Source organism: Pseudoliparis swirei, chromosome 4, assembly GCF_029220125.1.
Source record: "Pseudoliparis swirei isolate HS2019 ecotype Mariana Trench chromosome 4, NWPU_hadal_v1, whole genome shotgun sequence".
NCBI lineage: Eukaryota > Metazoa > Chordata > Actinopteri > Perciformes > Liparidae > Pseudoliparis > Pseudoliparis swirei.
Window position 1 is genome coordinate 31,347,983 of NC_079391.1, and position 71,870 is coordinate 31,419,852.

The 71,870-nt window shown below is 42.6% G+C and overlaps 1 protein-coding gene across 2 annotated transcripts; it reads right to left on the minus strand.

Moving 5' to 3' along the window:
* Positions 1–276: 276 nt before the first annotated feature.
* On the minus strand, positions 277–39,888 carry kcnq1.1 (potassium voltage-gated channel, KQT-like subfamily, member 1.1). Of its 2 annotated transcripts, XM_056412290.1 has the most exons (17): positions 39,339–39,888; positions 33,309–33,399; positions 26,904–27,030; positions 26,442–26,520; positions 25,422–25,518; positions 22,542–22,682; positions 20,211–20,321; positions 19,570–19,665; positions 19,348–19,464; positions 17,170–17,308; positions 14,235–14,291; positions 10,346–10,475; positions 5,759–5,834; positions 5,501–5,595; positions 3,713–3,759; positions 3,553–3,614; positions 277–2,721 (listed from the first exon to the last, which is right to left on the minus strand). In XM_056412290.1, exons 1-17 carry the CDS (start codon positions 39,677–39,679, stop codon positions 2,449–2,451), a joined length of 2,079 nt encoding a protein of 692 aa, XP_056268265.1. In that variant the 5' UTR covers positions 39,680–39,888; the 3' UTR covers positions 277–2,448. The 2 variants fall into 2 exon arrangements, 1 of the variants encoding a protein (XP_056268265.1); XR_008831376.1 differs by lacking the exon at positions 277–2,721 and having other exon boundaries at positions 3,578–3,614; positions 5,486–5,595; positions 39,339–39,886.
* Positions 39,889–71,870: the final 31,982 nt, after the last annotated feature.

The window sequence follows — 71,870 nt, forward strand, 5'->3', positions numbered from 1 at the left end:
TGAAGCCTCCATTTTTTTGATAAGGGACAACAGTGCACATTAATAAAAACAAATTACTGTAAATGTGCCATTCAGCCAAGAGGCCATTTTTTCATCTGTAGTCCCGAGAGGCAGAAAGTCACAGAATAAACCTAAAAATATTTACGTATACAATGATTGTATCATATGTACGCTTTCCAATGGGTGGACAAACAATTAATAGTGAGAATAGTGAATATACTCTTTGACATTGTCAAGTACTCACAAGACATGCAATGAGAAGACTCACAAATAAAATAAGAGTGCACTTTTTATTGAAATGGACAGAATAAAAACATCATGTCAGAGACACAGAACATACAAGAGTAAATTAATTAAATGAATTTTGATTGATGACTGAGGAGAAAAGCAACTTCAAATGTTAAAAACTGAATTATTTTAGCTTTTTTCAACACCACCTCTGGCAAAAGAAAAAGGAAACTCGCGATAAACTGAAATATTTAGCTCGTTTGTTTTCGTCACAGATTCCCCTCGAGGCAGCAGACACAACACGTAAGACGCCGGGTGATAATTACCACAATATTTTATTGCAACGGATGAATATGTCGAGACAAACAAACAAGCGACAACAATGAAAACGGCATTTGATTAAACTGAAGGCTTTCCAGTGAAGTATTGAAAAGTAAGGCCTCTTCCCTTAAATATTCATTAATACAATGTGCATCTTTTTCACGAAAAATACAGCATTTTTTATCACAGTTCAGGATGCCGAGGCCGTGGCAACGTTTTTGTTTTTAAATTGAATAGATTTCAAGTAATATTTATAAAATTCTCACAGACTTCAAACCTCAAGGTTATGAAAGGCCAATGCAATATACTAAACAATGTTAATAATGTTAAAAATAATTCACATATGGATCCGAGAAGATGTTTCATGTAAATACAATAACATTCAGCGAGCGAACATGCAGAGTTGTAACAGGCAATGAGGTTTAAAATAAAAAATATGAAAAAAAAAAGCTATAATGCCTTAATATTATGCATATTTAAGCTGAGAATAGCAGAGTCAGCATGTGTGTCCAGTGGAAAAGTGAATGAGTTGGCAGCAGTTAGCTTAGTGTTAGTTTCTGGTTGTTCTTTTCTTTCAGTTCAGGGTTAGAAACACGATGTTCTGCTCTGTACGCACTCATCCACAGCTCTAAAGGTGTATACGTCTATTTCAGGTGAGCATAGGCTAAATAAAAGCCGACTTTTCAATATTATATTCCATCCCTGCCAATAAAGCCCCTTAGTGGTCCTTTAAAATGTGTTTCAGAAATCGAGTGCATCTATTTCGCCAGGCACAAGCGTCTTTAAAGCATCTTGAGAGTACTTAGAAAAGCTCTATAAAAAAGGAAAGTATGATTAGTATTAGTATTATTCCAAGAACTCCACGAGAGTCGAAAGATGGGACTACGCTACGCTAGTCCCGTTAGCTTGCTGGGAAGTTGAATGCGTCCGCGTCATTTAGTTATTAAATTAAAACAAAGTAATGTGCCGAGCTGAAATATATATCTATATATATATATATACACATATATATTTATAGCTATATATATACATATATATATACATATATACATATATATACGTATATATTTATAAATATATATATTTATATACATATTTCATTTACAGAAAACAATTCGGGAATGAATCAAATAAAGTACAATTGTCCAGCTGTTTCCGTCTTACTAGCTAGCAACTGTTCATTTTTTGGGGGTTTTCTGCTTTAGCTTTTTAGTTGTGTGTATCTCCCCCCAAATCCTAAAACATTAACAGGCTAATAATCGTTGGCCTTTGGATATTGTTCACTTATTAGAATAATAAGAATAGCCCGGTATCCATCAGCAGCCCATTGAATATACTGAAGACATAAATAGAAGCCAATAAGCTAGTTGTAGATGCTAGTTCAGCATGAATGCCGTTAGCTCTAGTTACGTAGTATAACAAATGGATATGCCAAGATATCAGAAAAATGTATATTTTCAATACACAGAAAACACAAAAGAGGAAATCTAATTAAGTTGACAAGCTGTGTCCATCTCCCAGATAGTTAGCTTTCACTTGTGCGTCGGTTGCTTTAGCTTTAAAGTTGCGATAGTCATTTAGTGCAATAAGTGCATTTAGAGCTCGAGGACGGTTTACGTTCCTGCAGTTAAACTTGTTTTTTGGTGCTAATTTATAACTACTGCAAATGTAAAAAGTTACACTTGGTATTTTTGCTGACAGAATTTCGTTACACGGTAATATATTTCGTAAAAATATATTAAAAGGTCTCATGAGATATTAATTAGAATTTTTTTTTTATACCAGCCAGACAGACAGATGGAGTAACAACTGGGTAAGATCCGAATACATTTCATGAATTATATGAAAAAGAGAAATGCACTTAAAAAAAATGTTTAGTTCCAGTTTCTTTGTTTTTTTTTAGCCGCTATCGTCCTGACTGGCGGGATGCGTGGTGAAGGCGGTGGCGGCGGCGGCGGTGCTGGCGGTGTTGGATGTGAAGGACGAAGGTGACGAGGACAGCTGGTCGTAGCTTGGCAGGCTGTCCTGGCTGGGGAGGACATTACAGGTGAAGGTGGAGGCGGGCCGCGGCCTCGGCCCGCCTCCACCTTCACCCTCAGCGGCGTCCCTCTGGCCCATCAGGACGGTGAGGGACTCGACGATGCGGTTCAGACTGTGGTCCATGTGCGTTATCTAAGACAATTTAATCAAATATTAATAAATATAAGCAACATGTACACCAGCTCGGATTTTGACTCACTACTTATGATCTTTTTTACTCATAGCAGTCAGGGTTCATACACATGCTGACCAATGGGTGTACAGGACTCTTCCATAACTTTAAACCAGAATTTCCATGAACAAACATTTTGTAAAGTCTCGATGTTTACATGAAAAAGTGAGAACATTTCGTATTTAAACTAACAATGAAAATTCCAAAGCATGCAGTATATAACCTTAAATAACACAAATGAATGAGAGATAATAGTTTAGATTAAAAGAAAAAACATTTATGTCTTTTCAGTTGAGGCGCGTTCAAAATACAATAATAATATGACGGTTAATATTTTGAGCGTCATTCTTTTAAAAGCATATTATAAAAATTATTTAAAACCCAGCGTAAATGCACAAATGACTATAACAAATTTCCAGGACTTTTCCAGGCCTGAAAATAATCATTTTACAATTCCAGGACTTTTCCAGGTTTTCCATAACCGTACAAACCCTGAGCAGTCCTTTTCATGACACAATACATTCAACTGCGAAAATTACAAGCCCTGACCACCTTATTATTTACAAATTATATAATTTCTCGACCCAAATATTTGTTTGGTAATTTCCCCGCTCGGTCGAAAAAGGCGGGAAAAGTGAGGCGCACTTGTTGAGGCATTTTTTGTGATTAAAATACTTTTGTTTGGCCACTTTTTGGTGGAAAAGGCTTCTTTTTAAAGTTAACAACTGACTATTCCATTTCACAAACAAAAACAAATGATCTGAAACGGCGACTATTGCACAAATTCCCACCTTGCCCTCCATCCGGTTGAGTCTGGATCCGATGGAGTTGGTGCCTTTGTCTTTGGCTCGGTCTGCAGAGGGAAGTTCATAAAGCAGACGGGAGGATTAGCACTGGGGTTTGTATAATTACTGTAATATGATTCGAGAGAGCAGCGGGGTGAACAATTACCAGAGCCCGACTGGAACAGAGTGATCTTCCCTATGGACTGGTCCAGTCTGAGGAAGACAACGGGAGTTTCAAATCAGAGGAATATTTATCAAAGCGTCAAGAAAGAAAGAAAGAAAACCGGCTTATCAAACACAACAATCCTCTCGCCGCGTGCGGTTATCAGGACGGCATCGGTCTGTTAGGCTTTGTTTATAGTCGGGCTTTGATGGGACACAAGTACACACAAGGGCGTCTTTATGCTCGTCACGCATTGCATTATTCTCAGAGGTCATACAATGAAAATGTCTTGTGTGAAGATGAGAGTAAACGGAGGAATTGTAATTAACTGTGAACTCATATCTCATATTTATGTGCCACTCTTTTTCTTTCATAAAGTTCCCCTAATACAATGTATTAAGAGGGGACAGAGCCTTCTCTACATCTTTTTATTTTTGAACATTGTGTACATATTTTCCTCGTGACAAAAACTCACCAAATTTGGCAAGCTTGTCAGGCTTGGTGAAAATAGACGGATGACATGGACCTCGAAATTCGGCTTTAAAAATTTGCTGTCTAGCGCCACCTCAAAGTTTTACCGGTGACACCCCTCACCCAGAATGTCCGATTTACTTGAAATATGTCACACATGTCCACTTGGACCTGCTCTACAAAATAGCCTCTCAGAGCCCTAAGCTCCGCCTACTTAGATTTTCCGCCATTTTGAATTTTGTGAAAAACACATAATTGGCGAGTTCTCCTACACGCTGCGTCCGATTCATACCAAACCTTCTGGAGGTCATGATTTAAAACCGCGGCAGTACGGTTTGACACTGTTTCCGTTTTTAAAACAATCATTTCTCCGCGAAAATAAGGAGCAGAAATCAGTTTAACTCGTGGATGAATCAGTCGGGTTTCCTCCTGCTCCTCCTTCCTCCCCTCTGATACACAGAGGAACGGCGGGCGACGTGGTCGGGACGCGCGGCGGAAGAAAGAACACACGAAACCTTCAACGTGATTGGTCAATCCGTTTGTCTGTCAACATTTCGGGGAAAGAAACCAATGAACACTAGAATACGGGCGAGGACAATGAGGCTCATTTCAGAGCTGAGATTGTTCTGGAATGGAATTTAATTTATTTTGTAAAATGTATAAAATGCCCCCAGCCTCCAGAGGGTTAACGTGACATATGTGAATGTCAGTCAGTCACCAAGGCCACTGGTTCTGCTGTTCAGTGTTAAAGATGACAGGACCAATGGGGTCTCAATATACTTCTTTTTTTTAAACTAATCTGATGTTTCACTGAAGAAACAATTTATCATCCACGATATTAAATACAAACACAGCTCTGTGTGAAGTTTTGTCTTTAAAAGAATGAACATTAATCGCGATATTATGTTAATTAATCGCAATTTCAAAATGTGCGATTAATTAGTTAATTTTTTTTAATCGATTGACAGCCCTAATTTTTTTACATTTATTGTGTAGATTTTAGGATGTTTTAATTACCTGTAATGTAAAGTGTCTTTGAGTACTTTGAAAAGTGCTATAGAAATGTAATGTATTATTAATATTAAAAGCATTATAGAGAAACAAGTCTAATATGCTGGAATCAATTTGATTTGGCAGCAAAGTATTGAATCAAATTTAGATTTTTTCTCTCAACAATACTTTTATCGTTGAAGCTCCGATTGCGCTCCAACTTCACATTTATCTATACTCTATACATAAATCACAGCACGTCGGACGCGGCCAATCAGAATAGAGCGTTCGACAAAGCCGCGTAATCGTTCTCACCGACGTCGGTTTTACCTCCTCTGCAGCTCCTTGATGCGCACCATGAGGTGGAGGTGACCCTGGGAGTACTGCTCGATCACGTCGCGCACGTCGTACGGTTTACGAGCTTGCTGCAGCGGGGACAAAGCATTTCATTTAAACTGTTCCATCAAAAACACCTGTGTGTCTCCGCTCTACGTTTCTCCAGGGCAAAGTTTGCTATCATCGCTCCACAACCTGTGATGCTGAGCTTTTCCAAAAATAATAACCACACTCAGTGGCCGTCTTACATACCTGGAAATTCCTCTTGGCCACAAAGTACCGCATTCTCTGGATCACCCGGATGGCCTTTCGGTGTGACTCTGTCAATCTGTGCACAAGAGTTTCATTTGAGTCGGTCGGAAAGATGCAACGAAGCCCGGGAGTGTTGCGAAAGTGACTGCTTTTTACAGAAGTATCAGAGAAAGCGTGAACATCTTTGACATCGAGGAGAGTCTGCTGTGAAAAGATGTCCTTCACACCCAAATATTTAGAGCTACACAGCCTCCTTGTGACTGGTCGTTCTGCCTTACGACTTTTTTTGTGAACACGGTGAGCTACAGTGATTGTATGGGGTCTGTCCCCCCCCCCCCACACCTGAAAAGCGTTAATAAAAAGCAGAGAATAATTGCAGTGCATTAAGACCCTCTGTTATTATGTTGGAGGAAGTATTCAGGAGCTATTACTCATCGGATTTCACGAGGAAAAGCAGCAAATGAGTATGGGAGGTGGGGAGTAGCTCTTTGTCAGGTCCAGGAGATGAACAAGGCCCGCGTGCGTCTCATAATGGATTTTTTAAATTTTATTACCGGCTTTACGCAACGCTCTGACATTCAAATGTGGTCGAATGCATCATAACATTTTGTCACATTAGAAGTAATTCGAGAAATGTAAAGTGCTCCGTGAGCTCTTATCTGCTCTATTCTGCGAAGCCAGAAACAGACGGCGAGATTTTAATAGAATTCAAAATACCGAGACCCGAATATGACTTTGTTATTCTCGTCAGACCGGGTAGATTTTATTTTCTGATTATGGCCGAGGGAGTCAGCAAAGAGAAAAGCAGCTAAACGTGAGACAACCTTAGTCAGTAAACTGATTGGTCTAAACTTCCTGAGATTCTCTCCAATACTGAAGAGTCCCCTTCCTCCTCCACATGCATGCCATAAGTCTAGTTTATTTCGGATAAACAAAGCAAGGCACGGATTTACATCCAATATAAAAATGGACGTTGAATTATTCGATGCCATCATGAATTCAAGGATGCATTATGTCGAAAAAGGATTTAGAACAAGTCCCAGTACGGTGTTAGAAAAAATACGTAAACAAAAAAAGGTGTCGTATAGTCGTACAGTCGGAAAAAAAGTTATAGTTTATTGAACAAGTCCCAGTAAAGTACGGCAGAAAACTTCTATTTTAAATAAATCATATCGTCAAATTTTTCACACCAGGTTTTTACGAGGAACTCAACTATAGTCTGTGTTTTACCCCCCAGGAGATGAAGCTTAGCTCCCCCCCCCAGTTTGTTATAACAGACAGAAAGATAAGCGTGGAAGCAGAGCAAGAGAGTGCCGAAGTCCCGCCTCCTCCGCTGGATCTCATTCATACATTCTTAACGGTGAGAGAAAACTATTTTTTCTTTTATGCCACGAATGACTCATAAGATGTCGCAAGATAAATTTCGAGAAAGTTGCATTTTGTCGTAAAAAACGTTAAAAGCACAAGAACACACCCGTCATTTGCGTAAGTGACGCCTCTCTCCGAAGCTGCAATGGCTGTGTGTTTTCCTTAGCAGGAAGTACTCGCACACACAACGGGGTCTTACGCTTCTCGACTGATAAAAAAAACAGTCGCTGGATGAAACACATCGGTGAGAAAACGTCGCATTTCTGCGAAACATAGCTAGCTAACGCAAGTTCGCAGCCATTTTGTTCACTGAGCGGTTCGATACAAAAACTTCCCGTTGCTACGGCAAGCGGCGACTCTCTTGAAGGGCACAAATACCGTTTTAAATTGACAAACATCAAATGTGTAATTCATGGCCAAAATCCAAATACGATAACACATATTTGCCTTGTCGTTGACTACCAAAAGTATATTTTCTTCTCCCAAAAATGGTCCGTGAGGAGCGGGACGACAATTCTTTATGGACTTTCTGTGGATGGAAGCAGCAACTAACCCTGTCTGAGAAGCCCAAAAAAAGAAAGTCTCACCGAGAGAATATCCAGATCAGTTTAAGGGGAATGTAGAAAACGTATTTACTGTGACCCGACAGTGGAACATATGCAAAGCCACCAGACTGAATACAACCGTCCAGTGGGTAGATAAGTACCTCGTACAACCCCACTTCAAAACACCGTGACTTTCCCTTCAAGGTCACAATCCTGAAAGAAGTACTTTTGACGCTTATTCAATAAGAAAAACTGAAACTGAGAGATGATTAGCTTAGCGTAGCACAAAGAGCGTAGCGTTAAAAGTGCCTCTGCTCACTGTGGTTCAGTACCGACAGCATATCCGAGAAGATCTCTTCCTGTGAGCCAACTTTTCTATTTTTAATCACCACCAGAGTCGTAATTGTTTTTGCCCCCGAGCGCGCCGAACCTGCGACGGTCTCCAGCTGCTACATAATAAACCTTTCTGGGAAGCTGAAAACCTTTTTCCCGCCCCCACCTAACAGCTACAACCCCAGTTCTTTGTTGTTGTCGTCGTTTCGCTCGTGAAAAGACGTGTATTTCTGTTTTTGTTTGCCATAAATGTGTGATGGTTACGTTATAACCCCCCATACTTCTCTGTCTTCAATATACCAACACTGTGTGTGTGTGTGTGTGTGTAGAGCTACTGCAGAAATATGACCCCTGTAAACTTCCATACTTGCATCCTTCATTCAGCTTTTCTCCCCCAACACTCTGGAATTCAATCTGCAATTCAGCTCGAGATCAAAAATCAGATCCCCGGAAGCACAACGTTTTCTCCCTTTAAAAAAACCCCAAAGTGTTCTCTGACCACGGATGAAAAACCACGCGGCGGCGTCTGGTAACGGTTGACTTGAGCACACGGGGTTCGATGTGGCACCGCTCGGCGCCAACAGCTGCTTTACGTCTTTCGGAGTCAGCGGAGCGCCGGAGGGATGCTCGCCGGCGCCCGCCGCACACAATTCCACGCTCTGCGTCGTCACCCCACCGTCGAGAAAAAAAAGAAGAAAAAAAAAGGAAATCCCTCCGAGGGTAAAAAAAAAAAAACTACGCTGTGGCAGCTGTCCCCAATCTGGCCTCGGCTGCTGGCTGATTGCCAATCAGTCAGCTGCTCTGATCAGTCAGCAGCCGATGCTGCTGATATAAAAGGGCAGCAGAGCTGGAGGGAGGGAGAGTGATCAGAGGCGCAGGTTTGCTGTCTGCTGAGTGTTGTGTGCCGACAATTAAACATGTCATCAAACGAAACCTCTGTGTGCCGGGCTGATCCTTGGAGCTTTTGGGGGAAACCCACGGGTAGCGGCGTGAGACCTGCTACAGACGCGCCATTTGTTTCACTTACCGGGCAACTCGCGGCGCACCTACAGATACTTAACACTCGCTTCCTTCGCGTCGCAGAGTGCTTTTTTCTTCTTCTTGCTAATAGAGACTCTCTTCGCGAGCATACACCGGAGCACTCTGGGGGTTTGGCATATATACACGACGGGGTTAATTACGAGGAGTGACAAAACCATCACCGGCATTCTCATTAACCCTCCTGTTACCTTTGGGGTCAATTTGACCCCATTCGATGTTTATCGTCTCTAAAAAGACAGCTTATAGTTAGGGCTGAATCAGGTTCACCTGGTCCAGCCCCTTGATATGCTGCTATAGGCTTATAGCTGCCGGGGGACGTTTAGGATGCACTGAGTACCTATCTCCTCTTTTCTCTCCTTAGGGATTAATTTTCATCTCTCAATCACACGTTACTAACTCTGCTTTCTCCCCGGAGTCCTTTTGACTTCACGTCTCATGGGGTCATCGGACCCTATGAGACGGCATAGATCCTATCTGCCTGATGGATCATCGAGGTCTGGGTCCTGCTACCTGCTACCTGCTACCGACGACGCCACTGTCCTGTTGAGACTCCGCCCACTCCTCCTCTCTACCGCCATCTGCCTGATGGATCGTGGAGTTCTCCATCGTGGAATATGCCTACTATGAACTATTCATACACTCTGTCACATTCATTGAATGTATTTTAACTCTAAATCTGTCCTTCTGTACACATGACATCTATTGTTCTGTCCATCCTGGACAGGGATCCTCCTCTGTTGCTCTCCTGAAGGTTTCTTCCTTTTTTTCCCCCTGAAGGGTTATTTGGGAGTTTTTCCTGATCCGATGTGAGGTTTTGGGGCAGGGATGTCTATGTGTACAGATTGTAAAGCACTCCGAGACTAATTTGTAATTTGTGAAATTGGGCTATACAAATAAACTGAATTGAATTGAATTTAAAAAATGATTGACATAATTTTTTTTGCTTCGTATTTCATGACTTCTCCTAATTTATTGGGGATGACTGAGAAAACACAAAATTCACACTGTTATGTTTTCAATGTCCTGAACACAACTTGTATCCATCGGTGTTTTTTGGAGTCAATTTGACCCCAGGCTGTTTTTCACTGTGTAAAACATATAAGAACTTCAACTTCAACTTTTCTATTTATTTAAAGGGCTATTTAGCAAAGTACCTGACACTTAAAATTGGGAAACAATATTAATTCTAATAATTTTTCTGTAGGTTTTAATTGCTGGGGTCAAATTGAGCGCAAGAGTAAAAGATGTTAGTAAATTTGAAGGTAACGGGAGGGTTTAAAAAAAGTCGCGTCGCACTCACTGGGACACGGAGGAGACGGGAGCCAGGTCGCTGTGGCGCTCCGGCTCCGGCTCCGGCTCGTCCCCGAAGCTGCAGTTCTTCTGGAGGGGGCCGGGGGAGTGCACGTCCAGGAGGCCCGGGCTTCTCTTCACTGTGCGTAGAGACACACACACACACACACACACAGGGTCATCAATGCACTCTGCAGCATTGGCGATGCTGCTGATGAGGTTTGGCCAGGGGCGTAAATATAGACGGAAGAGGGGGGGCTCGGGGGGGCTAGGGGCCCGCACCGAAAGCCGGTTTTCAACAACGGTAGATTTTAATTGAGCACCTTTTGAAAAACAACCTGCGTTCTAGGAATATTATCTGCCGCCATCGGCTTAATGTGCCCTGGAATAGTCATCGAAAGTTCTGTCAGGTTTTTTTATAGAAGCAATCTACAAAAACACATTTATAATTAGTTTTGTCTTGCATTAGTCATGTATGAAATGATTATAGCTGGCTTATATGTATGTTGATAGCTCTACTTTACCGATAGAGTAACGAGTCCGAAAACCTGGAAATGAGTCGGCATTTTTCGTAAAAAAAAGAAAAAAGATCTCCGGTTAACGTAAGCTTGGTATATTTTAACTTTCCGTTCTACGTCAGCACATACCCCACTCGTGGAATTTCAAGCTTCAAAGTGCTTTTTTGAAAAGGCGGTTGCTCACAAGTTTGTTTAGTTTTACGCCAATCCAGACATTATCGTCGCTATTTGGTTCCCCAAATCCATGGTGATTTTTTTATTTTTCATTGGATTTTGAATGAAAAGTCGACATGGAAGAGCTTTAAAGTTCACACGGGGGGCATCTACTTCATTTAATAGGAAAAGAGACATTAAAATCTGTGGAGCTTCATTTGTATGTGTGTGTGTGTGTGTGTGGGGGGGGGGGTCGAGGCCTGAAATAAGATCTGCAGTTAACTTAGCTTGGTATATCTTAACGTCATGCAGTTAGCCCATTCGGGAAATTCCGAGCTTCAACGTGATTTCTCACAAGTTTGTTTCAAGCCTCATCGTTTTTAGTTTTACGCCAATCCAGAAGTTAGCGTCGCTATTTGGTTCCCAAAATCCATGGGGGATGTTTTTTATTTATTTTTATCGGATTTTGAATGAAAAGTCGACATGGAAGAGCTTTAAAGTTCACAAGGGGGGCATCTACTTAATTTAACATGAAAAGAAACATTAACGTCTCTTGACTTTATTTTCAGGCATGGAACCAAAACCCACCGACTCCAGAAGATGAAAACGCTGACTCATTTCCTGCTTTCAGCCCTCGTTACTGCAGCGCTCTATGCAATAGCCTCAGTAACTACATTTGACTGTAAATTCAATACATTGTTGGTAAATTACACATATATATACGTGTAGATTGAGATGATTCACAATGTCATCTGTTGAATTAGTCTCTCTCTTGCGGCACCGATGCTGTGTCTCTTACAACCACCAGGATAAGGGACAATAAATTATCCTTGATGTTTTATGAGGTGGCTTTGTTTTATTTCCTCAAAAGCTAAGAGGAAAGGTTTATTGTCTATTTGCCGCCACGCTGCCCCTTCATCCCATCTATAACGTGGCAATTTCAAACGCATTTTGTTCTTTCCCGTGTGCAGGAGGAGTTCATTTGCAGAAAACAGATGAAAGATATTGTCGAGATGAAGATAAAAAAAACACTTGGCTTGATTGATGTTCCCTCGAGTGCACAATAAAAATAAACACGCATTCATGAAAATGAACTGAAATTGAAACATCTAATCAAAACCAGCTGACACCGGTTTTGATTGTTATTCCCCCAAAGGGCAAAGGATGAATGAGTGCAGCAGAAATAAAAATAAATCAAATATATGTGTTTGAAAAATAACTCATATTCTCTTCCTCTTTGAGGAGGCTTAGGATGCTCCTTAGGAAAGGTTTTTCGACGCTTCCTTTTTAAAATCTCCTCAATTAAACATTGGGTACACTTCTACGAAAGGAAACGACATAACGACGGCCCACAATTCCTTGCGTCTGCAACATTTGGAGCATCGCCGACGATAACATTCACCGACCTTGTTTAATTGTACATTTTAACATCCTTCCTACAGGAGAGGTGTGATTGCTTTTATTTTTTAGGGGACAGGAATCTTTACTCCTTTCGTGCTTTTTTTTAATGAGTTGTAAATAAGAGTTGTGGAAACTTTATTGCATTATTTTAGAAAAAAAGTGACACAGTTAGGTCCGAAAAGAGAAAAAGTCCCCACATCCCTTCCTCGACCCCTTTTTCTTTTCCTCTTCTTAGGCTTCGCCTCAGCGCCTCAGCTCCGACAGCGACTGGCGACACGGACACCCCGCGGGACCCCCGGCCCTCACCCCGCCACCGCCGACCTTCTGCCCCTCACCTTCCCTCTACCTCCCTCTTCACCCTCCTCGACCCCATAAACTTTTCCAATACGTTACGACCCGGCAAAGCAACTCTCGATCTCCAGCACTTCACTTCGGGTATCCCTCCCGCCAAGTAGCGCTGCTGGCGACGCACGGCCGATCAGCGGAGAGACCAGATATGTCTCCGTTCGACAGGCCTCTCACACAGCCTGACTGCGCGCCCCGCGCCGCTTGCTCCGCCGCTCCCCCGAACCAGGCTGCAGCTGCGCGCTGCCTGCCGCCACCGCCAGAGGAGAGGTGATTAGTCGTGCGCTGATAAAGGCAACCATCCATATGGTCGGTCGGGGAGGCTTCGATTTTCCGCCCCCCCCCTGCATTTCCCCCTCACTCTCTGGAGACGGGGGCGAGGTCCGGACAGCCAACGGTGGAGACGAAGAGGAGCTCCCAAAGAGGAGTCGTCGGGAGAGGTCGGAGACATGCTTTGGCACGCTGCCTGCGCTCATACAGACCGGGCCCTCCCTTCACCCCGACCCTAATCCCTACATCCCCCCCCCCGACCTCTTTCTGTCCTGCGTTTCCTCTTTTTTTTTTTCTTGTTGGCCACACTGCAGCTCAGGCTGCGCGCTTTGCCTACAGCCAGTATTAGATTCGATCCTCCTCTGGCTTGGGCCTCCGCATACCGCCCGACCACGCCCGACATCTCCGCCACCACTACCCGCCCTATCTAAACACTCGTGATGGCCAATCATTCGAGCCGACGGTACTTAAACACCACACCTATTCTACGCCCTCTTCTTCTCCCTCGGCATCCTCCCTCCTCTCCCCCCCCACCCTGTCCTTTCTCTCATTTCTACGAGACTACAACGTGGTAATTGGTGCAGACACCGATGTGTTGCTCGACAACGAGAGTGCAGAGAAGAGCTTCAACCACTTTGTGGTGGTGCTCCACCTCAGCGTGTGGATCCATGAAGGATTTGTTTTGAACTCACGTCACTCCTCATTTTTTCCGGTTCACGGAACTGTGAAAGTGTTTCCCGGAGTAAAACTTTCATCGTCTCTGTAGATGAACTCAACATATCCGGACCTCCTCGTCCCAGCATGTACGATATGGACACATGATTCTACACGTGAACACAGGGTTCATACACATGTTGACCAATTAATTTCCAGGACTTTTCCAGGACTTTAAACCAAATTTCCATGACCAAACATTTTGTGAAATCTCCGTGTATACACGAGTAATTAATATACCTTGAATTCCACGAATTAATTATACAATAGTTTGATTAATCGAATAAATATTTATATCAATGTTTTTCTTATAATAAAACTGCGTAAATGAACATGACTTTTCCAAAACATTTGGGATTACATTTTTTTCAAGGGCTTTTCCAAGGCCTGGAAATAACCAATTTAAAATTGCATGACTTTTCCAGGTTTTCCATGACCGTAAGAACCCTGTAAGCCGCCAACCCAAAAGACTCTCGTATCAACACGCGTCGTTGTTACCTGGAGGCGGTGAGCTGAACTGAAGGGAAGACAAAGACGTCCAGGACTGCTGGCAATCTGAAGAAGAATAAAACACAATGGTACCACGGTGCCGACCCAACGTGTGACTCTCCATCAATCACTCACAGGGGAGATCATCGTGCTTTTAAAGTAACTGAGACGATGAAAAAGGAAACAATTAAAAAAAGGAAGGCTGTTATAATGGACAAGTAAGTGCACACACCGCTCACCACATCCGCCCAAAGCGTGGCATCCCGAATGCACAATCGAGAGGCGAGAGAAAGACACAAGCGAGGAAATAGGCAGTGGTATTAAATTAAATGAGACACACAGAATCACAGTTTCACACAAACTGCATCCCCCCCCAAAAAGAGCATTGAGTTGAACTAACTCCTCTCTTTTTCCATTTCATTTCCAACAAGACTGAACGATATAATCTCGATGGAGTTGCAGTGCTGCTGTAGCGAGGTGTACCTAATAAATTGGCATCTGAATGTAAGGAGTAATAAATCCACAACCGGCATTTGTGAATGGTTACATCCTCTCTGATAATCCTGTGAATAGACTACACCAAAGAAAAAAATTAACATAATTTAAAAATACATCTTTTCTGTCAATATACGCACACGCCAGATGGCAACGTGGCAATTAAGTTAATTGATTCATGCGTTAAAAAGCGGCAGAAGACAGGAGCAAGGACGACCTGTGAAATCTTCTCGGCTTCAAAATCAAAGACGCCGATTTTCATTGGAAGCGAAGCGCGAACGGACCGAGCGAGCGTCTTCGTGACTGATCTAATTAAATTGGGCCGTGTACGTGCATCTAAGCGGCTTTTCGGGGGTTTCCGCGTATGTGTAGGATTACATTTTTAAAATATATGTCAGTGACAACAGAATAAAGATCCAGTTAGATGTTTGCCAATGACAGTTTGGCTCTAGTATCTAATTGTGTCCATTAAAGCTCTTTATGCAGTATTGTTTCAACAAGTACCCTTAAAGTGATACCGACACCAATATAATACTTCATTTGATATCTTTTTCTTTTCCCCGCCTCGGCAGGCTGAACTGCAAAAACTCTTCACACGGTATTTGACGGGAGAATTTTTATTACTACTTGGTACCGTGTTATTGCACTCAATGTCTTCAAGCTACCGTGTACCAATGCCCAGGTCGATGCAGCGCTGAATATAATAATAATTATAACAACCAGCGGCTACCACATTTAATGGGTTCTCCCTTGGCCACAGAGTTTCACGAAAACATAACCTCCATTGCTTAGGTAATTCAATAAATTAGATTAAATCTTTTCCAGAAAGATTAGGGTTTACATATATATGTAAAACACAAAAGAACGACAAAACCTTGAGGGTCTGGATGAAGGTTTAAATGAATCAAGATAGAAAAGGTCAATTCAAAGCTGTGGCTACTGATGTAGCTCACCCCCACCGGTATGACTGTGTGTGTGTATGACTACTGGACTCTGGCCTGTAAAGCGACTTCGAGTGTCTAGAGAAGCGCTATATAAAATAAATGATTTATTATTATTATTTAATTATTTATTGTTGCTCTGGGAAAGGTTTAGAGGTTTGATGAAAACATCTGTTACTTTCATCCCGCAGCTTGGAGAAGGACCGTCAGAAGGACCGTCAGATGGACAGTCAGAAGGTCGCCGAGGGTAATAGTTTTACATGCGACCACAGCCAACACCAACATAAGGCTGCATCTTCTGACCAAATTGCATTCCAAATATCGTCACTTTCATTCATTAGCAAAAAGAAACTAAAAGAATATGGTCGTATCGCAAGATGCATCACTGTCCACAAATATATATATATATATATAATCCACACAGTCACGGTGGTCCAGCCCTTATGTTCCCCGGTTCCGCTTGTTGCCAGAACTCGGCTTTGAACTCCCGAACCGAGCAGGCGATTGATCGCTTTGAACTCCTCTTTTGCGAGTCCACATCTCTGAGTGGATGTTCCGTTACCGCGGAGGGTCGGCTCCTCAAAATGAACGTTAACTTGTTGTATTTTACATCAACCGACACAACCAATACTAATTTTAAATCTATTGACAAACGCACGGGGCGTATGATTTGATCTGCTTCTTTTTGCATTCGCTCTCAGCTCTCCACGACGGATCCAGCAGGACAGGATTTTTCCGTGAGTGTTTTTTTCTTCGTGGAAGTTTGGCAGTGCAGCTCCGGAGTTCACGCTCATCAATGAAACCTCACGTCTTATTGCTGCAGTGCGCTCATTCATCTTTAATCTCTGGACTTTGTCCTCTCCCCCTTCTGAGACCGCCGCCACCCGGCAAGACATGAGCTCAAATCAAACATCTTCCTTTCTGCTGCATCATCTGTTTGTGCTGCAGTCCGTTATCATCACGCCTCTGCAGCATCTCGTGGGAGCTCAAGACCTAAATGAAAACCCGTCTAAACCGGTTTTAACATCTAATGTTAAAAAGAACACTTAAAAAAAAAAAACTGAATGAAAATAAATGCTTAGCTGTAGGTCTAGGCTAAGTTGGTAGCTAACGTTACTGGCCGGGTTGAAGTGCTTACCCGTAGGCCTCAGCTAAATTGGTCGCTAACGTTACTGGCTGGATTGAAATGCTTAGCGGTAGTTCCTGGCTTAGTTGGCAGTTAATGTTACTGGCCGGGTTCAAATGCTTAACTGTAGGCCTTGGCTAAGTCAGTAGCTAACGTTAGTTTGTTTTAATGGCTCTTTCAATCAGTGTTGGTGTCACTGTGATGCAACACTATAATATGACAATTTAATATTGGTCCCATTTAATATTCATATTTAACGTCGACAAGACGGAATTTTCTGCATTGTAAAATTACGTTCTAATTTCAAACAAAAGATGTTGACGTGGTTATTTTGATGTGCACTGAAGCGCACCATGCCGCTTGTGTGCCGTCTTTTGGGTACCTGTGCCCACGGTGCTGTACACGTCTGAGCTCAGCTCCCTCGCGCTGTCGAACGTGGAGCTGTAGGTGATGCTGGGAATCGTGGGCGAAGTCGGGCCGTCGTCCTTGTCGCTGCTCTTCAACTTCCTCCTGACCTTCACCTGCCCAAATGAAACGCAAACGATTTGTAGCAAAACCATGTGCAGCCTGTTAATCGGCAAGGCCAAAAACAATGAAGAATTGCAGCAATATCAGGAATCTGTGGTCGCTGACTTTATACTTTAATGGAGCCGATAAAGGGGCAGTAAATGGTGCAGTTTTTATTACTATTGTTATTATTATTACTGTTTATTTTGCAGAGACAATGCACACAGTAAAAAAATGTCAGCTGCTGTCGCCTGTACCTGCAGCGTAAGCATACATTTTCTATTTTTGTTGTCGATGTGTGAGCTTATAATGAATGCATGACCATTGAGGAATCACTCTCGTATTATATTCTTATTTAACACGTTTTTTATTGCCGTTATTCACAACTTTGAGGCCCCTGTGAAGTCTAGTGGGAACAACTTTGACACGCAAGCAACATCTTTCACACGAAGAGATTAGCGTGGAATTGCATCATGAATATTAATATTCTGCTGGCAGCCTCGGTTGATGATGGTCCTTTCTCTTTTTCTCTGCCTTACTTTCTTGTATTTTGTATTTTTTTCTCCCACCAACGTAGACACAGTGATGATACCGCACATTTGTAATACTTCAAAAATCCACACAACTATAAATTGTGACACAGATATCACAACATCAAATAACGCAAAGTCTCAGCCGGAAGAGGACAGTTAGAGATTTGTATCTATTTCCAACTGACACTACGGCCTTCGAAATGACAATTAAGTTAAACTAATGTGCAAAATGCAGGAAGTCTGGGGTTGCAGGGGGAGTTGATTGGCGCTTGAGACCCCTTAAAAGCCTCAATAGCTACATTTAAGGGGGTCTCTGGTAAAAACCTTTTTAAAAAAAGTATTTTTTTCACTATTAATGTTTCAAGTTGCAAAATATGGATTCACAAAAGTAATACATCAATTAATATATGTGTGTGTATTCTGTCACAGGGCATGGTTGTTGAGTGGTTGTGGAGTCATATTATATATGAAATCTAATTCAGCCTTCGGGATGCGTGTGTCTGTTGTCGTAAGGAACAAGTAGCTACACCGACTTCGTGGGGGTGACCGCGACTCAGTGGTAGAGCGCGTGGTCCTAAAAAAACGTTCTCTAACCCGGTGGACAGCGGTTTTTCGTCTCTTTAAGTTACGTCATTTCTGCAGTTGCGTCACTCCCGCAGTTACATCACTTTTGCAGTTACGTCACTCCCGCCGTTACGTCACTCCCGCAGTTACGTCACTCCCGCAGTTACGTCCCTTCCGCAGTTACGTCAGTCCCACAGTTACATCACTCCCTCAGTTACGTCACTCCCTCAGTTACATCACTCCAACAGTAACGTCACTCCAACAGTAACGTCACTCCCACAGTTACGTCCCTTCCGCAGTTACGTCAGTCCCACAGTTACGTCACTCCCTCAGTTACATCACTCCCGCAGTTACGTCACTCCAACAGTAACGTCACTCCCACAGTTACGTCACTCCCGCAGTTATTTGAACCCAACTGCAATCTGTTCCTAAACCTAACCATGTACGGCGTAAAAACTGTGATTCCTGTTAATTAATATCTACTAAATAAATACTAGTCACCTTTGCGTCATCAAAAGGTCTGTGTACAGTTTTCAGCTGAATTCAAGAAAAGTTGTTTATTTATTAAATAACATTTGACTCGATTTTGTTTAAATAATATCAGCAGAGTAGACTTTAATCATATTTCATCAGGAAAAGTCAAAGATGCGGGACATTTTACACATTTTTTTTTTATAAATCAACTTAGTGAGGACTAACTTGTAAGATTATATACGAAACCAAAGCACAAGGAGACGTAAGCCATTTTCCCCATGAAATCGTGCCGGCTCCATTGCATATGCAGTCTGGGTGAGACTTGAGGGGGAAGCATGTTGGACACAAAGTTGAGACTGACCATCATGACCTTTTTGAGTATTGCAGGGCCGTTGCTTCACATCGTATTAGTTGCGCCCACTAGACAGTAAGCCGAGGATGAGACTTACAGTGAAATCTATATTTAAAAAATGGTTACTAACCGATTTATTGGCCTTCGGGCTGGACTGAGAGGAGGCGTGGATGTGGGATCTCTTCTTCAAAAACATCTTGAATGTGGCCGAATCAAAATTTTCCACTGCGAAACATCTCCACGACGTCTTGGAAGGACAAAAAGACACACAAGGACATGAATGGACGGTCCCGACAATATGGCCGCCGGCTGAGTCGTGGTTCTGTTTTCGCCATTCTTTTTGGTCAACTACCTGAATGAGACGGGCGGCGGCGGGGATCTGTCTGTTGAAATGCTTCTGTCTCTGCTTCTGCTGCACCTTCAGGGCGAAGCCGGAGCCCAAGATTCCCTGTGAACAGGCGCACAGCAGACGGCGCTCATTAAATCAGTTTTTACCGACGCTACTCGCGGGCGGCGGCGGAGGCTCAGAAGACGGAAATAAACACAAAGGTAAACAAGAAGGAACTATGGGGCTTGTTTTAAGGCAAAAAACATTAAAGTATCACTTTGTTCATTATTACATCCAAATAGTCTCTTATTATTATTCTTTACTGACGACCATCACTCAGCAGTACAATGAATATATTTTAAAATCAAATTAAAAACTAAGGGAAATGAAAACGAATGAAACAAAGCCGCGTGAGCTGAAGCAGGACTCATAGCTCGATTTTCAAAGGCAATTTTTTAAGGTCCTTACCGCACTTAAGTCACAATATTATGACGGTATGACAGTTCTCAACAGCCTTTAACTGTCACCGCTGGTTCACACATTAATCATAACTAGACTTCACCAAAACCTAGGCACTTGGGGTTTTTGTAATATAAACAAAGAACACATTTAATAAAAAATGTACAATAGAAATTCATTTAATTATGCAATTAATATGTCCTTACTGCTGGCAGAGCAAAGAAGGAAATGGCAAAGACGGAGAAACAGGATGCGATGGTCTTTCCGATCCAGGTCTGTGGTACTTTGTCTCCGTATCCTATGGTCGTCACGGTCACCTGAGAGACAAAGAATGGGGATTAACACCAAACGTTTCAAAGTGTAAAAGCTAACACCGCCGTAAGAATTGTTGCATCACTTAGCGAAAATTATCCACAACAAAAAAAGGCTGGTTTTACTCATTATCGGAGCAGCCGCTGATCTTTCATGTGAATTGAGGTACATTAAAGTCACAAAAACAAAAAGGTGAGACTTTTTTACGAGAAGTGTCACAAGAAGGTGATGCCGAGTACGATGAGACTTTTTACAATTCACTTTCCTGAACTAGAAACACACCGTAAAAGGGGTTAAAGCTCCACGTACAGTTCAGACCGTGGTAGCGACCTGTCAATCACAAAGTAGCCCCGCCCTAAATAATGCTCTGCTTCTTGGTCTATTTCCCTCCAAGTGGAACATCATGGACACTCATGCTGTATTAAAGGAGACTTAACAACTCGAGATCGAGGCCATGAACTCATAATTATCTCAAAGACTTCATTTTTTTCACAACCAGTCGCCCCCCGGTGGCCATCAGAAGAAACGCAGTTTTAAGAACCGTAGGTGGCCACATGGACAAATTCTAGTAAAGTTATTACAATTCAACCTAAACAACAAACAACGAATTTAAACCACGAAGCTTCTGGACAAATTGGGCTTCACTTTTTGGGAATGCCATGAATATAAGCACAACGTTTCCATTTTATCAGTCGGGACCCGAGTGGACCGGCGTTGCGATCCCTGGAGCCGCGTTGCTGGCCTGGCCAATGAGAAGCATCGAAAGGACTTTTATAAGGAAGTAAAAACAGTTCTAGGGTAGAGAGATAATTATTGTTACTTTGCAACATGGGCTTGCAAAAATGAAATTGCAGTCGCAGTCCATTTGCTACACAAGAAAAAGATAAGATAAGACAATATAATCCTGTACTAGTCCCGCAGTAGAGACATTTACAGGATGACAACAGCAAAAGGGTAAAGTGCTCACAAGACATCATAAGATCAAATATAACAATAGACAGTAAACAGTTAACAAGTAACTGAATAATATATAGAATATCATACACACACAGGCAGAATAAATATGTCTATTTCCACAGTGTATTGATATTAATATTGCACAGGCTGGACTGAATCAAGTGATTGAAAAAAACCTGACAAAACAAAAACAGTACGGCATTCCTGGAGTGCTTTAGAAAAAGAAAAAAGAAATTCACACGCATTCAATATCCCCCCCCCCCCCCACACACACACACACCCCGACCCTGTGACACTCCCTTTCATCTTCATGCACCCAGAGTATTCAGTACCGACTGTGGACCCAAAACCTCATCAAAACCTGAGCTGTGTAAAGGGTAAACATTGCAAATCAACCTTCATTTATATGAGAGAAGTTGTTAGGACTCTGCCGTGTGTGTGTGTGTTTTTTAATATCAGAGTCCCTGAAGTTCCTCAGGAACGCAGAGTGGGTGTTGATTTATTGTCTGCATGCTTGTATCAGCGGCCCACTCGATGTGCCCGAGGGTCTTCACACCAACGGCCTGGAACAACAGTAGTAGATCAAACAACTGTGTGTGTGTGTGTGTGTGTTCCACTGTTCACTCGCCAGATACTGCTTACTACACCTCAGTGTGTTTCACTTAATAATTTTGGATAGACGGGGAAAAGCGGCTGAAACGATTTTTTCAGAAGTCAATTGGACGCTCTCTGAATCACACGCTGAGATTTATGTCAACGTTTATGCCTGATCAGAATGAGGGAAATGTATTTAAATCAACAACGTTGACTTAATTAACTTCAGGAATTGTTTGATATTTTGGGAAGTGCATGCTTTATCACCATCTTACCTGGTTGAAGTACTTACTTACAACCAAAGTACTTATCTAAACCTAACCCTGACCCAAAGTTTTAAGGAAAAAACATTCTGGTTGGGCTTGAAATAAGTAGTTATGATGTAAACATAAGAACGTAAAACGCATAACTTAAAAAAAAACACACTTTGGGACTCACACCATGGTCTCCTGGGTGAAAGTCCTGCTTTATTCACCCATTGACCTCCTTTTCACCCTGTATGTGTGTGTGTGTTTTTCCCAGTCTTTATGCTACATATACATAAATAAAAAAAACTTTTAATAATAATAATAATAATTTAGACTTTTATAGCGCTTTTCTAGGACACAAAGACTTTAAACTTTGAATCAAGCCCCTCACAACCATCACACACACACACACACTCACACTCTTACCACTCCCCACCACAGGGCGTCGGCGTAGTTTCCGAACTCGGAGGAGCCGTCGCTGTCGACTGCGTCTTTCTCTGCCAGGTAGACAAAGTACGAGGAGAAGATGAGGCTCAGAAAGCCAATGTACAAGGTAGTGATGAGCTCCTGCAACACGCACGACAACCCAGTCAACAACAACAACAACAACACACATTAAACAATACATCTGTGAGTCACTACGCCCCCCCGACTGCCGCGGTGAATCAGTTATACCGTCGTCTTCGTGTCTGGAGGGACAGCGCTGGCTATTAATGTGACATATGGATGTGAATATTCATGTGAATGTGCTGCGACTGCGATGACTCCATTTCATTTTTTTACAGAGTATTCCGCGGTATCAGTTTGGTAATGATGCTCATTAACAATAATAATTTTAATAATTATTATAATAATTCAATTTATTGGAATTCCACGGTGGTCTTTTTGTCAACAAATCCCATGAAAAGTGCATTTCTTTAAAAAAATGGGTCATAATATTATATATATATAACAGATGTTTATATAATATATACTGTATATATTATATACATTTTTTTCCCCCCCAAGACCTAAAATGCCTCCATTGGAGATTTTTGCAAGTGCTTCTTAAACATGAGTACATATATATATATATATGTATATAATACATATATATATAAATGAGCTTTTATTAACAATATTTAGCCACAAATTAATTCACTTGTGGCCATTTCAGCAGGATGGTCAAAATAAACTAGAGTGGTCGTTATGGTGATGAAGATACACGTCTTTCTCATGGACCCTGTGTTAAGCCCCGCCCCCAGCTGTCAGAGCCACCGTGGAGCCCACACTGTCACCCACTGCATGAAAATACCCGTGAAGTAAATATGATCTTGATATTTGGAAATACCCAAAAAAAGGAGATTCTATCTTCATATATGTGTTAATCTACTTTCACTGTCAGTTTGACATCCTGGATATATATATATATATATGTATGTATAATAAAAAAAGGTATGATATGTATAGGGTCGCCATGGTAACAGAGCTCTGACAGGTCAATTAGTGTCTATTGTAAAGAGCATATGGTCCATTCACCCGGGGGAGGGGGGGGGCTCATCTGTTGAACGGTGTTTGCTTAATATTAATATGCAAATGAGAACACGTGTCACGCACCGGACGTTTCGCTTGAACCAGACAAAGATGCGTTCCTCATCACTGTGTGGCTCATGTTCAGCGCCAGTTGTTTTGGGTCTCAAATCAATCCGATGAGATTTTTGGTCGAGATTTAAACGTCAGATTTAAACCTGATGACATAACATGTCCAGAGGTCCACGGGGATAAAAAAGAAGGAGGAAATTCATGAAATATGACCAGAACGTACACAAACTGTCGAAACCCCAACCCCATTGGCTGCAAGTGATGTCGAACCCGACTCTTTCCGAACCACGAAATTATTCTTGCATTAAGCTTCACGGAGTTTAAAAAGCTCGTTCCCTAATAATCACCGTGGGGGAAGTGGTTGAATTCAGACGGGCGCTAGATCACTATGAATTAGAATTAATTCCAGAAGCAACTGTGAGCAAATTCTGTGTTTACGAGCCACGAGCGTCAGAATGCTGCTCGCCGTGTGTTTCAACGGCGGGGAGAAAATAAATGGCCGCCGACTGAAGCGACTGAAACTCCGTCGACTTTGAACCGTCCGGCTGTTAAACGCCGGAGGGGCTGCAGCTCCACGCTTGGCGGGAAAGAGGCTGACGAGACGGAGAAGCTTCCTCGACGCCACCTGATGCCCGATCGGGACCAATTTCCCAAAAGTCCGGCCGCACTCGCGGTCTTCATTTTTTTCAAAGACTAATTATGTTCTGTCTCCTCGCTTTTTGGCGAAAGCGTTGGAAAAAGTTTTTTTGTGACGTCTCGTGTTGGCGTTTCAAATTCAATTCAATTCAGTTCATTTGGATAGCCCAATTTCACAAATTACCAATTTGTCTCGGAGTGCTTTACAATCTGTACACATAGACATCCCTGCCCCAAAACCTCACATCGGACCAGGAAAAACTCCCAAATAACCCTTCAGGGGGAAAAAAAGGGAAGAAACCTTCAGGAGAGCAACAAATGATTCAATAAGCACGGACGATGTTAAAAAACTAATTTCACTCTTTGATTGATGTAATTAGCTGGTTGGGTTTTAGCCCCGCCCCCTATTTTAATGTCATTTTCCTATGGTTTTATATTGTTTTTAATTTTTTTGATGCCATTTTGTTTTCTGTGTTTTTCCGTGTCGTTTTCGGCTCGTTGCCATCTGGAGGACGACTTCCTCGCAAAAAAAAAGATTTAAAAAATCTCAATGAGATTTTCCTGATAAAATCATAATCCATTATGTGTGCAGCAGAACTTCAACCCTCAAGAATTCTCCCCAATTAATATGAATTTGACAATCTTTGTCGGTATATTGGTCATAAACGACCCCTAAATGTACAATAGTACAACTGGATGTTACGTGTCTCCCTCACATGTCCTTTAAATTCACAATAAAATATTAGAAAATATGAGAGAGCTGCATTTTAAAATACAATTGTATCCATCCCCTCACCATAACCGCCTATATGCGTGTTTTATTTTGCCGTCCTGCCGTTTAATTCCCCCCGTTGCGGCATTATACGCATAATGCACCTTTGCATGAATGCACCATCTATTTTATTACACCCTGTGATTGCTCGTGGGACGTTTATCCATCTGCAGAGATGTGCAACATAAAGATTGCTTGACCGTCTATGGGGAGAATGGACCTGTATCCATGGTGACAGATGAGTCCTTTTGTGACATCCTAAAGCCCCCCCCCCTCTCCCCACCGCTATCCGACGCCTTCAATCGAATCTCGAGTACCTGCCGGTGGATGAAGACGACGGAGCCGAGGAGGCGCCAGGTGCCGCCCTGCCGGTCGACGTGGAGCATCCTCAGGATCTGGAGGAAGCGGATCCCTCTGAGAGGGCGGGGGGACACAAAAGAGTTTAAAGGCCGACACATTGTGTCCGGATCAGATAATATGTGCGGACACTAGCATTTTGAGGGCAAAGGTCGAGTGTGTGGAGTGAGGTCACAGCTGGCCGAGTCATCCCAAAGGGGGTGGAGTCAGAGCCCTGTGCCGGAGTGGCCCAGACACACTAAACTAGGAAACTTGAAATTAAAGTTATTACAATCTCTTAAGGGGGCTTCAAATAATTTGGCATTATTGGCGTTAAAAACATTTGTGTGTGTGATTTTTGTGTTTTTTTGTGTGCTACATATGTGCGTGGGTTCTGGTTTGTATGTTTTCTCCCCTTTCAAATTTTTCGGGCACTAGGACCTTGGGGAGGCTGCTGCGCTGGGCTCCCCGAAACTGTATAAAGTCGTAATACTTTTTGTCTCTCATGCTCTCGTCAATTAAAACCAGTTTACTCTTCACTCCTAGATTATGAACGTAGAACAATTAAAAAATGTGACACTTGAGCAGGTTTAACTTTTTAATGCTTTAATGATAAATAAAAAGTTGTGAAGCCGAACAGGAAGTCCGGACCAACAGGCCGGATATTTCTTTTGTTTCCTAACAATGAAAAAATGCGTCTGTTTATTTAAAAAAAATTAATCTTCTATTATTGGGCCATATTGCGTCATTAATTCAATAACCACATTTTTCCTAAATGAGGAAAAATTAGCGCTTTAGCTAGCTAGCTGGGAAACTACGTTTAGTTTATTTAAACATTTTTTAAATGTATTTCTGTTTGTGTTAGCAATACATATTGATGCAAGTATTTCATTTTGATGTATAAAACACTTTTTTGGTGCAAAAGAGTTTAAAATATGGATTTAAACCCAGTTTTGCTAAACCTATATATTATGTATATTATATTATAATAAACTTCTTACCGAACGGCGGAGGTGGCGAACACCTGGCCCTTGGAGCCCACCGACAGCACAATGATGGAGGCAACAACCACAATCAGATCTGCGTAGACAAAATGATGAATAAGTATTAATATGACATAAACATGCAGAGGTTCAGCAGAACAAGAAACCTCCAAAGAGCGTGTATGAAAAGTGCTCCGTGAGGAAATGATCATTGTTTTTTGTGTTAACAAGTGATTCTCAGTGGAGGTGGAAGGAGTTACAAATTATGGGAATGCTAACAGTCATTGCTGCATTTTTTATTTATTTTAAACCTCGAGGATCCAATTTCAAGAATATAAAGATGAAGGTAGAGAGAAATATTGCAGTGACAGTTTTAATTTCATACTGAATTTGTCTAAGGTGTCTCATTTAGGGGACGCAGCTCGGGATGTATTACAGATATTGTTTAAATACTGTGTGTGTGTGTGTGTGTGTTCCCACCTATAATGGATATTGGCTTCCTGGCAAAGCGCAGCCGGCCACAGATGCCGACGTATTTACTGCGGCAGCCGGCTGACCAAAGGCGGACAAAATATTCCACGCCGAAGAACACCACAAGGACGATCTCCTGCCAGACAGAAAGCAGGGAAAAACACAAATGAGCCAGAAGGCCGTCGGACGTTAATGCGTGTCATTGAATGCAACACCTGACCAGCTGCTCGGGACAGAGAAGAGTAGATGAACAACTTCTTTTACAAAAACACTTTTTTTTCTCCAAGTGCACCTTCTCCATCTAATTCAATAAGGATTATTGATTATCAATCACTGTTTGTACCAGCCCATCGATTCATTCTCCATTTCCGTTGCTTGGAACCCGAGAGGAGAACGAAACATTTGGTTTTGTCACCTTGACTCACAGTTTGATGATCTTTATCTATTTTTTTTAATCCCGTGTGTTTACTTTGAGGAATAGTTCAACATTTTGGGGGAAAAAGACTCGGTAAAATAGACATATGCATACAGATATCCAGAGTGTGATATCGTATTACGGCATAAGGGTCGTCTTTTCCTGGTTACAAGAACAAAAATGTACAGTAATTGTTCTGTTCTGTTTGTCATTAAAGCCATATTACTCACGATTATCTATCAGATCTTATTGTGTAAATATTTGTGTGAAAGCACCAATAGTCGCCCCCACAATTTCTTCCCAGTAAAGTGTTGATATTTGACTTCCCCCATAATCCACCCCACACACACACACACACGCTTGAGATTGACCTCTGCTTTTAACCCACGAAAAGCATCTTGTGGATGCTGTGAATCTCCCGGGGGAAACGACTCCTCCGACACGCCGAGCCGGGGATTGCGTTTTTGAAAGACAACCCCCCCCCCCCCGTACCCGCTGAGCTCCACGCTGGAAGTGAAAGCGAGCGATAGATAACACGCTCCCATCTCGACAGTAAACACAAGGAAATAACCACAACCCCCCAAAACCAGAAGACCCGCACACTTTAGTACGACAAAGTGTCTAAATTAGTGACTTTCAGAGGTGCTTGGGGGCGGAGCTTGTCACATTTAGCCATCAGCTATCCCCCCCCCCCCCCCACGTTTCTAGTCTTCGTGCTAAACTAAGCTAACGGGCTGATTGCAGCGCTGATATTCCTCGTGCCTCTTTCCTATTCAATCAACTGAAACAAGCCGTTACCGCATCAGCCCGAGCTTACACAATTAACGCGTCTCAATTAAAGCTGCTCCATTTCCATTCCTCCACCGCCCCCCCCCCCCGAGGACAAATAAATGAGAAGAAAATCAATTACAGCGCACAATTAACACCGACAAGTGTTAACTAATGAAGTGCGGTGCGAGACGCGAATGGAATTACCTCCGCTGCCTCTTAATCATTGGCGCTAATTTTAGAGACAAAGCCGCCTGAAAGTGAGACGCTGGCGTCGCGTGGATTTATTTTGGTGGCGCCGTGATCCCCTTGAAGTGACTGATGGAAACGAAGAGCATGCGCAGCAGGGCATGTTTTCATCTTGGAGTTATTGGAGGCGTCTTCTTCGTCTTTTTCTTCTTCTTGTTGCGCAGCAGGTGATATTTTCAGCTTTAAATTATTGGAGGCGTCTTCTTCTTCTTCTTCTTCAGAGGCAAAGCTCAGAACTTCCGTGAATATGAAATGGCTAGGAAAATGCATTCACAAAATGATGAATTGTGTTCTTCAAAGAGAATATGTAAAACGTTATGTTCCTTAATTTATTCTCAAGAGGATTTCCACCTCAAGGTTGAAAAACAAAATTGTCGATTCAAACTGAGCGATGCATTAACAAACAGGGAGGCGAGCAGAAACGGGGCGTAGAGGAGAATCCAGACCATTGTTGTCGCACACTTGACGTTGACCTCGGACTCCTGAGTCCACTTACTGGCTCGTTGCAGAGAGTTTGAACCGTGTGACACAAATTTGTCTGCGTTTGCTTAAAATGTGAGCCGTGACAATTGAATCCTTCCTAACCCCAAAACAGAAGGCCGCGAGGTCCCGGAAAAGGACGGTCGAGATCGCGTCACCGACGGATGTTTCTACAGAAACCGTTTAGGCCAACGTTGAAAGAGAAATCTTAAAAGTACCCAGAACAACAACAACCGTCTGTCTGTTGATGATGCATCATGGAGGCAGGTGGTCTCTCTCCATTAGGCTCCGTCTACGTTCCTCCAGGTTCGAGGTTTGAAACTCAACTGTGTCACCACGAGTTGAGAAACAGAACGCCGATACTCATTCTCGCCCATCTACCTCGAACCAAACCTTCTCTTCCATATTCTCTGGGTTGTCACATTCCTCAACCGTCTAATCCAGGGGTCAGGAACCTTTTTGATTGGGAGAGCTATAAAAGACAAATATTTCTAAATATATTTCATTGAGAGCCATATAGTACTTCTTGGTGCTGCATGATGCTACAAGGGGGGGGGGGGGGGGGGTGCAGGTGACTTTTTCTTTGCTCCGCCCCGATGCGCGCACACGCCGGCATCGGAGCTCTGCGGCGCGCGAGACGGCGAGCCGAGAAGTGTTAACGCGACACGTAGAGACAGAAATGACATGCTGTTGTGTAGAGACGATCAATAACAGACGGCTGTTTAGTTTAATAAAAGAACAAAGACGTCTTTAAGAAAAGGGACCTTACATTACTTCTGCTGTAATCTGGCGCGATAGAGAAAATTACAGGGGAGCGGGCAGAGCTATTTTTTATTTTTTTAACTCAAAATTGTCTGGGAGCCATATGCCGTCACCGGAAGAACCATATATGGCTCGCGAGCCATCGGTTTCCGACCCCTGCTCTAATCTTTCCTTCGCCTCCTCGTCTCTCAGGAACCTCAAGTGGGGTCAATAAGACCAGGAGACCTCATCCAGTTATCGAGACTCCCTCGTCAATCCCCATCCCTCCCTTCATTCTGGACCCCTCGGCGTTCCTCCATCCACAGCCTATGCAGCCGTTTGCATTGCATTGTCACTTCTCTGTCACACGGCAACTATATACAGGTTGCAATGCCAGGATTTGTTTCCAGGTTTCTACACATGTTTTCTAGGATCCAAAGAAGCCAAACAAACGAGACCTTTTTGGGAATGTGGATGTTTTCGGGCATCTGGCCCCAAACACGGTGCAACACGCTGGTTGCCTCAACTCCTCGCCTCCTCGTCTCTCAGGAACCTCAAGGGGGGTGGATAAGACCAGGAGACCTCATCCCGTCATCGTCTCCACGCTGAGACTCCCTCCACCTAAACCCATCGTCAGTCCCCATTCAACCTTCATTTCATCCCTCCCTTCATTCTGGACCCCTCGTCGTTCCACCACCTTAGAACCTTTTCTCTCAAATGGCAACTAAAAACAAGCTGTGTTGCCAGAATCAGTTTCCTAAGAAACCAAACAAACAAGACCTTTTTTGGGGAACGTGGATGTTTTCGGGCAAACCTGCTGAGCATCTGGCCCCAAACACGCTGCGTCTCCCAGTAAAGAACAGAGTGGTCTCTGTTGACCTCGAGTGTGCTGGAAGAAAGCGGTAACACAAAAGAAGATGCTTCTGTGCTGGAGGAGGAGATAAAGAAAGAGTGGCGGGGTCATGGCAAAGCTCTGAACTAGAAAGCGGGAAAAAAAGGACGTCCCGTAGGGACGGAGGATGGAAAAGATGAATGTTTGAGATTTTGGTGGGTTTAGGTGGCGTGGTAAATATTAATTATTCATTATCCGTGTTGAAGGGGAAGAATAAGAGGATTACATTTCTCATGGGTGGCCATCAAACTCGAGATTTATCGACAAAATATCACACTTTTTCTCCATTGTTACAGGCGGGATTCGTACACCGGAGCCTCTTCGAATCCAACAATGGACGTGTAGGGTTTGAGGCCGCGATGAAGCGCCATGACCCCGGGGCCAAGGTGAATTTGTCTACACACCGCATATTCTTATAAGAAAATCCTCAAGCTCTTCTTATCCTTTTCATGAGGTTTTCCTTTGTCGGAGCTCGAAGTGACTCACCTATCGCCCCAAACACGTCCTGCTCTCAGCAGCCGGTTAACTTTTCCCCATTTACTATTAAACGTAGAGGAGGAGCTGTTGTCCTCTTCAGGCCAGCGGGATGCCCCAAAATTGTTTGGAATGTCGATGTCGTCCAACCTAAAGTGTGGCGGTTAGGTCGAACAACACATGAAATGGCTTTTTAAATGACAAATATTGATATTTGTTGTTTTTTCTCCCAACTTTGATTCCTCCAACCGTTTACGCTCTAGTTCATCCTTTTCTTTAAAGGTTAACCAACTTTTGTGTCATTTCAAAGAAGTTCGTAATGACCCCAACGCCTCATCGACCGCATTGATCTGTGGCAAAAAGGGAACAAAAACGATCGGAAGATCGGAATCGGGCCCGAAAAAAAAACAAGGAAAAAAACCCATCGCTGAGCAGATGGTGAAAGTCAAAGCAAAGATCAGGGGAACAAGACTACAGGCTGTATCGCACGCCAACAGTGCTTGTACAAGAAAGGATTCAGATAACGTAAAGATTTAGACGGTTTCAAATCATGTTCACATACCATTGGACTGGATCATCAAACACACCCTGTGTTTATACTCAAAATGGTTCTTGCCCAAACGCACCCGAAAGGTCTCACACAATAAAAGTAAAAATTTCGTGCAATCTCGTAAAATATCTACACGCCCTTTATTTGGTTGATTTCTACATTCTTATTCTTTGTCTCCTCTTTTACTGGCCGCTTTATTTTATTACCTTCTCCCGGAGCTTCGCATATCCATCGATAATAGAAACACATTAAGCGTGTAAAGGTGTGAAGATTTTTGCAAGAAAGCGAGGTATAAACTTGGTGTCGTCAATTTAATTAGTTGGATATGAGCAGATTTGTGTTTTAATGCGCCACAAAGCGAGTCTAAACGTGCAGGAACACACAATGTTGTGTCCATCTAAGTGCTTCGCTAATCCATTTAATCTCCATGGGGGTGTACCACCAAGTCCCAGAGATGGTGATAAAGCAAGTTTTTCTTTAACTCTCCATAGTTGTTGCAAGTATTAGATACAGATTTCAGTCTTTTATTGCTTCACACTACATGACTTAACATAGAGTTATTGGAACATATCTTGCTGATGTCTGTGAAGGGAAAAGAGAGACCTTGAGAGTCTTAAAAGAAATGAAGAAAAGCTATCATATTAGTCGAGTCACTCTGGCCACCTTTATATAACCCTGGTTTCTGCCCCACAACAGAGCTCTGCAGACTGCAGTTGTGAGAGAGCAGCATACAAAACACGTCTTTTGAATGAAGTAAACTAATTGTCCTGTTTGCTTGGGACCAGGCGAGCTGTGCAGCCCATCGATAATCACTGCGTAATTAATTTCACAAAGACGCCTTCTACTCGTATCAGCGCGATGACGTCTCCAGTCGGACTAGTACAGACTGTAGATATAAGAGGTGGGGGTCACCGTGGGGTCGGCCCCCCCCCCCCCCCCCCAGTTTCTTTGTGGACTGAAGTAAGTGAAGCCTCACGTTCTGCCTTTTGGCCGTCGCCATCTTGGTTTCTTTCGGCAACCGGATGTGACACAAGAGGGCGGCGCCATGTGCGAAAAATAACATTCTGTAAAGGACTCTGAAACGGTTCTGTTAATATGGTGACTGTCTCTCGCAAGCCTTTTGTATGTTCTGGGTCCTTTTACTTTGAAGGTCTTCCCGCAAGACCGGAAGTAGATGTAAATCTCTCAACATAACGTCTGTGTACTGAAGGATAATGTGTTCATAAGTATTTTTCCTAGCTGAAACAGGACCAAATTACTTTGTGTTTTATTTGGGCTTTGACGACGTGTTTAGTGACTTTATTTTTTAATGAACTTGTAAAATGTATTGTGATAAGATGCTACTGCTAGATTTGAGCTTCATGTGCCCTTTAAGAAAGAGAAAATGTTGTGATTAATGTCCACATGTATATATGAACGTTATCTAATTAATGTGTACACTCATAAGAGCTCTTTTCTGTTTTATTTGTAAATGCAGAAACTGATAAATGTATGCATACCATCATTTACTGAATGAACGTCATGCTGTAGAGAAGAAGAATTGAAACGAGAGATTAAAACCATAAAAGGTTATAAATCAGACTTCCATACATTCAGACTTCTTTTAGAAACCTCCTGATAGGCAAGTTTAATTTTTTGAGACGCCGTCGCCTCCTTTTGATCTTCATTTGACCCCCAAACACGGCTCTCCCTCGGAGGTTAGGACGGTCTAATTGGGATTTAATCAAACGTTAGCTTTTAATTAAAACTTCCGCTAGAGGTAGATCCCGCCAATGGAGACAAAACGTATTCATTAGTGGTTAATCCCAGGAATTATTTATTTATTTAATCAAATTCAATACTCACCACCCAGAAGAGCGTGGTGTGAGCCAGGGCCTGGTACTGGTCGATGGTGGACAAAACGCTGAGGATGAGGCAGGCCAGAACTATGAGGAACCTGCAGGGCACAAAGCAGATCAGACATTATTTTGGAATAAAGTTCCAACGAGGAACTTTCTTTTTGTTTTCCGATTTTCCTGTTACCCGTGGACAAAAAAAAGTGTTTTTCCGAGTACCGGAGGCCCTAGAGAAAAACCTCTTATTTTACTGTGCGTTGAAAGCCGGAGGCCCCCCCGCTGGAGTCTGAACTGAAGGAGTTTGCAGTTGCAAATTATTATTTTTCGTCAGCTTTTTTCCGTGAAATGCAACCCCGAGTGTCATAATTATAAGTTATATGTTGGTGGGAGCTCTTATTTCCTTTCTGTTACGATTCGTACACAATCTAATCAGATAAGAAATGTCTGAACCGGCTTCTTGTTTGACACAAATCTCCTCGATACACTTTCATATAATATTCATGTCAACATTTCAGCCTTTTGATTTGAACAGCAGTCAACGTCGGCGTCAAATTCCAATCTGAGCTTCTTAACGACTCTGAAGAATTCAAGACGGGAAAACTTGACTTCATATTTTTGACATAACAAATTTATCCTGACTGATTTTGAGCAAACGCTCAAGGACGGCTCTCTGGAGGAAATATTGAACTCCTCCATATGAATGCAACGCACATGATAGACTTGTCAAATAATGAGCACACGCGCAATCAACAAACACAGAATTGCTCTTCACATTTTCCTTAACCCCTCCATCAAGGTCATAAGTATTCAGACTGCAGCAACAATGAGACGTCTGTAAATCCTTAACCTACTTCAGAGAAAGATATTTTATTTTCTCTGAGACCAGGCTTCAAGCTGCTGTGACACTTTATCCCCCTCCCAAAAAATAAGAAGTCACTCTCTGCTACGCGGCCTTGAGTTACTGACTCTTGAGCTCTTTGCCAGCAAAGTATCTCTGCAATCTGTTTTCTATTAAAGAGCAGCCTTTTTGTTTTTTTACGACCACGCAGCTGCGTACGGTGCTTTCGTGACACCCTAATAAAAACTCAGTGGTTATTTATCACCGATGTTCATAAAAGACACATGATGGGTGCAATATACTGAAGGTGATGAGCCCGTCTCAAACTCATGACCACGTACATACGCATAGCCTCAGCTTCCATTTTTACCCCGGTCGCCGCCGCGTATCGTCTTCGCCATCCCGGTAGAAGTTGGGCGGGTTGAGTGCCACCTCATTTGTCTGTGAGCGAGCTAAATGAGAAAATTAATGAATAATGAATATGCGCGAGACTTTGGGAGCCGGTTGGCATCGAGGGCAAAGGGCAAACTGATTCACTTTCCATTTACAGTTGGCAGGAGATGCGGCGGGCGAAGCCTCGGGATGGATTCACGCGACGCCGTCTGAATTCGTTAGCCGGAAAGATCTTCTCATGATTGGCTCAAAAGGGGGAGAAAAAATAACATGAAGGCATCGAAAGTTATGGCTCTCTATTTGGATAGAACTGCAACGCCAGTGTTCATTTAGAAACTCGGTGCATGCTAATTTTTTTTCAGAGAGGCACACAATCGAAAATTATTGACACACGAGAGATTGTCTTTTTCAATGATGTAGTAGTGGCCATTTTTCCAATAAATCCAAAACTAACATAAATCAAATTACCCCTGACGGGGTTTGTGGTTCACGCAGCCAAAAGAACGTTTTGTCCATTCAGGGTTCCGTTTTTCGGATAAATTATTTAAACTAAATAAAACAAGCAAACCAACAAAAGAAGCAAATGAACACTTAATGATGCCTCTCCTGCGCTGGTAAAACAAAAAACAGGCCTACCCAGGTGCATGCTGGTCCTGTACTTACCTACTCCTACATATAATCACAGGTGCCCACATTGTTACCCAATTAAAGAACAAGTGAACAACCAAAAGACTAAATATATCGAGACAACAACGACAACAAATTGAACTAAACTAAAAACTATTGTAAGAGTGAAATTGGAACAAAGTAAGTAAATATCTCAACAACAACAACAAGAATGAATTAAACTAAACTAAAAACTATCACAAAAAAAGAAGCTATTCTAATATATCACAACATCTAAATAACCAAACAATCTGAATGATTAAACAATACTTGTCAATAAAATAACTAATAAATACTAATATCAAATAAATAGTTCCAACAGTAGTTTAAATGATGTATTATAAGGATGTGTGTGGAAAAGTTGTGTTAACGAGGCACGGAATTACGCCAGGAATAAAATCAAGTCACGGGACACGGACAGCGGTCTCCTGGGGGAAAGTCCCGGTGTTTTTTCGAGCCACGCTCCTCCCCGAGTAGAGCGCGTCACTTTTTAGTGGATTACACGTGATATTGTGGGATGTAATACTTTATCATTAATTTACTCAAGGGGTGTCAAACTCATGTTCACCTTGGGCCACATCTTAAAGGGCCGGTGTAACTGAAATATTGGATTATTGTTTATTTGAGTGTAAAATTATTTTAAATAAGAACATTTCTCTAATATTATAACCTAAATCAATTTAATTTGAAACCTTCAAAATAAAAGCCCATGATATTTAAGGTGATCAAATTTTCTTTCAAACCTTCAGGGGGCCACATAAAATGATGTGGCGGGCCAGAATCGGCCCGCGGGTCTTGTGTTTGACACCCGTGCTTTACACTGTGCACTGTGTGGCATGGAAGACGCCCAATAAGGAAGTGGCGTATTTCGGGAACACCGCACAGTGTCTGTTGGAAGTTTTTCTTTTCATATTATTGTTCATAAAAAATAAAATAAGAGGACGGACCGCCGTCTCACTCTGATATGAACACACTTGATGGAAACTATGTGGAGAGGGAGTTTCCAGTCAGTGTTTGCACCACGGAGGCTCTTATCGCTGCGTTCTCCAGCCTGGGTTTATTGAAGACTGGCCAGGAATCCAAATACCACACTTTAAAGTAACACACGCACACACGCACACACACACAAACCGTGCACACGACACGTCAACACAGATAAAAGACGGCGGAGAGACCCAGCTAACGGAGCTTCTGCTCTCCTCTGAAACACACGAAGAAGCTCACGACACCAAAACAACTAAATTGGAGCAAATTTGTCCATTAAGGAGAGACGGGAACATTTGGGCGCGAAAACAAAAAAGCTAACAACGCTGGTGCAATTTACCCGATCTTATTACCGTCCAATACGTGACAGGCGAGGCGGCGGCTTTCAAAATGGATCAAAAGAAATAGAAAGCAATGTCGACGTTTCTCCCCGAACCAAACACTCCGATATGCTAATGGCTGTAATTTGTCGGCTGTAATTCTTTTTTTCCCCGGAGCGTACACACACTCAGCATGCGGCACACACACACGGTTCGGCCTTCGCTTTGGATCCGTCAGTCCGTCTCTTCGGTAACTGCACTATTATATTTTTCACTTCCTTTTTCCTCAGGTGGGCTCGGCTACACGTGCGCCACTGAACTCTTTACAAACAACAACAAAAAATAAATCAAATCATTGCTCTCATCCATTTTTGATGGGCAGAGACGTACCGGGGGGGGGGGTTTAGCCGCGTCGCTGCCCGTTAGCATCAAGCGTCCCGTTCGGACAGGCGGTCACACTTGATTTGCGTCACTTTTTTTGTGTGTGAAGTCAAAACACAAACCGGACCAGCACACACACACACACACACACACATACTGAGCACACGGTTTATATGAAAGAGGATTTGAGGCCCGCGTGAGGTCAAACAGCTGAGCGACCTTGACGATGTGCTCCAATTTTTTGTAAAAGAGTTTAATTATAAAAGATGAATTTTCCTCCCCTGAGTTTATAGGATGGAATGTAAAACAGCTCGAGTGAAAAGAAAGAGACAAGAGCAACAACAGGTGAACTTTTTGCTGGTTTGTTAAATCATTCAAGGACTCGTGTCAGATGTTCCCTCAACTTGATGCTGTTTGACAGATGCTTCTGGTTCAGTGTCATGGAGCCGAGTTTCTAGAACTTTGAGTTTCCTCCTGATCGACTCGCGCTGCAGACAGACAGCCGGCGGCCGCGTGGCACATCTACTTTATTAATTGATCCAAGCTAAAGCTATGCCGTGATCAATTCCAGTGGTGCGGGCGGTTGCTTTCCCTTCTAATCCCATTGAAACAGAGCTGAGTCCCGGCCAGGCATGCTGTATCACCACCCACACACACACACACACACACACACACACATACGCAAACACACGCACTCTGATAATGACGCGGGTCACTCTGACGTTGGAGTTCTGGCACAGTGATAAGGCCGTGCGTGTTCTCCGCTGCGGTTCTCCCACGAAAACACTCGCAGAGAACGAGGAACCGAACTGAACCCGAAGATTCGATGACCCGGCTCAATAGTTAGTAGGGAGGAGCCGCCCCCATCTCCTCTTCAGGGGGGGGGGGGCGGGGGCGGTTTCCACCTGAACGTCTTCATGTTCCAGCAGCCGAACGAAGAGGAGGAATGTTCCACTGACAATGCGGCTTTCGACAAAAAAAACCATATTGATTTTGTATTTCAAGTAGCACTTTGTGGACGTTTCCTGTCATTTTTGTGCAACCTGAGCCGTGACAGGAAGGTCAAGGAGCCTCAGCTCGCACACATTTGAAAAATGTTAAATGCCGGAACGAGGATTTTCCTTTTGATTCGGTTTATTCCCGGTAACGCCCCCCGATGTGTTTAGAGTTGCACCGTGTCCGACTCACCGGGACTCCAACGGTACCTGCTCCGACAGGCCGCGTTCCAACACTGTGGGGGGGGGGGGGGGGGCTACCACCTCCACAGAACACACACACGCCAAGTTTAGCTGCCCTGCTATCAGTGTTACTGCAAGTTGGGACAGACACTGCACACATGGGGGAGGAGGGAGTGAGGGAGGGAGGGAGGGAGGGAGTGGGAGCCGGAGGATCATATCCCACATTCCTAAACCTCAGCCTTGAACGGTCCATTTTGGATCAGGGGATGTGGGCGATACCGTGAAATGAAACCTTTGGAGCCGTGATGTGACGTCTCGGGGACATTGCAGCTCCGGCAGGTATACGATCCATCCCACGCTGGATCACAGCGGGATCCGTGTTCATCACAGCTGTATTATTAATGAAACCAGGTACACTCTCACACACACCTGTCTGTGTTGTTGTCCTTAAAGTGCTCAGTGATGCTGAGGAAAAACAAGTCTCCCAAAATGAAACCTCTTAATAACTAGAACGGGCACTCGGTAGAGCGCATACCTTCGCATATCACAAGATTGGGCATTGAATTATGAACATGTTGGCATTAGTTGCATGCCAATTGGACAAAAATGTATCGTGCTATGGTAAAAAAAAGATGTTGACCTTTCCAGGACCTTGACCTTGACCTTTGACCCGATTCATCCCAAAATCTAATCAAATGGTCCCCGGATAATAACAAATCATCCCACCAAATTCCATGTGATTCAAGAAGATTTGACCTGTTCATCACCTTTGACCTTGACCTTTGACCCGATCGATTCCAAAATCTAATCAACTGGTCCCCGGATAATAAACAATCATCCCTCCCACCAAATTTCATGCGATTCGGTTCAATATTTTTTTAGTTTTGCGAATAATACGCATACATACAAAATAAATAAATAAATACACGGCGATCAAAACATAACCTTCCGGCATTTTCAATGCGAAGGTAATAATCCTTTAGGATTTTCTCTTGTCTGTGGTGAATTATGTGGTATTTTTTTATTTGCTAGACTTATTTATATATATGTTATAATATTCCTGCAGGGACCTCCAGTCCTTCTGTGCAGCATCTTTCTCAAACTCCCATATTAACACTTCTTTGTAGCGAGATCTTCTTCCAAAGAACACATGGGCAATTAACTCCCGGTTTAATTAGGATCTTAAGAGTTGCAAGTACACTCTCGAAAACCCCCCCAGGGGAAATGGATGACTATGGAAATAAATACAATAGAGAGAGAGAGATAAGAGCAACACTCACACGGTGAAGTGATACACGAAGCATTTCCAGCCAGACGGCCTTTCCAGAAAGTTGTACACGCGTCCTTGTACGTGGGCGCGCGTGAGGACCGGACGGATCCCGGTGCTGTACACCGACATCCGCACCGACATCCGGGGGTGAGACAGGTACGGGTGGAGGTGAACGGTCGGAACATCTGTGCGGTTGTTGTCGTCCTCTGGCGATCTGTCCCTCCCGTGAAACGTGGCGTTGCCCGCGGGGTTGATTCCCAGTTCTTGTGCGCAAAACCTGGTTTCCGACTGTTCCAGATGCGGAGGTATCTTCGCCCGAGCCACAGCGGACGCCCTCCGCGAGGTCGACATTGTAGCTTCCTGTTATTCTTCTGGTTGTAAACTTTTCTTTTCTTTTTTTCTCTTCCTCCCACAGTTATTCTGTGCTCGGTGACCATGTGCGCTCGGCTGCTGCTGCCGCGCGCCTGATCTCAACGGGGCGCATAGCGCGGCGAGATAGTTGTGAATGCTCCAGATCACCAGGACGGCGTCTCTATCCACTAAGTGTACGGCTCTCTTGGTTGCGTAGAGGTTATTATGACGAGCCTCTGCCCTCTTTGAATACAGCCCTACCTCCGCCAGAGCGCTTATCAGCTGGGGAGCTGCCGGGCGCCGGGCGGTGCGCGCACGAGCCGCCAGCTGTTCAGAGAGCTTTTTTCTTCTTCTTTCTTCTTCTTCTTTTTTTTGGGTTGCAAAACATGCTCCAAAGCAATCTGCAGCCGATGACGACTCCACGTTACATTTACATCACACCATTATAACTGCCTTCCCTCCTAATAATTACTTTTCACACAAAATGCAAACACTTTTTTCTTCTTCTTTGTTTTGTTTTTACAATTATATTTTTACAAACCTGTTATCACACATGCCATGTTGTTGACATTTGTTGTTGACAGATTTTGTGATGTTTTGATGGGAAATTCTGTCTCTCCCACATCTGTTAAAGTTGAACAAAAAGTTAATCAGATAAAAGTTATAAAGTTAAACAGTTTAAGTGAAAGTGTAAAACACCGAAAACTCTCACACGTCAACTTGTGTTGCAATACTGTAAAAAAAGAAGAAGCTTGCATCACATTTAGGTAATCATACACTTAAAGCCACTAAAGGCCTAACATGTAAACAAAAGGATGACCCCACCACCAACATTCAAAAATACAAGATTGGAACTTGCAACCATTCTTAAATTGATTTCATATCCACAGGAAATACATTTTTATTTGTGAGTAAAGTTCTATCTTATAGTTTATGTGAGCAGCCTGGATGTGAACCAAATAATTGTACGATACGAAAAACAACTTCTGTATGGACATTCTAAGAAAAAGTTTATATACAACCACCATGGCAAAAAGTAACGAAAGATTAATTAAAGTTAAATTGTTTATTCAAGGTCTTAAAAAGACTCGACTATTTATTTTCGAACGCTGATGGTTGTGAATGTGTTTGTCGTTTAGGGCGAATCCCTATAGAGCAAGAGTGTTGATTGGCTGAGGTTTGTGCTGAAGTGTACAGAACAGCCTCCCGTAGTTTGGGCCGACATGCAGACGGAGTCGTCTTCCCTCATTAAGCCGTCAGCTGGAAGTAAGTTGGAAGTGGCGCTCTTTATGGGAGTGTCTCCGTTTCAAAGCTACCCGCTCTGTGAGACGTGTAGTAAAGTGCTCTATTGGGTGCTTTTGCTGCAAAGAAGGCGGGATAAGGCGCCCTTAAGAATGCCAGTAGAGAAAACACTATGAAGTAACCTTAAGAATGCCAGTAAAGAAAACATGGCAAAGTACCCTTTGCCCTTCCAGTAGAGAAAATATTATGAAGTACCCCAAAAAAAGACAAAAAGAAACACCTTCTGCCCTTCAAGTAGAGAAAACACTATGACGTGCCCATGAGAATGCCAGTAGAGAAAACACTATGAAGTGCCCATAAGAATGCCAGAAAAGAAAACAGGATGAAGTACCCTTTGCCCTTCCACTAGAGAAAATATTATGAAGTACCCTCTGCCTATCAAGAAGAGAACACATTATGAATTACCCCAAAAAAGACAAAAAGAAACACCTTCTGCCCTTCTAGAAGAGAAAACATGATGAAGTACCCTCTGCCCTTTTAGTAGAGAAAACATTATGAAGTAACCTTTGCCCTTCTAGTAGAGAAAATATTATGAAGTACCCTCTGCCTATCAAGTAGAGAACACATTATGAATTACCCAAAAAAAAGACAAAAAGAAACAACTTCTGCCCTTCTAGTAGAGAAAACATGATGAAGTACCCTTTGCCTTTCTAGTAGAGAAAACATGATGAAGTACCCTCTGCCTTTCTAGTAGAGAAAACATGAAGTACCCCCTGCCCTTTTAGTAGAGAAAACATGATGAAGTACCCCCTGCCCTTTTAGTTGAGAAAACATAATAAAGTACCCCCTGCCTATCAAGTAGAGAAAACATGATGAAGTACCCTTTGCCCTTTTAGTCGAGAAAACATGATGAAGTACCCTTTGCCTTTCTAGTAGAGAAAACATCATGAAGTACCCTCTGCCCTTTTAGTAGAGAAAACATGATGAAGTACCCTCTGCCCTTTTAGTAGAGAAAACATTATGAAGTACCCTCTGCCTTTCTAGTAGAGAAAACATCATGAAGTACCCTTTGCCCATTTAGTAGAGAAAACATGATGAAGTATCCTCTGCCCTTTTGGTAGAGAAAACATGATGAAGTACCCTCTGCCTTTCTAGTAGAGAAAACATTACGAAGTACCCAAAAAAAGACAAAAAGAAACACTTACACATAACTGATAGATATATTGATCATAGGACCATTAATACATAATCTGGAGGAATACACAACATAGTTCTGCTTGAAAAGCCTCTTTCCTGACACGTGTGTGTGATTGGTTACAGTTTGAAAGTAACTTCCTCCACCCTGATGGTGTAATCAGGGAGCTCTGGGGACACACGCAGCTCCGTTGGACAAGGTTACTCTCTCTTTTTTCTTTTTTTCCTGCAGTGACCTTGAACATGCCAGTCCGAGGAGGAGGAAGTGGTTTTAATAGGGAGTCGAGTGTGATGACGGGATCTGTTGCCAGGTCGGCATTAAGCACGACTCTTGCTGCTGGATGCCACCCACCGCATCTGAGTTCATGTATTTAATACGGAAAGCGCAGAACACTTGAAGGTCACCCCTTTATTCGGTTGCGTGAAGGAAATAAAAAATATGATATAATTCAATATTTAATAAGCAAGCGGCTTGATGACTGATAATCTCCGGAGTACAAACATGTCATTGTCTGAGAAATCTTTCAGTCTTGTGACAAAACACATCGTAAAAAGCATTAAGAGGTTTCTTTAGTTTAAGAAGTCTGAGAGATTATCACATTTGTATGTTTTTCTGTTGACTGTTGAACTAAATAAGCTCAAGAAAACTGTGACGAGCGTTTATTTTCATTTCATCGGCCAAATGAATGAATTAAAAATAAAATAATGATCAGATTAACAGATAATGCTTATTATTGCAGCAAATGAGGGATCATTGTGAGAATGTAATTTATTACTAAATGCAAAACTCAATATATTTTATATTTTATTGATGAGAAAATAAGAAAACTGCTCTGGTAAGAAACTTACCAAGTGCTGTATTTAACAATTTTTAAAAATTCGGGTTTTATTACGTCTATTTGACAATTGTACACTAACTGTGTGACATTTCTGTTGAATCATCTCTGTACTGACTCTTTCTTGAAGGAATAATATCACAGTTTAAACCAGAGGGGCCATCAGGACGCTATTGGAGTGTTTTTTTTAAATTGACTGTTATTCCAGATGTGATTAGTGCTGAGGTCAGCAACATTGGACAAACCTAGTGAGCGAGTCAACTAGATGTTTTAAAGTATGCAAGCGAGAGAAACCCAGCAAAGGTTTGTAAAATCTTTTGAAGACCAAAGTAGCAGCACTAGCGAGAACGTTGGCACGGCAACACAGAGTCTGATCAGGCCTCTCTCCAAAGCCACTCCCCCAAAATGAACTCTCTGAAAGTAAATGAACAACACGGCCATTGTTAGTAATAACAGCTGTCAAGCAGCTTGTGGATCGCCGGGAGCCAATCATTTCATTCAGGGGCAACAAACAATAACAATTCACACTAATTAATTGATGATCTCAAATAAGAGAGAGAGAGAGAGAGACACAGATAGCATCTTAAACGGTTCCCTTGTCATAAAGGCTTTGAGCTCAGAGGCGCTGACGTCAGGTTGAGATGTTCCCGTCGGGGAGCGGAGGCGTCTCCGAGCGGCCTCCGTCCGAGCGTTCAGGGCTGTCGGTAGAAATTAGTCACGGGATCTCCGGCTGGATCGTCCTCCATGTTTATGAGTAACAGAAGCCCATGAAGGGACGTGGGGGGGTGGGGGGAGCTTTCCCTCGATGGTCGCATCAGCAAATTACGAGTGACGAGCCTATTAGTAACGCGGGAAGATGGGCGAGTTATTGAATTTCTCTTCCCCGTCGCATTTTTTGTGGCATCGCCGAATTAATAACGGTGAATTTCTTGAGTTGCCTGCGGACCTTTGAAGGGTCCGTCTTCAAGAGCGAACACGACAAGGCGGTCCAAAGGGCTCCGGAGAACTGGGGCCCCCGCCGTATTGATTGATTTTGAAGGAAGCCATTGGTGAGTCGTGTGCCTACTATCAACTATGCCATGGCCCTGTTGATGCCCCGCCCCCTTCTCCTGTCTACCTGCATCTGCCTGATGGATCATGGAGGTCTGGATCGTGGTCCATGCCTACTACCAACTATTCATACACTCTGTCATACTCATTGAATGTGTTGTTACTCTGTAATGATTCCTTCTGGTCACATGACATCTATTGTTCCGTCCATCCTGGAGAGGGATCCTCCTCTGTTCTCTCCTGAAGGTACTTACATTTTTTTTCCCAGTTAGATAAAAGCATCTGCGTGCAAAATGTCTTATTCAACGTTTCGGGTTGAGCTTCAACTCCACACCCCATCCATATATCAAGGTTTCCAAAAACGTCAGTTTACAAACTAATGGGGTGACATCACGGCGACTACACGACCACTTCCTGTGAGGCTAACATGAGCACGGAGGTCAGGATGAATGAATTACGACTCATCGTGCCCGATTCATGGCCCGATACTTCGAGTAATAAATTCCCCTTCGATGTCCTGATGTTCGCTGCAGTGTCTTCAATCGGTCGTACAACTCTCCGAGGGCCCGGAGCTTTTCTGTGGCGTTGGTAAACCGCGTCCACGAGCGGATGCTCCTGGTTAGCATCAATGCTAAGGTCACACAGGTCACGCAGCACCGGAAAGAGAACGTTTACCACCGGCACCCGGGATTCATCTGTAGATTATCATTTCATCCGGCCAATCGAGTCCAATTTGACCCTCTGATCACTTTAAGATGTTATAATTTTTGCGTTTTTTGCTTCCTTTCTTCAAAGTTCAGGTTCAGGGTTGGGTAAACATGATCAAGCCACAAGAAATGGCGTAATGCCGCTTTAAAAACGTATAAAAAAACACCTCTTTTTCCGTAGAGCTAAATCCCGTTTTTGTCCTTATTCACCCAGAGTGAGACATCCTCATAACTAGAACGGGCACTCGGTAGAGCGCATACCTTCGCATATCACAAGATTGGGCATTGGATTATGAACATGTTGGCATTAGTTGCATGCCAATTGGATAAAAATTGACCGTGCTATGGTAAAAAGAAAATGTTGACCTTTTCATGACCTTGACCTTGACCTTTGACCCGATCGATCCCAAAATCTAATCAAATGGTCCCCGGATAATAACCAAGCATCCCACCACATGTCATGCGATTCGGTTTAATACTTTTGGACTTATGCGAATAACACGCACGCACACACGCATACAAATACACGGCGATCAAAACATAACCTTCTGCATTTTCAATGCGAAGGTAATTAGTGTGTAATATACGGTCGAGCCAGAGCAGAGGAGAGGAGTACCGGGCTGGAGGGGGGAGCTCAGTGAGGGCGGCGGGTGGACGGGAGGGAAATGTCAGCATCTGGAAAAAAAAGAGACTTAAAACACACAAAAGGGAGTCAGGGCGACGCGAGAGAGATAATTGAAACCTCCAGTGATGACATCACTGCAGAGCCTCCGCACCCTGGACACGTGGTCAATGGACCCGTGTGTCTTTATAAGCTCTTTATACTTCACTCTTATATTTTATTTCTCATACTTCACACGCTCACTCTTAATTCCTTGCCGTCATTGTTCGGCTGTCGATCACGATGTCATCTGTTCACATCCGCCGAGTCGCCTCTATCTAATGAGCACGACCTCGTCCGCCGATCATCCGGCTGCCGGCTCTTTTTAAATACGACCGTCGCTACGCACCCCCCCACCCCCCCATCACCCCATCTCCGCCCCCAATCGATCAGCCTCATCGGCCCCCGCCAGCGTCCAGACGACCCTCGATCACAAATGTCCCCGGAGAGTCCGAGCGCCAAAGGCTCTGTCGAGACTTCATCGCCACATGCCATCCGTTAATAATGAACAATTATCTTTTCTTTATCGGACTGGTCTCGCAATCAGGGCGACGCGTTCACGGCCGCCGCGGCAGCCCATCGAGATTTAATCATCTTGGCCAAGGACGCGTCGCCAGGGACCGGAGGATCGAACCGCCATCTTCTGGTCAAAGGACGTCGCGCTCGACCTCTGAACCTCCGAGCCCCGACGACCACAAGGTTATATCCACACGCCGTCTCTCTGAGGAACACCTAACATCTGTTAAACGATACTCATATATATATATTTACATATATATATACATATAATAATTATGTTGTTTAATATACAGTAATTAGCTGCTGTATATACTTAATTGAACCACTGAATCCTTCTTTACAATTTCCAGAAACAGTCCGAACTGAAGACTTTGTATGTTGATGTTCATCAATGTATTGTTTTTATATGTATATACTATATATATCTTAACACATTCTCACACCAATGTGCAAATAACCATATGACTAACTACACTAATGACTCACTTTGGGTCACGTGACTAACTACACTCATGACTCACTTTGGTCACGTGACTCACGACACTAATGACTCACTTTGGCCACGTGACTAATGACACTAATGACTCACTTTGGGTCACGTGGCAAACTACACTAATGACTCACTTTGGTCATGTGACTCACGATACTAATGACTCACTTTGGTCACGTGACTAATGACACTGACTCACTTTGGTCATGTGACTCACGACACTAATGACTCACTTTGGTCACGTGACTAACGACACTAATGACTCACTTTGGTCACGTGACTAACGACACTAATGACTCACTTTGGTCACGTGACTGACACTCATGACTCACTTTGGTCACGTGACTAATGACACTAATGACTCACTTTGGTCACGTGCCTAGCTTTCTTGTCCTTAAGTTTAGCTGCTATATAAAACCTCAGTGGATTCCCGGTACGGGCGCTCATACCTGGCCAACAAAGCGTATTCTAAATTGTTTACCCTATTTTAATACTTCCAAATTACATATTTATTTTTCTTTAAACGATTTCCATTCCAAAGCCAAGGACATTTTAGGCAAATGCGGTGCTTGTTGATGTTTGGCTCCGGGCAATACGTTTCAGGTGCGTCGCCTTCCTGTGCAGCACTTCGACATGTTTTGCATATCCAAAATTCTAAATGCAGAGCAAAGTAGATTTGTGTCTCTCGAGACTCTCCCGGTGAAATAAAGCCTTTTATAAAAGTTACTTGCAATATTTATAGCTCACACAAAGTTTGTGTGTGTTTTTTGTGTGCATTTTAAACGTCACAGCTATCTCTCACTAACATAGAAATATATTCTTCTATATTCTTAAAGAGGAGGAACTTGCAGCGCAGGGACAATACATGTTGATTTACTGCCATTTTCACTCAATTATAGGAATATTTGCAGTCCCCAAATAGTCATTTTGGAAACTAAAGATGCCGTTTTGTTTCCCGCATCTCAAAAGGATCTGGAAAATGGGCACGTAATACGTCAATAAAGAACCCAATCCATGACCCGCCGGAGCCCATCTACCCGATTTAGCTGTATAGCGAGGGAGAAATTCATGATTTAAAACATTCCTGAGCTGAAGAACTGCCCGTGTTCATTCCCCAGTCGGAGGTAAACCCAGAGTCCACGGCGCGACGTCGTCTCAGCTCGTTAGCATGCCGCGTCTCAGAAAGCGGATTCCTGTGGGCGTTACGACATCGCTCCGGCTGCCTGGAACGCACACAGGGGAGCCGCTTCCGTTCAGAAACGGGACTCGCTTGTCGTTGGCGGGCCCGACCGCTCGCGGGCGGATCCCTCGGGGAAAGACTTGGGCGATGTTTGATTGACAAGGCGACCATTTTCAGGGCTAACCTGTAGCGCTAACCGCCGCTATTAGTATTCTACTTTTAATGTAAATGTTGTTTTCTAAGTCTCAGTGTTTTTGTGATAATTGATCATGCTGTTTGTATTGTATTGTAATGTTTTTTGCCTGGACCCCAGGAAGAATAGTCTCCACTACGGTGTAGACTAATGGGGATCCTTAATAAACTAAACTAAACACGTCGCTAACTGCCGCAAAACGCTAAGTGCAGCTAAATGCTAACCACCGCTGAACGCTGCTAAACGCCGCTACACTCTGATAAACGCCGCTACACGGCCAACTGCTCACGGATGGACCCCTTGGGCAAAGACTTTTGCGGTGTTTGATTGACAAGGCGACCATTTTCAGGGTTAACCTATAGCGCTAACTGGCGCTACACGCTGCTAACCGCGCTGACCGTCGTTAAACGCTCACCGGGGGGTTCTCGTGCGGCCCGGAGAGCGCCTGCATTCACGACGGCCTCGTCAGCAGAGAGACGGCAGCACGTCGTTACAGACGAGTTCATTTGCTGGAGGACTGAGCGGAGCCGACCCGACGCATGGCGCGACAACGCCGTCGCCAAGGCGGTGTCGATTTGGCTCACGGGGGGGATATCTTCTTCTTTTCGGCCGACAATAAAAGCGGTTTTCTGTAACCATTTCCTGTGGTACCAGCCACAGCGTAGTCCTGTCTCCATAAAACACACAAATGAGCCACAGAGTTGCCCTGGATGCCACGTTCCTTCATGATGAAGAAGACGAGGCGCTCGTGGAGCTCACACTGCTGCTGCAGACATATTTGTCGGGGCCCGGGAAACGGACCGATGCTCATCATCGTACCTCTAATTAACAACATGCCAGCTGTGCACCTCGATGCTATTGGAACAATGTGTATTCTAAAACCTTTTACCCATAAGGGTATTATGACACACACAGACACACACACACACACACATCAAACAATTGTTAAAGATTACTTCTTTAAAACTTTAACTACATTCCTCTTCTTACTTCCTCAAAAATCGCCTTTTCACTGAATATATACGTATACAAATATATATTATTATTATAGCTTCAACATCACACACATGTACACACATTATATACACACATATATACATATACAGTGTAGCTATGTGTCTATATTATACACACATATATACATGTACACACATACAGTACATATATATATTACATATATACATATATATACAAACATATTTATACACACATTTATATATATATATACATATTACATATATACTTATAAATACATATATACACACAATTATATATACAGTATATATACAATACATACATATATATACACACATATATACACATATACACACACACATATATAACATAAATATAAACATGGAGCTTGAATTTCTCCTCTGATATATAAATATATTTATATAAATATATATATCCTGTAAATGGGCTTGAATTTCTCCTCTGATATATATATATTTATATATATATATATCCTGTAAATGGGCTTGAATTCCTCTTCTGTTGTTACTGATCGACTGTATTGTAGAAGTGGCACCCTGTGGTAATGATGATACCACACAGCTGCACAGGAGAATACGGCCATTGCCTCTTTTTTCTTCAAACAAGTTCTATGTTTAGCTCGGGCCTTGTGTTCTAAATTCCAGTTCCATGCCATCTGAATCACATAGAAGTGTTGAATGAGAAAACATAGGGGGGGGCGGGGGGCAATACAAAAGGGTTGTATGGCAGCACTTAGATTGATAGAACATTATGTTTCCGCTGTATCAAATCAAAAAGGGGAGGAAATGGTCCCACGTACCGCTGGTTTTTATTCTCGCCATCGCCGTCCAGTCCACTTGACGATCCCACCGTCTAGTGTACTACGGGTAGTGACCATTGCATTTCCCCAGATAACAAACAAGCGTTCATGCATTCCTCTCAGGTGTAATCAACACGGCGCCGTGCAACATGGCCAATTAAAGAACACTAACTGGGGATTTAAGGCCGTGCACAAGCTCATGCTCAGAAGTAGAGAGAGAGAAAAAAAGAAACTGTATGGAAGATGTACGAGTCCCATCGGCTCAAGCATTAAGAGTGATGGGTCAAATCCAAAAATCTAATCTCAACCTAAAAGTGCAAATTACGCCTACAGTGCAAACTACTCCAACATGGCCATATTGATTTCCCCCCAGATACTATTTCAATAGCATGGTAAAAAAAAGCTACAGACAGAGGAACTATTTATCAGTGCGTTGCAGCTGTGACGACACCTAAAAGTGATGTCACTGTGTACTGACACACTCTGAAGTACACTTCTAAATCACTGCAGCGAGGTGAGAATTTAAAAGGCGACAGTTCAACCCAAAATTGAAAAAATGCATGCTTTCCCTCTCACGTGTGTTGCTGTTAATCAACCCCGTTTCCTGGAGATATCAGCCGTAAAGACGTCGGCCTTCTCTCCAATACAGTATAATGTATAATTTATGATACTCGGCTTCTGGTGCTTTTTTTTTACCGGAACAAAACGAAACAAAAACCATTAGAAAAACTCAACAGCAATGACTCCTTCCAAAACTATAGGCAACTCGTAAATAGTAGCTCTAGAACTACTAAAGGTACCTCGAGACTACTGGAGGTCAGCAAAGATTTCTAGCTGGTGTCGAGTTTCTCTTTGAAAACCAGTTTCAACCCGCTTGGCAATAATGTAAGATCTAATTACTGTTTAAAATTGGCCGTAATGCAAATCCATAGATCTCCTGGTCAGAGAATCAGAATAAAAGAGGACAGAGACTGAAACCAGAGAGCTTTGTCATCACAAAGAGAAGGGCACTCCTCCGACAAGCTCGGCTCTGGAGACATCCGAGTTTTCAGTGCTTGTGAGTGGTTAGAAAGACCAAGACACCATGCTTTTAGCTTGCAATCATATGTAATTCCCTTGCAACGATGCACTGTGTTTCCACTTCGAATCTGCTTGCCAAAATGACTGAGGTCAACGAGGATACCAAATCAATATTCTCTAGAACGTAAGAGATGAGAAGATATTTCATGTGAAAAGACACGTTTGCAGGCATCATGTCCACTCTCGCTGCGACATGGATTTCATTCGACTGGGATGCTCGCAGCACTGAAAACGAGGGGAACAATGCCTCAAATGCTTGGCTGATAAATGTGTAAGACTCTGGGCCTCAGCCCTGTGTAAGCCCCGTCAACATGCTCAGCACTCTGGGAGATGTGCATTGTGTTTGTTTTTTTGTCTTGTCTTGCCCCCCGAATATCCTACGGCATTGTTGTGTCGCTACGGGGGAGAACGAGCTGTTAGTGTTACAGCTCCGAACACAAGGGACGTGGACTCACAAGCAGGTGCAGGGGAGTAGAAAACAATCAATGTGTTGGGTTGGTCGGAGTTCAAAGCAGAGAGGCAACAGGTAATCAGCCAGGGAGGGCAAACTCAGCAAGCAGGTGAAAGTGGAAACGGGTCGGGGGTCAAGAAAACACGGCCGGCAGGAAACGAGAATGCCGGCTGGGAAGCCAAGAAAAAAGGTTAAATGATCTTGTAAATAATGGGGAGAGAGAGTTAGTATAAATCTAAGGTATATAGAAGCGGTAACTGGGAATAGTGGGAACACATCGAGGGCAACTACAGTGCAGGTGGGAAATGGCAGGAGATGTTAATCACTCGGAAAAGAGCAAACAAGGGACCGAGTCTTTCTGCTTTCATAGCGATCCCTTTATTCCCAACTGGTCAACAACTTGGATCAAGTCTATAAGCGACGAGTCAAACCGTGACGAAATCAATACGACCGTGAAAGTCCGGGATACCTTCGTGAAATCCAAACGTAAGCGCCCGTGCCATTTCTTCCCCCCATCCGAACGGTGGTTTGGTCTTGAGGCTGCCTTTAGACGTGATCGATTAAACCTGAAAACAAACACAGTCCAATTCATGAGGCCTGAAGGCAGCAATGCCCGAAAGGATTCTGAGGCAAGAAGCAATTAAATAAAGGAGGTGGGGAGGGGGTGGCGCAGAGTAAGTTACTTTGGTTTTAATGGATGCCGGAGAAGTGCCATCTGTATATCTATGTTTTGAAAGTTGAGTATTTAAGGAAAACGAGTACATGGCAAGTGGGGATTAGCAATGTGGCCGAGAAAAGGTTTACTTGAGGCTCAGAGTCAGCTGGCCGGTTCTCCAAACGGGGCATCGGATGGCGACACTTTGCCACGCCCCTCGGGACTGATACCGTCGCACTAGGCACCCTTCATAATATTGCAGACTCGTAGTGCCCTTCAAAAAAAATGCCATTTTGTCCATAATGAAGGGTCACGAGTTGACATTTACAGGATTCTGTGGGTATTTATAAAGGCCCTTTTTGGTCTTTTGTCAGCTGTCACTGGCTATTAAAGAAACCTATTCACTGACCCTGTTGGAAGTGGCTCGCATTTGGACTTGCAAAGGTCAGTCGATGTAGATGTGATATTTGTGCTCAGATTTCATTAGGTAGAAAGGCGTGTCGTTTCTGTCGGCTCGGAGTCCTAACAGAGAAGAAGAGGCTTCCTTTGTGGGCTGATTTGCACTCATTCTACTTTAATGCACTCTCATTCTGTTCACATATTAGTACAGCAACAATTCAATGATGTCGTCAAAGAAGCGGCGCCATGCCTTTTACCATTAAAGTCTTGTTTCTGTTCTTTCGAGGCTCTCTTTGTCTTTTTATTCATATTTCCGAAGAGTCTTGTCTAAGAGTTATTAAAATGTATTGAAAATTCCACAGCACTCCTCGGCTTACAATGGCGGAGACATGTGACTTATGAATGGCGGAGACGGACAAAGGGATTTCATTTGAATAAATTAAAATTTGAGGCTTCTCCTTGCTTAAAAAAAGACAGTAGACAGTAGAAAGTGGACAAATTAAGTTGGATGTGCTACATAACTTAGAAAATGACTGTCTGTATTATGGAATATATATATATATTTCATATATATATATATACACTACCGTTCAAAAGTTTGGGGTCATCCAGACAATTTCATGTCTTCCATGAAACTCACTTTTATTTCTCAAATGAATTGAAAATTGAATAGAAAATATAGTCAAGACATTGACAAGGTTAGAAATAATGATTAATATTTGAAGTATTAATTTTGTTCTTTAAGCTCAAAGGAAGGCCAGTTGTATAGCTTATATCACCAGCATAACTGTTTTCAGCTGTGCTAACATAATTGCACAAGGGTTTTCTAATCAGACATTAGTCTTCTAAGGCGATGAGCAAACACAATGTACCATCAGAACACAGGAGTGATAGTTGATGGAAATGGGCCTCTATACACCTCTGGAGATATTTCATTAGAAACCAGACGTTTCCACCTAGAATAATCATTTACCACATTAACACTCAGTGTGTTTACATGATGGTATAATTCGAATCTTGCTTTAGTCGGACTATGCTATCTTTTGGGGGATCTGCTGTTATCCCAATATACATGGCAGTGAGTAATTCGAATCATTGGCCGAAAGCATGTCATATCCGATACGATAGGCGGCGCTGTTTTCATTACAACTCGTGGTGATACAGCCATTTCCGCTTGACCTCTTCACCACCACCAACAACAACATTTCGAGAAAGATGGCGAACAGAGCGCAAGGCGAAGCTACATCCCTCTACTATTCTTCCATGGTGTTAATAGGAGTACAGCGAATGCAAATGGCGCTATTGGCTGAGTTGATAACGGAGAGAAGACGCCGTCGCCGAAGGTACACGGAGAATTTAATTTATCGTCTCTTTCGACTTCCGGGTCACGACATGGGAGGAGGGAGGCGGCGGGATCTCGAGCATGCGCAAAGACGCAAAGTCCAGTTCCGAATCGAATTCAGAGTTACATGCCGCGAGAGTCGAATTATCAACTGGATCGGACCGAGCTATCCAGGGGTGTTAATCGGACTGAAGTCGGACCGCACATAGTCCGACTAAGGTGTTTACATGAAACGGATAATTCGATTTCAGTCCGACTAAGCCAATAATTCGATTGCATGTAACCGCACTGAATGTATAGTGTGTATTTTTGATTAATGTTATCTTTATTGAAAAAACAGTGCTTTTCTTTGAAAAATAAAGACATTTCTAAGTGACCCCAAACTTTTGAACGGTAGTGTATATAATATATATATACAATTATTATATAATGTAGGTTCTTTGGTCTTAGAATTTATAAAGCTGTTATATAGGCGTATAGGTCTTGCCAATTATAATTTTTTTGTATTGAAGCATTATAATTATGTGGCATTATAGTATGTAAAATATGGATATTCTGAAAACCACATAGTAAGACAGAAAGCAAAGCTATACAGTCGTCATTCACGTGTGTAGTGTTTTGTTATCACAATTGCATAAGGAACTTCATAAGGAAGTTCTGAAGGCAAAATAATCTTAATCCGTGGATTTGGAGCTCAGTTGTCCGGTTCTTCAGGCTTACTTTAATTTTAAAATGTTCTTACCAGAGACTTGTGTTGAGCTGCTGGAAGTCCTCTGCTTCACTTCCCCCAGGTAGAGGAGGCTATTTGGGAATGTATTTGCTAACATGTGCAGTGTAGTGAGATGGAATGTCTTGGCAGTGTTTGTGTGTGTGTGTGTGTGTGTGTGTGTGTGTTACCACTGCTGTTTAATTCTTTGCAATGCGCATGCTGCCTGCTAATGAACCTGCTGTCATGCTAGCTCTGCAGTGGCATTAATTGGAATTCGCGTTTTCTGTTTTTCAAATATATATATAAATATATATATGTGTGTGTGTGTGTTTTGCCATAGATGTTCTCATTGAGTTCCTTCATGTTGTGGTAAGAAATATTGTCATCCTGCACAGAGCTCCACCAACCCAACCAACAAAAGACAATATTACAGAAGAGGTCCTGTAATATTGTCTTTTGTTGCACACACATACATACACACATACACACACACACACTCCTACACACACCTACGCACACACTAGATGGCAATTCTCATTTTCTCTACACGTGCTTCCAACTCATAAGCGATGTTTCTCCTCGACAACCGCTTGCTTTCTTTTCTCCTTTTTTCTTTCCGGTTCCCCGTATCATATTTACATCTCCACCGCTGAGCCCCCCTTTGTCAACCTGCAGCTTGTACCCGTGTACCGGTGGTCGTCCGCCGCTTATAAAACGCACCGTGACGCGACTACTCTCATTTTGTTTTATACGCTCACGTGAATAATTATCCGCTGCAGAGCCGGTGTGTCTCGGGCGGATTTGAGGCCTCTGGATTCATCCACCTCGCTTTACCAGAGTGGCGTAATGTTGTTTTTATCATCGCCACTTCCTGCTTTGCTTTGCTTGTGGGTTTGCGACGACGTCAGACCAGATGACAAATATCACCCTCACATTGGATCTGTTGTGATTAAAAACCGAGGCCAAGTTATGGTCGCGTTCAGGTTTTAAAAATGTACCAATTATAACGTGACTGCAGGCCGTGAACGTTAGAACGGCGTTAAAACGTTGAATTATGGGTTTAACGCACACTTACGCTGACGGCAATCGGTTTTCTCAAAAACAAAATGGTGCTCAGACGACAACAATGATGGACGCACAAAATGTTGACAATGCTTCTGAACACAGAGGGAAGAATCAGGATTGACTCTCAGATGGGCTTGTTATGTGAATTGTGGGCTGTCGAGCGCTGCGACGGTTGTTTCTTGTGATTTGCCCGCTTGTCTCGGTTTCAATGAAATAAAATTGGGCAAAGAAATGGCGGATATCACAGTAATCGGTTCCATATTGACGGATCGATCAAGCTCACTTTGCCACGGTGGCGTGAACACATTATGTCGTCTCACTCGAGCAACTCTCCTCTTTCCCGTTGGACCGGCAACCCAGAAATGAGATTTGTGATTCATAAAATAACTTTTTATTACGCCTGATATCAATCTATAAAACCCTTTAGGGAGAATACTTTAGGGCCACACTCGTCCAACAATAACCAAAACAAATATCTATACACTACCGTTCAACAGTTTGGGGTCCATATATTTGAAAGAAAAGCAATGTATTTTTCAATGAAGATAACATTAAATTAATCATAAATACGCTCTCTACCTTGTTAATGTGGTAAATGACTATTCTCTGGTGTTTAATGAAGTCTCTACAGAGGTGTGTAGAGGCCCATCTCCAGTGTTCTAATGGTACATTGTGTTATCGCCTTAGGAGACTGACGGAGGGGTAGAAAACCCTTTTTATTTGAGCGCAGCTGAAAACAGTTATGCTGGTGAGAGAAGCTATAAAACTGGCCTTCCTTTGAGCTACATGTTTAAAGAACAATATTAATAGTTCAAATAAAAATCATTGTTTCTAACCTTGTGAATATCTTGACTATATTTAATATTCATTTTGCAATTCAAAAGTGTGAGTTTTAATGGAAAACACCAAATTGTCTGGGTGACCCCAAAGTTTAGAACAGTAGTGTGTATATATATATATATACTTTTCCCTGTACAAACTCACACAAATATAGATAGACTCTCGCTAGCTAGGCAGACATAAATATAGACGGATAGAGAAGTATCCAAAATAGGCTTTACCTTGTGGTCTAAACAATTTTTTTATGCTGCGTTCACACCATTTTACTCGTCCGACTATTTGGTTTATTTGCGTCTGACTGGCATTAGCTGTGTTGTGCTATTCCACTGCAAACCCTAATGTGACAACGTCACATGACCGGGCTCTACGGGGTCTAATTTCTCTCACACTGTATATATATATATATATACAGTGTGAGATGAAACCCCTGACAGGCGACGGGGACAAGGCCGAAGTGACGAAAGTCGCGCCTGACAGCCCGGCGGTGGCTCAGCGTGGCTTGAAATACTTTATTTTCATCAGGCTGGGCTCATGCTGCCAAGTCCCACATGTTTTATTTGGGGGGGGTTTTCACCTCGAGATCATGAAACTACAGCATATCCAGTAACACCGTGATGCTTCCTGAGTGTGTTTTGTTCCAGAAACATTGGAAATTAATGATCAAGCGGCATCGCAATTATTCATTTTATCGGCTGGAATTTGAGTAAAATATTGTTCGAAAAAGGATTTAAAAAGCTGTCTTTTGTCATATTTATTATATATGACGTCATTTATGAATATATATATATATATACTTCTAAATAATTTCATTCAATTAATTTATTGCATTAAAGTTGCATTGTTGTTACATTGTACTGTTTTATTGTTATTGTATTAATCATTTATTGTATTGTATTTAAGATATATATATATACTTATTTCATTTGCATAATTGTTTGTATTTTAGTTTTATTCGGTTATATTGTTATTGTATTAATCTAGCTTTTTTTAGCTGCATTAAAGCACAGTGTACATTAAATATTTGTTTCTTTTAATTCAGATACCGTCAATCCAGCAAGGCTGACCGTACACGTCTACTTTTTAAAATCTTTATTCTGTGTTCAAGATCACAGGATGATAATAATTCACAAACCCAAAGACCGTAACAAGTTTCTAAAACAATGAATCATAACTTTTTAAACAAGTGAAGCTTTTTGAAATGATGCCTTCTATATGGTAGAATATAGTTGTTTTTTTCCCTCGCTCTCTCTCTTGTGCAGTCAAGTGTAACATCTGAAGCTGCAGCTCCCGCCCACAGATTATGATCTGCCGTGATATTGTGATGAAAAGAGCAACGCTTAGATCTCAACTAGTTGACGTGCCGGAGGGCTTTCGCACAGAGGCTGTTGAATAGGACCGTGAGAAAGAGGCGGCGTGGCCTCAGGGTGCTTCTCCAGAGATAAAAGTCAATTAACACTGTGATCCTTTTTATTGTACATATGCCTCGAGAATGATGTGTCTATGGTTTATCACCAGGGAGGAAAGGTGTGAATAAGCTAACGCAATGTAATGTCTAACCCAGGTAGAAATAATCAAAACATCGTGACAATCAAATTAGTGTCAATGGCTCCATGTTATTATCCAACATTTCATGAAAGAAATATTGGATAATGAGCGATACAACGAGTTGCCAGGTCATATGCCAATGCGAGATTATTTATATGGTGCATTTTCAGCTACCACGCAAAAGTGCTTTGCATGAAACATCAAAAGACAAAGACACGCATCTTAAAAGCTCATGTAAATACAGTTAAAGGGAATAGAAAATAAAAACAAACAAATGGAATAAGACGTGTATAAAATCATATTATGTAGTTATTAGCTACAACTGGTTGTAGTTGTGCAACAATCCTGCAACACATCTGACATTCACAAAGATTATATGGTATTAAATGACCTGGGGTTGTCACGAGCCGGAGTTTCTGTCTTGTTTTGTGTCTTATTTTGAAGTCCGACATCCGTGACAGGAGTAACCTCAACTACAAATGATCATAATACATGTATTTTGTACCTTGTTTTAAAAAGGTACTCAAAGGCAATCAAATAGAAACAAGGCACATAGATGACATACAACTTAAAATATAACTTACCGGAAACGTACAGAATGAGCATCGCAGGTTAAATGCAGATTTAAATAAACGAGTTGTAAGTCGCGAGTCACGGAGAACGTCTGCGGTTCTGAGGGAGAATTCAGTGAGTGGGTTTAGTGTCAATGGCTCATAATCTATTTATGTTCATGTAAAAACATCTCCTGAAAATAACTATTCAATCAAGTTTCTCACTCACTCGATTACATTTCAAGATTTTTCTCGTGAACGCGTCGTGATAACGCGATAATTTAAATTTTTGTGAAGTGCGTTTTGGGAATTCTATGCCGTGTGATGGATGTGATTTGCTGCTTGTAAGCGCTGCCACGGAATTAATAGTTAATATTGAGTATGGCTAATAACGGGAGCAAAGTGCTTCTCCTGATTGAGCCAAAGTGTGTGTGTGTGTGTGTGTGTGTGTGTGGAGACCTGGAAGGATTGGGAGTTGCCGCCAACAAAGTTCGTTGAAGGCAGTCAGGAACTCGGGACTCGGGATAATAGGAGACTTTGTCCTTATAGGTGAGCCTGACATGGTTAGTGACATTTACTTTGAGGGCTGGCAACGGCGCCCAGAGCAGAAAAAAAGAATCACAGCGCTACCGTTAGCGCCGCCAGCAGCACGCGGCGGAGGGACTTGTTGTCACAGCAACCAGCTTTGGTTGGAAAAAAAAAGCAGTTCGGATCATTTTTTTCATTATTGATTAGTCGTCCACTTATTTTCTTGATCACTTCTTATCTAAATGTCAAATAATGACATCTTGAATGTCAAATGGCGTTTGTCTGACGAACAGAGATACTCCAGACTCATCTCACGGGGAGGCGAAGTCCCCTTCGGTTGTACTTGCTTTTATAGAGTTTAAGCTCAGGTCGCTGGTTGTCAGTTAAAAAGCAAAAAAAATATATACTTGTTTCCAGCTTTAATCTGATTCCAACACTTGGATGTATGTCGATACCAATGTAAATCAAATTTGCATTGAATTGCAGTTTAGTATTACATTTAAATGTATTCAAAAGCAAATTTTTTTTGCAGCGTAGTTTTACTCAGACATAGAAACATGCTTAGGACTGCAAATAGCAACGCCAACTCTCTTATGAAAAATTTAACAAATCAAGTGCACAGCAATTATGCCCTCGTAAAATTCTAAGTGATTTTAATGAGTGCTGTGACAGATTGCTTACGCCTTCAGAAGGTTTTCAGAGTTTATATTTGAAATTAAAGTGAAATAACTAAATGTGCATTACATGAAGAAAAAAAAGTTTCATACACACACATTCATAATGATCAAGAAATAAAAGGCTCAGGAAATCAGTCCATACACACACGACAAAACAAGATTATATCATTCGAGCACCGCGAGCGAGTCTCGCCGACCGTGACGAGTTCCACACACGTTTTAGAAATTATATTTCTCGGTTATATTGAACTCTCCATGTTCCACAAAGGCAATTTTTGTAATAACTGGTGCTTCTAGCCAGTCACCCCAAAATCTTATTTAATTGGACTGTTTTTTTTGGGTAACTGGCCACTTGAATGACGCATGAGTCCGTCAAACATTTTAAAAACCGTAACAGAAGCTGAAGTCGGTCAAACTTCCGCTTCACGGGGACTTTAGTGGCCGAGACACAAGGATCCTGTGGTTTGGAGTTAAACTGGGAAATTTGATCCCGTTTTTAAATCTGAATGGTTTGGTCATGTGACCAGCTGTGTTGGTTTTTCATTTGTTGTTAATTTCTGATTTTAATAATAACAATTGTACTGATGCGTTAAATTGCACTTGTACTTATAATAATGGTCAAAAGTATATGAAAATTACTATTCTCCTGAAAGTGCATCTCTGTCTGTGAAGAGATGTGATTGGTAGAGATAATCTGAGGCCACGTAGACGCAGCCCGAGTTTGTAGCTTTTAGAAGAACTAACTCTGAAATTGGAAAAAAGCTGACGTTTATCCGGAGCTTCGGGGACATTTAAATCTTTGCCAAACAATACTCTATAGCTATATTCCTTCTTCTTCCTGTACCCTAAAAGTGCTCACACACACACACACAGAATCTATTTCCATGAAAATAGAAAAGGAAATATGAACTGGAATAAACTGTCAGTCATTATTAATTTCTTGACTGTGCAGTCTTGTTGAAGTCATAATCATAATTCTGCAGAATAAATCTGTTGCTTGTGTTGTCTGCAAGTATGAATTTAGAAGCGGATTTATCACGTCGACTCGTTGCTCTCAGCGGCGTTCGCATCCTCCCAGAGCAGCTCGGCTCCGGCTAGAAACCTCGATGTTCCGGATAGACCGTTAGCTCAATTAATTTGCTTAATTAGCCTCGTGCCAGAATGCTCATAAAAATAACTTGTGATTTATGGTCAGAGGTTGCAAATAACTTTTCAACGGCGCCTTGCTGTGCTTTAAAGGAGATCATATTTTGGGGGGGGGGGGGGGGGGGGGGTTACATTAGGGTTGTTAGGGCAGTTTAACTCAAATTCTTCACTACAACACCTTGATTAGGGATGCAAAGTAGCATAACGATCAGGTACAGTGTATTGCTCATGTACTTGTACCACAGACTGTATAGAAGAAGTGGGCGTAGTCTTCATGAGGTCACCCGTCGCCTCATTTACAAAATGAGCATCACGCTGTATTGAAGAAGAATTGAAACTAGACATTGAGACCTTGAACACGGCAACCACAATGATCCCTGTTTGCTTTTTGAACTGTTAATCATTAAAACGGGAAAGAACTCTGCTCTACTTGTATCACAAAAACAGCGTTGACTGTTAACGGGGTCAGCGACAGCATCTCATTAAAATAACATAAAAAACATTTTTCAAAGTTAACATCGGAAGGGTTAAATAGCAGTACGAGAAACTCGTACCGGTACTCGGATGTGAGCGCTCTGAAAAAACAACTTGTTATCGCTGCATTCCTAACCTTGATCCAGGACGAGTATCCGGCTGTGCAAACTGACGAAAACAAAGTCAACATTGCATTTTTCCAGTGGCATATTGCACCTTGGATCACTTTCTCTCCTTCGTGTGTGTTTGTGTTGGAGGGGAGAAGGTTGAAAACAACCAGAGCACTTCACTTCAACCTTGAAAACCACACTGACTGCCAAGCCCGACGGGAGAAGAGGAGTGAAACCAGTTCCAGGGACGTCGTAGATTACGACGAGTTGCTCACGAGAGGCTGAACAATTAAATAATGCAGCGCTGTGGCTGCGGGGGAAATGCCACGCTCCTCTAATGAGCATCAAAACATACGGATTACATCGAACAGATGCGTCGTGGTGGAGATTTCCAAAACGATTATTATTATTAATCATTTGTTAGGTTGTGGTGGATTTTATGTACACTTGCACATGTAAATAAGGAAGTCTTATGTTTTAAACACACAAACTGGGAGCTTTAAGGTCACTGAATGGAGACTGTAAGTACTAATCTTATTTGTGAGACATTAGATTGACTGTCTGATTATTGGAGGTCGACAGAAACTTTAAAGCAACCAGAAATGACTGCCAAATAAATACTCTTAAATGCATCCCTAGTGTTGAGACTTCTTCCACAAAACACATTGCTCCATCCAGACTCTTTTGAACCCTTTACTCTTTTACATTGAACGTCTTTTTAGAAAAAAAGAAATTGAGAAAAAAAGACCAATAATGACCTGTGCTATTACGATAACCACACAGGCCCGGTGGGCCGCCCACATAACTATTCAGCAGGCTGTTAGGCAATAAAGTTTTTAATTGCCATTAATAAAGCCACTCCAGTGTTTCCCGCTGTTTCGTAGTTTGCCGGCGGCGGCGACGACGATCCTCGGCGGGTTTTCACGCTCGCTAAAAAGACCGGCGGCGGCAACCGCTCGCGACAACTTAAAGAGGCAGTTTGGCCTCGTGTGCTCCGGCACGTCGTCAACACAGCTTCATTTAGTTTGAATGGGAACTTCACTCCAGACATCAGCTCCGGGGGTTCTTGAATGCATAAAGTGCTGTGGGGTCGAGCGAGTGACCGATACATATTTGGAAAAGTACCTTTTGGCATTTAAAGTTCCTTCATCTTTTCTTTAAAGTCTCACATTTGACCACGTTTGCTGACTAGTGCCCGTATATTTTTTGAAAGTGAATAATTCAGCTTCTCTTTTCTAAAGGACTCCGCCAGATGCCTTGTTTGTGTTAGACGACACACACTCTCACTCCCCGTGTAGTGCAAATAAATAAAGTAAAGCTGCGGTACAACGCTCCAGCTCCCCCGCGACCTCGAATAGCCTTTTTTCTCCTCTGAAATAAATATTCACAATTATCAACCAGTTGTAACGAAGCTTAGAATCGATGATTTAAAGAACAGCAATCGGATGAAGTCCAGATATTTCTTTTAATGACTGCAGAAGCAGGAAAACAGAAGTTTAGACACCTTTTATAAAATATGTTTTTACCGCAGCCTAGTGCTGCAGTAGCCGTCTCGCAGCCCGCATTATTTCCGTGTCACCGTCACTTCCATCCTAAACTCCGGGGACCTTTTTGTCTCTTCGATGGCTGAGCTTCTGCAGCGCGGCGACCCAGAATGCATTGTGATGACTTATAGTCTTACGTAATACACATCAGAAAGTCAAGTGATATCAAGCACACTTGCAGGATTTGCACTTGGAGAAAAAAGAAAGAAAAGAAACTCATTTTAAAAATGCATTATTTCTCACTTTGAATGTGTGAGTTGTATAATTTCTTTATCGTTCTCAATTATGAGGCTTGCTGGAGGGCGACTTAGTTCCATTTTCAAATCCTCGTCTCCCTCTTGCACTCTGCTCCAGAATGAAATGAATGTGTGCTACATCTCACCACGTGCCAAGGGGAAGTGAAGGATGTCAGAATATAGGTGGAACAGAAAAAGAAAACCCAATAAAGCCATTTTTATTTTTCTGCCAAATCTATATTTGTACAACCCAATGATCGACGTGTGAAGGCAACACATGAGCGTCTCCGTGTAACGGGCCTCGCAGCAGGAATATTGGGAGTGGGTCAGATGCCTGCAGGTTGCTAATGATTGATGAATTCCATCACTGTCGTACGCCTGTTCATCTCACAACAGAATTAATTCATAATTTTTTTTGCGTGCAAACGTAACAAAGGAGAAATACTGGATGTTGTAGAATTGGATTTTAAAAAATGCACCTCACTAATTACTTGGATAAAAATCAATTGTTCTGCATCGGTGCTTTGATTAAACTGCTGCTGGCTGTGAATTAGAAATTATTATTATTTTGTACTCGTCATTTGTCTCAGATCTGACTTAGAATAATAGGTCATGCTCATAATTATCCAACTCGTATGAATACTAAATCATTTATTTGTTGTCGATCTGTGCAAAGAATGCACTCCAAAGTTTATTCGAAGCGGCGTGAGGCTTCATCGGTCTTATTGCATTCAAGTGGGGATCTCCCCAATGTAGGCCTTCAGTAAGTCATTACCTAGTTTCAAGATTCAAGATTCAAGATTCAAGATGTTTTATTTGTCACATACACACACAGGGTGTGCAGTGAAATGAAAGTGGCAATGCTCAGCAGGAATGTGCAAGGGCAACAAGTACACACTATTTACAATAAAAAACAACACAATATTTACAGTAAGTGTGTGTGTGTGTGTGTGTGTGTGTGTGTGTGTGTGCCTAAGAGGGGCAGTTGTGTGGGTCTATGTGGGGGTCCTGGTGAGGTCGGAGTTCACAGTCCTGATGGCCTGAGGAAAGAAACTCCGTCTCAGTCTCTCTGTTCTTGCAGCGTGACTACGGAGGCGCCTGCCTGACCGCAGCAGCTGAAACAGTCTGTTGTTGGGGTGGTGAGGATCCTTCATGATCCTGCCGGCTCTGGTTCTGCACCTCCTGGTGTACAAGTCCTGCAGGGTGGGAGTGTAGTTCCAATAGTGCGTTCAGCCGAACGCACTACTCTCTGCAGAGCCTTCCTGTCCCGAGCGGAGCAGTTGCCAAACCAGGCTGTGATGCTTCCTGTCAGGACGCTCTCTACAGCTCCAGAGTAGAAGGACTGAAGGATCCTCTGGGAAACTTTAAATTTCCTCAGCTGCCTGAGGTGGTAGAGCGCTGCCTTGCCTTTCTCACCAGAGTGTCTGTGTTTGTTGACCATGTCAGATCCTCGGTGATGTGGACTCCCAGGTATTTATACCCGCTCACCCTCTCCACAGTAGTCCCGTTAATCCCCAGTGGTGAGTACGTCCTCTGTTGTTGTACCCTCCTAAAGTCCACAATCAGCTCCTTAGTTTTGGTGACATTCATGATGAGGCTGTTGTCCTGGCACCAGAGTGACAGATCAGCAACTTCCTCCAGGTAGGCCTTCTCGTCGTTGTCGGAGATCAGGCCCACCACCACTGTGTCATCCGCAAACTTGATGATGGTGTTGAGCTGAACCTGGCCACACAGTCATGTGTGTACAGGGAGTACAGTAGGGGCTGAGGACGCAACCCTGGGGATCCTGTGTTCAGGGTGAGGGATTTGAGGTGTGTCTGCCCACCCTGACCACCTGTGGCCTGGCGGTCAGGAAGTCCAGGATCCAAGCACACAGGGGTGTTCAGTCCCAGCTCAATCAGCTTGCCGGCCAGTCTGGAGGGGACTATGGTGTTGAAAGCTGAACTATAATCAATGAACAGCAGTCTCACATAGCCCCCCCTCTGGCTGTCCAGATGAGAGAGTGTGGTGTGCAGTACCTGGGAGACAGCATCATCCGTGGATCTGTTTGGGCGATAAGCAAACTGCAGCGGGTCCATGGAGGAAGGGAGGAAGGCGCAGATGTAGTCCTTTATCAGCCTCTCAAAGCATTTCATGACCACCGAGGTGAGGGCCACCGGTCGGTAGTCATTCATACATGCTGGAGAAGCATTCTTGGGCACAGGGACAATAGTGGATCTCTTGAAGTATCTGTGCACTGAACTGCACATCGGCTCTGTGGGGAAGCAGAGGGAAGGTTGTATTAAAAACAGACCCACTTAACCCACTGGGGTTTACTCTTGACTGCTTAAGCCTCGTATTTAACCTCAGATCAACTCCAGGATACGTGTTTGCACAGGATCTTTTTTATTTATTTTCATCAGGAAGGAATAAGTACTGCAAGCTACACCGTGTGTGCCTGTCTATTGTCGCCAATTACTATAAAGGTCAACAGCAATCCATATCCAGTTCTTAATATAGAAAGGTATAGGGGGGAACCTTTGGATACACTGTGGTAGATTAAGTGGGTCAGGTCTGCTCGGGAGTGTCATGCAACACTCAGTGAACACACTGGTGCTCCTGTTATTACTATGACATAAGAGCAGAACAATATATATATATTTTTTATCTCGGTGTATACATGAAAAAGTGAGTGTCGTATTTAAACAAACAATGATAATTCCAAAGCACACATTATACAACCTTAAATGACCCAAATGAATGAGAGACAATAGTTTGATTAAGAGAATAATCATTCATGTCTTTTCAGTTAAGGTGGGTTCACTTGCAGCGTGGAAAATGTGCAAGTATGAAAGAGCGTATGTCAGCTTATATTTTGAGCGTCATTCTTTGAAAAAGCATATAAATTATTTAAAACTCAGCATGAATGAACATTTAATAATTTTCCAAGACTTTTCCAAAACTTTGGAGATTTATTTTCCCAGGACTTTTCCAGGCCTGGGAATATCCATTTTTAAATTCCAGCACTTTTCCAGGTTTTCCATGACCGTACGAACCCTTCAATTGTCAAACACGACCACATTCTTCCATCAGTCACGACTGGCTCACAACAGACCAACAACTGACGGTTCATTCAAGCCTTCCTGTCACACGAAAGCGAAAAAGGAATATCAGATAAAAATATCAGGTGCAAGTCGGCGTGCCACGGCGACTTGCACTTGTAAACCCAATTGTTGCATTTATAAACAAAAACTAAACATATGATTAGTTCAGTCTCAATGAGCAAATTGAAAGTCGGTGAAATGTCAGCCGCGGGTGATCCGGCCCCCGTCACTTTGGGGGGAGGTGATCCGGCCCCCATCACTATGGGGGGAGGTGATCCGGCCCCCGTCTCTATGGGGGGAGGTGATCCGGGGCCTGTCTCTATGGGGGGAGGTGATCCGGCCCCCGTCACTCGGGGGTTGAATGTTAAAGAGGTGGTGATCTGATGAGCTGTAGATTTGTCCTTGATAGCATGAACTACTCAACGTGAACACAAACAAACAGCAATGAGCAAATATTAGTTTTTTCCCCTTTAAAAATGAGTTTTCTTTTTTCTGGTTGACATTTTATCTGATGTGTTTTCTGAAGATTTTTTATTCATTTTTGGTATTCGGCTTCATTAAAATATGCATCCATCCATCTATCAGTGCTCTCCAACCCTGTGCTCTCCAACCCTGGTGGTGTCAGTGGCTGAACCATTGCCAGATGCACCGATTGCAATTTCTACACGACACGTCATTTTCGTGGCTTGTTTTGAAATTTTTATTGAAGTATCTTAACCGCTGATCTCTGACTTTTGCTGATTCAGATTTTCTTTCAAAGAAAAGAAAATATATCGAGCTCAGCAGTAGTAGTAGCAGCTGTGTGGAGCCGTGTATTCCTATAGACCTCAGTAGTAATGACTTCATGAACTTTTTAAAAGTATCTTAACTGCTGATTCAGATTTTCTTTCTAAGAAAATAAAATAATATTTACAGCCAGACTCGTGATTAACTTTCTGTTCCCACCTCTGTATGAATATCACCGACTGTCATGAAGTCAACGTTAACCGTCATTAATTCTAAATGGTATCTTTACTTTATTATTGGCATACAAATGTAGCATTCAAGTGACATATAGTTATATTTTTTATTTAAACAATTATAGTGGTTTTAATGATGTCCTTTATTCAACTATATTTCAATGTTATTTAAGTTTCTTGTGAAACACTACATTATATTGGATTACATTAGAAAACATCACGACGGTATTGTAATTTACCTTCACCCATTTCTCAGATTTCCTGGATAGAGCTTGAGCACATGTCTGCCGAGTTAAAACTTTGGTAAATGTTAAAGAAAGAAATAATATTGAAAACAAATCTGTCGTTGGAAAAAAGTGTTTTAATAAAACTACAGTAAATAATAAAATACTTTGCTTCGGGATGAATCAGCAGTCGGTCGACAGTCCGCTAATGAGGAGAAAGTGTATCTTTAATAAAGCGAGATAAACATAAACAAAGACGAGTGGACTTTGCGGTGCTTGAAGTGGTCCTGCACTCCGGGACAAGATCATTCCTGTCAAATTATGGTTTTTCGCCAGGAGCAATTAACTTAAAAGTATGTCGGTGAATAGACGCTCGTCTTAGCGTGAAGCACACAAACCTCTTTCTGCTCTGCTAACATACGAGGCTTCAGCCTGAGGGGAAGTGTGAGCGGGAAGCAACCAGATACGACCATCCCCATGTCACAACGGATTAGTCCGACCTCCTCAAACTCCCGTGCGCACGGTGCTGCTCTCAGATCCCATTTTTGATCTTTTTTTATTCATTATATCCAGTGGCGATGGGAATATTTAGCTTTTAAAGCAAACATGCAGCTAAAACCGTCGAATCCGGGCAAACACGTTTCAGAATATTCAGTCTTTCTGAAGAGAAATTGATGACTTGACCATGTAAAAGCTGCTTTGGCCATGTCTTTTGTTTCCTATACCAACAAAGAGTGCTACATCATCACCTGTGCGCTCAATGCAAACACGTTTTGGAGGAAGTTGGAGGCCGGCCAACGCTGCATTCAAAAAGATGATGGCAAGAGGCCCAAATGATATTATCCCCACTCTAATGTAGACTCTATTTTTAAAATACGAGGTGCATAGAGGAGGATAAGTAAAAAGAACATTTCACATTCTCACACCGTGACACTCGGCTTCAAATTGTGATGCGGTCTTTTGAAAAAAAGAGAACAAGTTACATTTAGTTTCAAATAATCTGTTAGGTTTAGGACAAGAGAGCGGTTGACTTTAACCTGACTGACGAGAGTCGTGTGACCAGTGACACTTCTTTTTGCATGGGCACAACACAGACAACGGTCTCCTGAATGAAAGTCTTGTTCTGCCCACCCAGGGTTGCCAGGTCTGTGTGACAAAACCAGCCCAATGGCCAATCAAAACCAGCCCAAAACCAGCCCAATGGCCAATAAAACCAGCCCAATATCAGAACTCAAAATATGCCCGTGCCAAACCATATACACTGCTTTTAAAGTCCATGTCCATGTGTGTACTTGCTGATCTGGAGTCAGTTTGGTAGAATTTGGGTATAAATAAATTATTTCATTTAAAATAGGGATTTTTATTTAAAGATATTCATGTAATTTGCATGCAAAATAGGTCTACCCGAACCAGCGGACAAAAAATTCAACCCGCGGCAACACTTCAAAAGTAGCCCAATTCTGCGGGGAAACCGCGGACCTGGCAACACTGTGCCCACCCGTCCTGTGTGGACTGTGTTGCACTTCACACCGAGTCGGTTGCTCCTGTAGTGCAAGCGGGTGCATTAAATATGCTTCGTTTTTCAGCCCTGACCAAACTGTGTAACTTGAGACGCTGGGAGTAGTACCAGGTTTCAGTATCACTATCATATTTTACATACTCTAGCATTCTTATACTATTTTCATGTAAATCGTTCCCCCTTTTACAAGCTTGTGGCTTGTCATGCTTTGCATTTCTCTTGATAAAGTCGCTGACAATATTCCTGAATATTCCTTTTTGTTTGCATCTGGAGAGGCTGGTGTCAAACAGAGCTCACACAGGAGGTCATTGTATCAGACCTGTGGCTGGACCCCGATGCTCGGAGAGTCTTAGGATCTCCTATTTCTTTATAGTTCGAACCCCCATGACTGGATGGAGCCTACTTTTTACAGGGGACTTTCCTTGTGCTAGGTTTTTTTTCCAGGTGCATCAAGGCAGATACAGGGTGAACCTTTTTGTTTAATTTCTGGCCTCCTGACTGATTCCATCTTCATCTGATGAGCGTCAATTACTATGAATACCTATTTTTAGCAGTTTCCTTTCAGGCCCTATATCACCAATGGACTCTTTCAACTCTATTTTTAATTGTTGACACCGCATAATAACCCCCAGATGTAGCTCTCCCCCATCTCAACTGGCAAAGGGAAAATATTAAGTCCTCGGGCGTGTGTAATTCTCCCGCTTCATTATTTACTCGTGAAGTGCCTCTTTTTTTTGTGAGTTTTCTCCCCTTTGGCTATTTTCTGTGCTGCTTTATGAATCATAATCTGCTCTCCTTAAAGCCACGGTGGAAACATTTTTCTTTCACACACATAACTGTGGATCCTCCTCGATGGTGAGAATACATTAATGCCTCAAATTTTAAACCTGAGGATTAATTTATCAAACTTGTAATATTAAAAAAATGGAGTTGACAGCTTTTCTTTTTTTTTAAACGTGTTTTGCTATTTGTCCTCAGCAAGCCGTGACTCAGCTCCAGTTTGTGTATTTCTGCCGGCAATAAGTTCCTTATTTTTGATAAGGAATAAACAGGATCCTTTCATCCACACCGGCCTCTTTCTTCTTCTCTGCGCTGGTTTCAATACAGAACCGATTTTTTATGTTTCAGTGATTTTCTCGTCAGAGATGTCTGGCTGCTCGTCTCTTTACGATCCCAGAGTGCGGCTGTAATTATATAAAGTGCGGCCTTCGAGCTTCTCTCGTTGGAAACTGAAGTATTGAATTAAATTCTATCCTTTTCATTCCTACAAACCGACTTCTGCACTGGAGAACCTCTAGCCGCAGTCATGTTTCTGGTACAGCTGCAATGAGGCGTGGAAATGAAATGGAAATCTTCATCCATCAACGAAAGGTGGCCCTGTTACGGCGACGGCACGCCTTGCAATAAATATAATGGTGTCGCGTTATCGTGTTCGGCGGGTCACACGAACTCCATCATAGAGGACAGAGTGAGGGATTTTTCCTCGAGGTTTAAAAAAGGCAAAAAGTATCCTTGCCATCTCACCTTTTTTGTCGATCAAGTTGCCGTTTTTAGATTTCATGCTTCATGGCTTTTTTCGAGTGTTATAGTTATTATTTACCTCCGCTAGGCAGGCGCGTGCACAGATAGAACCCTAGTGGTGCTCAAGCACCTGCCCTTTTGCCCTCTATGAGAAAACTGCCCCTTTTTCTGGAGACCAATTCTTTCTTCATTCATCAGTATTTAAAAATAAAAATGACTTTCTCTGTCATCAAATCAACTCCAAATGTGTAACCATTAGCCAATCAGAACGCTTGTACTGTCGTTGCCATGTAATAATTCATATTTATTCATGAGGAAAATGTAAGCTAGCTGTCTAATCCTGTAAAGAGAAGACACAGGTCGAGGACGGCATCATTATTGTAATGCTGCTTATGTTTCAACTCTGTCAGAAAACGTTTGAGGCGATGGGTGCCCTTTTTTTTGGTTTGAGCCCCTGCATCCCAACATGTCTGTGCACGTGCCGGCCGCTAGGAGATCATGCGTCCTTGAGTGATTGTGGACATCTGTGTCCGTCTACGCCGGCAAAGCATTAATAAACTGCATAATATTGTTTTGGGGTGGCTACTCTATCAAAACCCCGGCCGGTAGAGGCCTCACGTTTTTATGTATGTACGATATATCCGAAAGCGGGTGTTACACTTTAAGGTCGATTTCCATCTCGTTAGCTGCCACCTTTTTTTATTAAAGTTTTTGTAGTGACATGAAGAAGCGTCGTATAAATAACTTCTCGTTTTAACTTCACCCATCAGCCGTCCCTTGTCCATTGTGGCGCTTTTAAAAACGAGTGACGGGAATAAATAGAAACGCCTGACGAGAAGTTCGGCTCAAAACGACGCACGCGATGTGCGGTACCGAGGGTATTTTTTTGTAAAAAATAGTTAATTTGTGCAAGTTGAGTGTCAATAAATGTTACATTTTGCCTTTTGTGTGTTCATATTATTGATATAACATTTGTAAACACGTAAAATATCATTGGCCACACTGCCTTTATTGGAGTAGACCCTTTAATTAGCACCCAAATGTCTTTGAATAAAATCACTACCCCAAGAATCTAAATGAAATACTCGAGACACAGTTATTCCCTTTCCTTATTAATAATATAAACATTCACGTTTAGTCCAAAATATTAGACTCACACTAAATAATTGCTTCCTGTCGCGCTCACGACAAAGAGGGCAGACGCGCGCCTCCACGGGAAAAAAACCCGCCTGAAACATTGTGGTCTAGACTCGGGGGGTTAATTGTGGGTTGTATTCATCGGTCCACTGAGTGCACCTTTCTAGTTTGAGCTGAATTCAAATGCTTGACTGTTTGATTTTGATCTCAGGGGGACTTTCTGGTTGAGTCATAGTAATGGAAAGAAGGAAAAAAAAGCCTAAATTAATCAATATGGCTTTGTTTGCCTAATTAAGATTACAGAGACAGAGCATTTTTTCCAACACCCTTCAGGTATTACCACTTATTGTGGTTTCTCTTTTCAGTGGCATTTGGCAGTCATTACAATTTCAGAATCTTTGCTCCATTCCTTTATTCAATTTCACAAAAGTCTTTACCATTTTAGCAGTTGTCAGATATGTTTTTTGTGAAAAACCCAGACACATCCAGTGAATGATGAGTATTTACGTCGGATGTGACGTTGCATATC

Excerpts from the sequence above, each read along its gene's own strand:
- kcnq1.1 (XM_056412290.1), bottom strand. The coding sequence starts at position 39,679 with ATGTCGACCTCGCGGAGGGCGTCCGCTGTGGCTCGGGCGAAGATACCT. Across the intron at positions 27,031-33,308 it reads ACACCACGCTCTTCTGGGTG|GAGATCGTCCTTGTGGTGTT; the intron begins GTGAGTATTGAA and ends TCTGTCTGGCAG. Across the intron at positions 22,683-25,421 it reads TCGTCTTCATCCACCGGCAG|GAGCTCATCACTACCTTGTA; the intron begins GTACTCGAGATT and ends TGCGTGTTGCAG.